At 36.1% G+C, this 62,725-nt stretch overlaps 3 protein-coding genes across 7 annotated transcripts in view; all 3 read right to left on the bottom strand.

The window, feature by feature from the left end:
* Positions 1 to 3,993: 3,993 nt before the first annotated feature.
* LOC137245765 (uncharacterized) lies at positions 3,994 to 51,328 on the bottom strand. Of its 4 annotated transcripts, none has more exons than XM_067776931.1 (6): positions 51,172 to 51,328; positions 48,919 to 49,155; positions 9,581 to 9,627; positions 9,402 to 9,494; positions 8,615 to 8,837; positions 3,994 to 5,544 (listed from the first exon to the last, which is right to left on the bottom strand). In XM_067776931.1, the coding sequence occupies exons 2-6, from the start codon at positions 48,951 to 48,953 to the stop codon at positions 4,128 to 4,130; spliced, it is 1,815 nt and encodes a 604-aa protein (XP_067633032.1). In that variant the 5' UTR covers positions 48,954 to 49,155; positions 51,172 to 51,328; the 3' UTR covers positions 3,994 to 4,127. The 4 variants fall into 4 exon arrangements, with proteins under 4 accessions (XP_067633032.1, XP_067633031.1, XP_067633033.1 ...); XM_067776930.1 differs by having other exon boundaries at positions 48,919 to 49,121; XM_067776932.1 differs by having other exon boundaries at positions 48,919 to 49,086.
* Positions 22,729 to 33,942, bottom strand: LOC137245768 (mitochondrial sodium/calcium exchanger protein). Its single transcript, XM_067776935.1, has 11 exons — positions 33,908 to 33,942; positions 33,617 to 33,837; positions 32,770 to 33,095; positions 27,478 to 27,552; positions 27,377 to 27,415; positions 24,529 to 24,891; positions 24,334 to 24,452; positions 24,025 to 24,259; positions 23,907 to 23,971; positions 23,281 to 23,832; positions 22,729 to 23,211 (listed from the first exon to the last, which is right to left on the bottom strand). Exons 1-10 carry the CDS (start codon positions 33,932 to 33,934, stop codon positions 23,611 to 23,613), a joined length of 1,692 nt encoding a protein of 563 aa, XP_067633036.1. The 5' UTR covers positions 33,935 to 33,942; the 3' UTR covers positions 22,729 to 23,211; positions 23,281 to 23,610.
* Positions 51,329 to 57,898: 6,570 nt separating the features above from the next.
* The window catches only part of fab1 (fab1 kinase), a 6,882-nt gene continuing 2,055 nt past the window's right edge, over positions 57,899 to 62,725 (bottom strand). The window contains exons 4-12 of one of the 2 annotated variants that reach the window (XM_067776921.1): positions 62,471 to 62,725; positions 61,741 to 62,414; positions 61,396 to 61,675; positions 60,012 to 61,334; positions 59,458 to 59,954; positions 59,208 to 59,370; positions 58,832 to 58,989; positions 58,536 to 58,697; positions 57,899 to 58,476 (exon numbers count right to left, since the gene is read on the bottom strand). The exon at positions 62,471 to 62,725 is cut by the window's right edge and continues 687 nt beyond it. In XM_067776921.1, the coding sequence (XP_067633022.1) occupies positions 58,289 to 58,476; positions 58,536 to 58,697; positions 58,832 to 58,989; positions 59,208 to 59,370; positions 59,458 to 59,954; positions 60,012 to 61,334; positions 61,396 to 61,675; positions 61,741 to 62,414; positions 62,471 to 62,725 (3,700 nt within the window). In that variant the 3' untranslated portion in view covers positions 57,899 to 58,288. Of the gene's footprint in view, positions 58,477 to 58,535; positions 58,698 to 58,831; positions 58,990 to 59,207; positions 59,371 to 59,457; positions 59,970 to 60,011; positions 61,335 to 61,395; positions 61,676 to 61,740; positions 62,415 to 62,470 lie in introns of both variants that reach the window. The other variant, XM_067776922.1, reaches the window with a different exon arrangement.

The raw sequence follows: 62,725 nt of genomic DNA, 5'->3' as shown, positions 1-62,725 counted from the left end.
CAGAAGACTGCTTGACTTTTGAGTAAGCCAGCATTCAAAGCCCTCCATGTGGAAATAGAAAGGCTAGACTGGGTGAACACATACTGAAAGCAGCAAAAGGATCGCAGCTGCAGACTGACAAAATAATCAAATGCGGTAAGTCAGGTCACATTGCACGTCATCGCGGTCTTGACCCTGGTGGTTCCAACAGCATGGGTGGTCCTAAGCACAAAGCTGAAGATGACCTTCAGCGAGCCAGATGCAAGGTGTGAGAACTTGCTGCAGCTATTGAATGTTCCGGTATATCTGAATCACATACCGGAAGAAAATCCAGCAGTCTTACCGTAGGAGGATAAGTGGATGGCAATGAGCATTTACTGATTGTAGATACGGGCGCATCTCATTCCATAATCCGATGTGATTTGGTCAACAGGAGAGTAAAGCCATTACATGGAGCAAGATTGTGTACGGTCACTGGTCAACCAAGTACAGGGAGAAGTGACATGTGAGGTTGTAATTGGGAAGGTCTCGATTCTACACAAAACCGTTGTGGCAGAGATTGTTGATGAAGTCATATTGGGAGTGGACTTCTTAATTAACCATGGCATCAATATCGACATGCAAAGAAGGATTATGCGCTATAAGAACAAGGATGTGCCACTTAAACGCCCATTCATGATGAATGCTGATGATGGCGGATAAACTGAAATATTTTTAACATATGGTGCGAATATCTAAGCACACAGTACGTTATATACTTTACGTTACTTGCGGGAGTGTGGACGCTCTGTTGAATCATTAAGTGGTCATATCTTCGTCATCACTGCTGTCATACTCAATACAGCAGAATATTGCTGGATGGCCTTGTAACTGACTTCTTATGAGCGAAAGAGAGGAAAGGTTTTTTTCTTCGCTATTCTTCACGAGAGCCAAATTAATTTAAATAAGTTAAGACGTCCAATGCTTCCTTAACAGATAGATAACATCTTACATACATTTATTTCCATTTTGGGAAAGAAAAAGTACTTAACGAATTTTCTGAATTTGAATCGTAATTTTCTGAACTTGAATTGTAATTTTCTGAACTTGAATTGAAAATTCTGAACTTGAAGTGCAATTTTCTGAACTTAATTGTAAATTTCTGAGCTTAAACTTGAAAAGGTGAAGTTAATAGATAAATATGATATGAACAGCCAGTTTCACCCTGCCAGCTATTATTTGACAGGTGGGAAATGCAATGAAGGAATAGAAAGATGTTTCCCTTGTATGAATCCACAGTGGCTATAGCTCAATAATGTTTTTGATGTTAACAACTTTATATAACACGAATGCGTACCTGGGCGATTCACTGTCTTCTCGGCTGGACTACAGATTGACTGTGTATATACAGACTTCTCTAAAGCCTTTGATAAAGTTTGTCAAAGAGTTCTTATAGCAAATTTTTCATCTCTGGGCTTTCACTCAATCTATTTGAAGTGGTTAAAATTGTATCTCTCTGATAGGCGTGGGTTGATGGTGCGTTCTCTGGACGTTTTTTTGCTTCATCTGGGGTCCCTCAAGGGAGCGTTTTAGACCTTCTACTATTTGTTTTATTCATCAAAAACATTATTAGCTGCTTTTCATTCGCAATTTGTTTACTATATGCATATGATCTTAAAATATTTGCCATAGTCAATGATGCGTGTGATGAAGTTAAGCTTCAACGTAATATCGATGCAGTTTATTCGTGGTGTCTACGTTCACTCCTCTCATTAAAGATAGTTAAATAAATGATTCAAGATAACAGGCGCTAAAATTTTGAATATTTGTAGCACGTTCAACCACATTTCTTCATAATGTAATTGAAGTAAACTACCTAGGAGTTATTTTTTATGCAAAACTATCTTTCCGCAAGCATGTTGAGTTCATCATTGCGAAAGCTTACTCATTACTTGGTTTTGTTCGTCGTAACTGCACTAAGTTTTCCGACCCTTATACTCTGAAAACGCTGTATATTACTCTTGCTCGTTACCATCTTGAATACAAGGTTTTTATCTGGAGGCCTTACCGCCAACTTTTGATAAAAAGAATTGAACGTATACAGAAGTTCCTTAAGTTCGCCTTACGCACCCCGAAATTCGACAGTTCCATTCACTCTTATGCTTCCCGCCACATGCTAATTGACTTACAAGTTCTGGAAACTCGTAGATACATCTTGTCAATAACTATTGTGATTAATGTAATTCAGGGTGCCATAGACTGTCCTTATCTTCTGGTAAGGATTACATTCAACGTTTCCAGACGCAATCTTCGTGTCTTTTACCCCTTTTATTGCAAAAAGTCAATGCTACTCTCGAAAGATCTATGCGTGTTTTTATTATTTTATCTAAAAGTGTTGCCATTGATTTTTCAGTGACCAAACAAGCTTTTTTGAATTTTTACGCTATTTTTGTTTAGATATGTAGCTCATACGCACATATTATTTCTTTTTGGTATGTGTGAATTATTCATATAAATAGTTTAGTAACTGGGCGACCGAGCTTTGCTCGTCAATCTTCGAGTAGGTATGCCGCATAACATACTTTGCTCTACATGTTATCATTAATCAAACTCCACTTTTTTTATGTTGTAACGAATTTACTGCAATTCCTCTTATTTGCAACCTTCTATTAACGTTCGAATCACTAAACTGTTGAATAAATAACTCCACTATTCAATAATGCAAAATGGCCTTTATTAAAGTACTTCTCTTATACTTCGCAACTGATAGCTTGCTTAAATCAAACTCATTGTCGTGCCTCAACTGTTGCTGCTTTTTATACTGTTTGGTTTCCTCGTTGACATATTTCTAGGCGCTTTTACTTCTTGATGCGCGTGTATATGTGAGTGATACTTGCACAAATGATTGCATACTTTCGGGAGTATCTCATATATATGCATGTGTTTGTGCGTCTCTCTCTGCTGCGTGTACGTACCTATGTGTAGACATAATGATTGATTCGTTTATGTAGATACAAGTGACTGCTTGCTTTATTGTTGTTGTGGCTTGATTTACTTAGCATCAGACTAGTGATATATCACTTAGTGTCACTAATATTCGTCACAATATGTACATATATTATATATTTTTACTTAGCAATATTTGATTTCCTTAAAAATAGATTTCAAAAACATATCATAAGAAAATTAAGTCGACTCATGTGTAAGATTTGTTTACGAAGATTTTTAACTTTAATGTTCTCCTTTAAAGCTTTAGTAGAATATGAGTAAGTAGAGTACTATTTCGTCTAACTACCCCAACCTTAAATGGCAACCCTACTCAAAAGTGTCGCTATTGTAATGCGGAGTGAAATACCTTTCGTTTGATACCCATATCGGCATATCTAATGCAATTTTTTTTAAATTTCGAATAGGTCTGAGTGGTAACACCTAGGTAGAAAGTCTTACAAGGTGATACATTATCACTGTGCCAAATTTCATTTAAATCGGTTGAGCCGTTCCCGAGATCGTTCGGCTATATTACCATACAAATATACAAGAATTGCTCGTTTAAAGTTATAAGATAGAACCAACCATATTGTCATAAGTCTGTAGGAAATTTTGTTTCATAGGCTATTTAAATAAATAAAAAAATAAGTATTAAAAATAAATAAATGCAAGCCGCGATATCCTCTGAAAAGATTTTGGGCAGATCTTCTCTTCTAATGTGCATCGTGTGTCTTTTAATTTTTCCTACAAGTTATCGGGACCTACATGTTTTACGCCCACTCCGAACGGCATCTGCAAGGCAGATTAGTTTTCACTGAGAAGTTTTCATAGCAGAAATATGCTCGGAGTACTTGCTAAATCACTGCTGAGGGGCGATCTAGCTTAGAAAAACTTTCTTCTAATTGAAAAACTTGTTTCTAAAATTTTGATGTTGCTTTGTCTGGGGCGTGAACCCAAAATCTTCGGCGCGGTAAGCGGAGCACGCTACCACCACACCACGGCGGCCGCCAAGATTTAAATTCAATTATATCAATAAGTAAAATACTATTTTGCCCTTTTGTCGGAAGCACACGTATGCAAATTTTCCCATTTTGAACAAAGGTGTATTGAATACTGTTTATAAATTTTGGAACACCTACATATCTTTTATTTATACATATGCTTTTGATCTGACCGCTAATTCAAGACTCATACCACGACTGTTTCATCCAGTGAGATCGCTTATATGGCTCTTTTAGCACAACAAAGGATTCGTCGTTTGCTTGCCGATTCGAGATCGAATATCCCTCCATATCCTTGCCCAAATTCGATTTATTTTGCAGTACAGATGCACGTCTACCAAATTTGGCATCTTTTTTTGTTGTACTTCCGACATTTCCAAAACCAAGTGGTATATTTGTTCCGTGTTGACAGCCCACAGATGTCTGGCGATGACGTGAAGTTCGTCGTTTTTGCATATATGATGGCTTACAGGTTACGTCTGTTGATGAGTCAGAAGTTTTTCGTTGTGCAGCAATCGAGACATATTTGTCGTTTAGTCCCGGTCTCACATCTTTGATCACTATCTTATCTTGTTGACATGTTGGCGTGCGCTCACGCAATTGGTATTGGTAGTGAGCATGTCGATACTCTGGCGTTGTTGTGATATCCTTGGCGGGCACTACTTCATTGTGTTCAGAAATTTGAGGAGGATATGATTTAAAAATACCACGTGGTGAGTTTTTTGCACTTTTAACATTAATTGTGTTGGATGTGGTCGATGACGTTGGCAGTCGGAATGTGGAAGCTGGTTTGCGTACAATAGGTCGTGATCGTGGAAAATCTAAAAACGTATTACGATACTCAGGATTAAATTCGATTTTGCCTTTGAGGCGTAGATATGGTTCGCGGCATTTGCCACGTTCTGGCATATGTTTGATCTGCGGATCACGGAAGCTCTCGTAATATTCTGGTATATCCTTTGAAAATTGTCCTTGTGGATGCAAATGATCGGTGGTTTTGAGGGGTTTCTCTTTTGACACATTTTTTGGTGGGTCACAAAATTTTTCACGGTATTCTGGCACTTTTTTACCATCATTCGCCATTTCTAACATTTCAGCGCCAGACATACGTAAATTATCTAATTTCTTAATGGGTGCACTCTTCGAATACGTATCATACATTTTGAAACTGTCACGATACTCTGGCACACCACCAAATTTGCCTTGGATTTTGAGATTACTTATTTGTGGTATGGAATGTGCTTTTTCGATGGGAAATTGTACGAATTGTCGTGTGTACTCGGATGGTGTAGTGTTATATTTTGTTTCAATGGAACGTTGTTGCAGGTGACACTTTTGGAGGTTACGTGCGGCGAGTTCACGGTTAATTCTGTCTGCAGAAAGCTTCTTACTAATGGTCTTTTCCTCGTTTGTTTGCTGAACTTTTTTTCCATTCAATGGAGACTCGGAATCAAGGCGAAATGCTTCCCGAGGCAATATTTTTGTAGTGCGGTCAACCATTGGATAGGAAATGTACGAAGATCGATATTCAGGCTCCATATTTCTATCACCGGTCATAAACAAGTTTGCAGGATTTTTAACTTGAATCGAGCGGGAGCTATAAGAACGAAAGAAAATTGCATGATTATAAGAATATGGTATGATGTTCTAATGGTGTTTTCGTTTCAACAATCTCATTTTTTAGAAAGCAGGTGCACATAGGGCATATACACTTTTATAGGGTGATTGATTATGTGTTAATTATGTATTATGTATACAACACTCACGCGCTGTCTACCAGGGCGTATGAGTAACAAGTTGATATGTACAATTGCGAACAAAAAAATATAGGAACGTGCAGTTTTTCTAGAAAAGTTGATTACTTTCTGATTTATGCAAGTGATAAAAACCTTTCTTCTTTAAATCGTTCATCGGTTTAAGCAATTTTCGAAACTTCTCAATTTATTCATATGATTTTTAATTTTCTTCAGGTTTCAACTTAAAACTTATATGAAAACTTATATGAGTCTAAAATTTTAAAGTTGTTTTAAAACAAAACTAAAACAGGTTTAAAAAATCTAAAAAATAGAAACTTGGTTACACGTCTGGTTTTAAAAGAAGCTTCAAGAGACTAAACTTGTTGCTGAATTTTAAAAAATCAAGAATTTCATTTTTGAGAAGTGCTGCAAGTCATAGATTCTTTTTCGAAACATTTTATTTTACATATAAGGTGTTATAAGTTTTCTTAAAAAGATGTGATAGCTCAGTAGGTTGTTGTTGGTGTTTTATTGGCGATAATAAGATGCTTTGATTTTTCCAAAAATAATTTCAACAATTTAAATAAAGAGCTTTCTTAAATAAATAATTTTTTTGCCGGCTTGAGGTCCAATTTTGTAAATAAAATTTTTTCAAAAATTGTTGAGTTTTTTTCTCCAAATATATTTCGGTTACCTACTGTAACCGTCTTCAGGATTAACTATAACAATATAAAGAAACATAAACAAAATAAAAATAACAATTGTACTCATTTAAAAAGAAAAAAGTTTATTGATATTGAACAATAGTGAAATGAATTTGCCGCGTCCAACGCTTTTATTTAATTGTCAGATCAACGCCCTAGATTGATGAGGAGTGTGATGACTAGTACCTAGGACCTACCTAATTATTTTCTAGTTTAGTATATTATTGCTTAATGTAAGTATTTTTTTTCAATAAAACCGTTTAACTTGAAACATTTTTTTATATTTATTTTATATCAGGTTAGGTTACGTTGAAGAAGCCGGTGGTAATAAAGACCCGATATAGACTGGATGTGTCCATAGTGTTACCAGAATTTGTTTGACGACCAAACGTAATAACCCCATTTCGGAGCCAGGACTTTTATCATAGCATAACTCCGTCCTCTTGGCAAGTAATAGAAGTTTTCTATGACAGAGCTTAATTTCTGCCTCTAAATGTGGCAATTCTGTCACCTCTAATAGCTAGAGCCTTGACCTGGCAAGCGCAAGACACGAAGACAGAATGTGCTCAACCGTTTCCTCCTGCATCTGCCACTTCCTACATCTGATGTTACTGACGAGGCCTAATTTATAAGCATTTCACGCCAGAAGGCAGTAACCAGTCAGTAAATCCATCGCGTGGTCGAAACAATTGTTCTGCAATTAAAAATAGCTTTAAACGACAAAAAGGTGTTTGTATTTATTTACGTATATACATTTTTCTTGTAGGGTTACCTCTGTAAGCTTAGGCTTTGCCTTGACAGGCCCTTATATTTCCTAGTAAATAACACTAGATCGGTTTTTTCCGCGTTGGCGGTAAAGCCTAGTCGAGATGCACAGGCATGTATGTACATCCCGAAGTGCCCGATCCATCAGAGAGCTGATTGTTGGTAGACACCTACCTCTTATGATGACTGAAACGTCATTTGTATACGCCGCGAGATTAACTAGTCCTCTGTCAAACTTCCCAGGCAATTGGTTAATAACCAGCGTCCACAGCATTGGTGTTAAAACCCACCTTCGGGCGTTCCTCTGTTTGCATGTTTTGTTGCCGTTGCAGCTTAGCATGGAGCCGATCCCATTTGTTAGAGCCGGATGAACTTCAATCGAGTTGAGACTGTCCATGATTGCTTGTTTCGGGACAAGCCTCACATAGACTCCACCGCAGCTTAGCATGGAGCCGATCCAATTTGTTAGAGCCAGATGAACTTCAATCGAGTTGAGACTGTCCATGATTGCTTGTTTCGGGACAAGCCTCACATAGACTCCATCGCAGCTTAGCATGGAGCCGATCCAACTTGTTAGAGCCGGATGAACTTCAATAGAGTTGAGACTGTCCATGATTGCTTGTTTCCGGCCGTAGTTGAAAGCTCCGGCAATGTCCGGAAAAACAACCTCGTGTGCGCTTTTTGATTAGTCTTGAAATTTATTTTAAGCCTAAATACATATGTACATACATATGTATATAATAATTTCAATAATAATAATAATATCAATTTTTTCCGTTTAAAGGTCAACTTTTGAAAATAGAAAGTAGAAATTGAAAATCGAAGGCACAGTTGGAGTCTGTCGAGATTTGTAACGCTAAAGCTGGAGACATTGGTGCTTTATCGGTAACCGTATCGGTAACCTTATAACAGCTGATTCGACCAACCTTATGAGAATCAATGCAATCGATTATTGGTGCCGCTAAGGTCGTAACCGTATCGTAGCCAACCAATTTGGTTTTGGTTTACCGTCGTAACGATAAACAGCTGATTACGTTAGGGATACGGATACAGCGATACGACATACGACACCAATGACTCCGGCTTAATACAGAAGATTTTAATTATTACGTAAGTTTTAGTTGCTTACGAGACCATTTTAATTTAAGACTTTTAAATGTTTATTTTCCTTATGCTGATTCATTCAAATTTAACAGGGCTACTGCTATTTTTATGTTCGCAGCTGTATGTACTCGACGTTTTGAATGAAGGGCCCATTCGAGAGCAAAATGAAGATATGAACGAAATTTTGCATAAAAAGGGCTAATATTGTTTGTATATTCTTATACACAGCCCCCGATGATTCATAAAAATATGAAAGTTTTTTAAAGCTTTTTAAAACATAATTTCCAAGGGGATAAAACTAGGCCTTAGAAATACAAGACAAAAGAAACAGCGCAGTTGGTTTCTATTACATACTTACTATTTCCAATCTTCGGGCGTAAACCAATGAAATTGCTCCTGATGCTCGGATTTATTTTGCATTAAGCCCTCTAAGTGCAAAGATGTGGAACGCCTTAAAAGACTTGGTTTTAAGTAGAAGTGAAGATCTCGAAATTGGCGTCTGTACTCAGTTTTGAGGGAACTAAATGGAAGCGCTGGTTCATTACTTGGCTGTAGACAGATGTTGCTTCGTGTATGAAAATCTATATATAAATATGCATATGAGTATTCATCTAGATTCTAGATTTATATATAATATATATATATATAATACAAAATTTATGAAATTATTCTGTTAATTTTACTTATACAATAATATTTTCACTTTTCCACAGTAAATATGTAAAGTCAATATCGAATCACTTTAAACCCAGTCATCATTTTTTGAAAATTTTCATCAAAAAATATTTAAATCATACCCAAGATGATTAAAAACGTTCAAATTTAAAAGCATTTTCTGTTCGAAAATCAATGTATCGTCGGGAGAAAAATTTACCTTAAATGATATTCTTGAATAATCATTTATGATTCGAAAAATGCTTTTCAGTTTTTGATCATCAAAAGTATTTATATTTGATTATTTCTTTTGTTCAATTGTATGATAACTCATTATTTAATCAGAAATGGTAGTCAAATTGTATTGATTTGTGGGGAAATTGAAAATTTAATCATCAAAATGCTGAGTGGGAAGTGTTTAAGAGTTTTGAATAACGATTAAGTAAATGATCACCAACACAATGAGTCCCAAAAATATGTATTTTGCTTACCTGGAGGATGCTTTCGTCGTCTAAAATATTTTAAATCATCCACGGAAATATATTCATGTGGTTTAAGGGCAAAGCGGTTCAAACGATATGGATCTGTTAGGTATGAAACATTGTTTCATTAAATTGTTTGCATAAACATTTAAATATGTATTTAAAATAAAACTGATTTATGATTTTACCTGTTAAATCTGCTTCGGAAAATGAGCGATTCCAGTCGTAGTTATTACTGCAAATAAACAAAGTTTGGTTGGTTGGTAACGTTCAATAGCAGTAAAAAAGTTTATGTGGTACAGTTATTATAATAGATATGTTAACACATATGTGTATGTACGTATACATCAATGCTGTCAGCCGCTTAGACAAACTGTCCGTCAAAGCCCCAAAAACCAACTAAAACTTTCTAACACCAATATCTTAAGGACAATAAGTTATGTTGGTATGTATGTATGCCTGTGCAAATAGGTACACGAAAGCATTTTTGGATATGAGCATTAGAGTGGATCTAAAACCATGAAGAAGGCAATAGTAAAAAAAGTTTTAAATACTGACGATATCGCACACCTGTTGTTGTTGCTGTATTCATGATAAAGATACTTTCCGAAGGTTTTGATGGCCATTTGCCGGATATAGATCCGGTACGTTGAGGTAATAAAGCACCATTATGGTACTAGTCCGACCATATTGAGAACGATTAACATGACTACATTAAACCTTCTAGGCCATTTCGCCCGCCACCTCCAGTTCCTTGAGGACCTTATCAACCCCTTGAATCTAATATCGCACACCTAGATAAAATTAGCTCACAACAAAACTCACAGTGTTTAGAAAACGTGAAAACTTGACTAACTCCCTGATTTGAAAGCCCGGTTATATTTATAGGTACTAAATTTCAGATTTTTGATTTAGCTTCCTTTTGATCTAGGCATGCGATATGAAGTAGTCAAAAAAGGGAGTTAAGAAGGAGCTAAAAGCTGAACTAGACCAAATAGCTTAACAGCTTTAATAGACGAAATGTGTTAGGAATAAAGAATTTTACAACAATAGATAACGTAATTTAATATTGTAATGAATTTTAAGAATTTCCTGATTATTTTTCATCTTCAGTTATAGCTCGAATCTCTGAATTGTCGAATAAAAAACTCAAATATTCAGTGTTAAGGTTTCGTTTCCTCCAAAAGCGGCACCGAAACAACGAACAAATATCATCGAATGTCATTGCCAAAAATTACCTTTGCGGGAGTTTGGTCCGTAGTCTCATGCACTGCCGATCGGTAAGCCACCAAGAAAAGTATCCCACTATTTATCGAACTTGTCCACTACTTTCCTTAAGTGCTCATCGAAGATTCTATTGGTTCTATCGTTCCACCATACCTTCGATCTGAGGATGCAACGCAGTTGTCCGAGTTTTTCTAATGCCCAATAACTTACACATTTATTCAAAATTCCTGCCTTGGTCAGAATGTAACTCCACCTTGCAACTCAATTGTTGTAAATACTTCTGTTAAGTCTCCGCTTTCTGATTTGGGCTTGGGTATACCTCTGGCCATTTGCTGAAATAATGCATAAGCATCAGTACGTATTTGTTTCTGCGGTTGCTAGTATAAAATGGACCTACGGTATCTATGGCGATCCTTTGAAATCCTGCATCGGAGTTATATTGCTTAATTTGGCCTTGACTTCGGGATTTGTGCCCTTTTGCTCTGCTGCAAACCTTGCAATTGCCTAACCCAATAGAACCTCTGCTTTACTTTTTCCAGGATCCTTTTCCTTGGAACAACTATCAGTTTCTTCTTACATTAACCATACCCACTCTCCCATATTCTATGCAGGCAACCGGATATCAATTGTGAAGTGCCCAATGACATTTTGTATGTCGGGGTTGATTCTGGATAGGTAAGAGTTTAACCTGTTACAGTATCCAGATCGAAGTTGAGCTAGAGTGACTCGTGTTTCCCTGGGGAGTGTGCGTTCCTCTTCCGCAAGTTTTGGGTACTGATCTTAGAGTACTGGATTCACCCGGCAATTCCCGGCATAAAGGTTAGACGCCTGTTTGTGGAGTTCACTGAGGACTGCTTGTGTTTTTAGGCTTCATACGGCTGAGTCCTCAGGTGCCGTATTTCCTCATAATGCTTACGGAGATGACTCCTTAAGACCCTAGGCGGTGTTGGCTCATCAATCAGATACCTGTTGGGATGCCCAGGTTTCTGGGTAATCAACAGGAACTGTTTGGTTAGCATCTTATTTCTCTCCCTGAGGGGGAGTATTCGCGCCTCATTATGTAGATGGTGCTCTGGTGACATAAGAAGACAGCCCGTTGCGATTCTGAGAGCAGTATTTTGGCAGGCCCGTAGCTTCTTCCAGTGAGTAGTTTTAAGGCTTGGTGGGCATATAGGGGACGCGTAGCAAGCAATCGGCTGGCCAATTGCTTTATAAGTAGTAATGAGCGTTTCTTTGTATTTTCCCCAACTACTGCCAGCAAGAGATTTGAGGATTTTATTAAGGCTCTGGATTTTCGGTACAATTGCGGCTGCGGCTGCACCCCAAGATTTTGGGGTGTAGGACAGTCGGTAGCGTAGTGCCATCGACGTGGATGTTCAAAATGGTCGACATTTGGGACGTCCAACTTGTAAATAAGTTCGCGGATGATTTAGTCGGTGATAATTCCAGGTTTCGAGAGTCGAAAAAACTGGAGAGATCAGGGAGGTAGCCGTTTAGTCTGTTGCAAAGCTCATCGATATGTGGGCCCGGGCCTGTGGCCATTATTGTGCAGTCATCGGCGTAGGAAACGATAGTAACTCCTTCCGGCGGCGAAGGTAGTTTTGATATGTAAAAACTAAACAAAAGTGGGAGCCCTGTGGCACCCCTTGTTTAATTCTTCTTGGCTTTGATGTTTCGTTTCTGAATTGCACCGATGCCTGCCGACCACCCAGATAATTTGAGGTCCACCTTTTAAGACATGGGGGAAGGGTAGACCCTTCCAAGTCTTCCAGTAACGTGCCATGGTTGACCTTATCAAAAGCTTTTGATAGGTCTAGCGCTACGAGTACTGTTCTATGGTGGGGCTTGTGATTTAAACCACAATTTATCTGGGTGCTAATGGCATTTAGCGCGGTGGCGGTGCTATGGAGTTTTCTAAAGCCATGCTGATGACAGGCTAGCTGTAAATTTTCTTTGAAGTAGGGGAGCAAAATGACTTCAAGCGTCTTGGCTACTGGCGATAGGAGAGATATCGAGCGATATGACTCTCCTATGTTAGCTGGTTTCCCAGGCTTTAGTAGCGGGATCACCTTGGCCATTTTCCATTTTTCGGGAATGGCAAAGGTGGAAAGAGACAAGTTGAAGACATGCGCTAAATATTTGAAACCCTCTTTCCCTAGGCTTTTAAGCATCGGCATGGCTATGCCGTCTGGGACCACTGCTTTGGATGGTTTAGCATGACCGATGGCATCCTCAACCTCTTTTGCGGTGATGGTAATCGGAGACGCGCTGAATTTATGCTTATGTGCGTCTCTGTTGGCCCTCCGTCTATCTTTGTCGACCGTAGAATGCATTATATATTGTCGGCAGAAAGCGCTCGCGAATTTTTTCGCATCCGACAGCACTTTATTGCCAAAGGCGATGGAAATTTTGTCATTGTGCTTAGACGGATTCGATAGGGACTTTACGGTGGACCAAAGTTTACCTACACCGGCAGAGAGGCTACAACCGCTTAGGTACTCCTCGCATTTCGCCCGCTTGTGTTCATCCACAAGCAATCTGATGCGTTGGTATATATCCCTTATTTGGGGGTCGCCGGGATCGAACTGTCTTATAAGGTCACGTTCTCTCGCTAAATTTGCGGCTTCCGCCGGAAAGTGAGGCCGAATTGCGGAAATTCTACCGGCGGGAATGAAGCGAGCCGAGGTGGATTCAATGACCTTGCTGAAAGCACGCTCCCCTTGGCGAGCATCAGTCGGGATTGGGAGGGCAGCAAGGCGGTTTTCTGTAAAGGATTTTTATTCGTTCCACTTTCCTTTTCTAAAGTTTATGAAAGTGCGTTTTTCTATGACAATGAAGTCGGCGGTACACTCGAGCGAAATAAGTATAGGCAGGTGGTCGGATGCCAATGTTACCATCGTCTGCCAGTTGACGCAGTTTACGAGTCCAGCGCTCACTATAGATATATCCGGCGAACTGTGACAGCTTCCTACCATACGTGTGGGGGCATCTCCGGGTATTGTGCAGAACGTCGTTTATTCTATTTGATCCGCCAACATCTCACCCCTACTGTCTGACTGTAAGCTTGAATGCCATAGATCGTGAAGGGCATTGAATTCGCCTAAAATAATGCGATTATTGCCAGTGAGTAAGGCGCTGATGTTAGGGCGGTATCCACTGGGGCAACAGGTGGCAGGAGGGATGTAGATGTTGATGATTTCTAGGTTTGCATCGCCTGACCGGACAGATAAGCCTTGACGTTCTAAGACACTGTCCCTGCGGCCGATGTCGGGGTCAAATAAATGATATTGTGCTGAGTGGTATAAGATAAATGCGAGGCCGCCTCCATTTCCGCTCTCACGATCTTTCCTGTGGACATTATACCCAGGACAGGTCCGCAGAGCAGATCTTGCTGTGAGTTTAGTCTCTTGAATCGCGGCGATGCGGATGTTGTGCCGCTTCATGAAATCGACTATCTCCGTGATCTTCCCAGTTAATCCATTATAGTTTAACTGCAGAATTCTGAAGTGCAACGGGGGAGACGTCGTCACTCTAGGAGTAAGAGATGGTTGACTACGCCTGGGTTGTGAAAGGCTAGGACGAAACTGCTGTCGTGGCCCTGGGACTGGACGTCCTTGGGTAAGCATTGGGGTCCCCGGTGTAATTGTGTTAGCGACCTGGCAACATGGCGCAATGAAACCCGTTGGGGGGTTGCCGTCGCGGAGACCAGAACATCTAGGAAAGTGGCACCGCCCAAGGCAGGAGCTGCATTGGGCGGATGTCGCAAACATATATATGCTGTGCTGGCAAACGGTGCAAACGGGGGTAGTAAGAGTATGTTTCCCTGACCTACACGATTGCTGCCGGAAAAAAGGGGGGAAGAAGACGGGGGAGGGGCCGATGCTCGGCATTGCTACCGACTCTACTATGGAGATAGTAGTTATGAGTGGTAGCAGCCGTTTGAGTTGTGGCTTGCTGAGCAGCGGAGCTGCTGGAAGGTAATGGGGGGGGCGCTAAGGCGTAGACTACGGGAAGCCCTTGGGCGTGAACAGCAAGGAGCCACAAAAGATGTATAAAAGTTACGTGGACGTCGGGTTTTAGGATCAAGCCCAGAACAACCTGTCCGATGCAACCATCCCTTACACGAGACACACTGAACAGAGTATGACCGTCCTAAAAAGATTCTTTTCCGGCAGATGCAGCAAAACCATATCTCAGGACCGAGGTCAGGAGACGGACCCGGATTGGGTTCGACACCTTCCCGGAGCAAGAGGATATGGAGCAGTCCCGCTGCAAGGAGTTGCTGGGAGGATGACAATTTATGGGATGGACGCAAATGGGGTTACACTGAAATGACAGTCCTTGGTCGGGAAAAATCCCGAGTCGCTCCGGTACATAGAACCGACTGCCTTGGGAAGCATTTCGTTTCGTTCGAGCCCTTTCATAACATGTGACAAATCTGTATCTACTAGCTTCTACCTTCCTTAGTTGTTCTATGTCCCATTCATCCGTACACGTTAATCTCATTAGCTGGAAATCTATAATGTCTTCCTTAGGCTCAGCTTCGACTCGTGTTTGCATTCCAAATTACATGGTCTTCTTCATTCATTGCATCAGCATTTCCATGGATGCTACCTTTTCGATGCTCAATGAAAAAGTTATAGCTCTGTAGTCGCTCGATGCACCGTGCCAATTGACCTTCTGGATTACGGAACTGCACGAACCATTTCGACGCTGCATGATCTGTCCGGACGCCGAATCGCTGCCCGTAGGGGCACTTGTGAACACGTTGAATACACTCTACCAATGCCAATAGCTGTCTCTGGTTTTCCAATTGATCGGCTGTAATATGCAGCTACCTTCTCCTATCCATCGGCCAATTGTGACAAAACGTCTCCTATAGGATATCCACTCGCATCTGTATCTAGAATAAAAATTTGCTCCTGGAATCGGATATATATATTGGAGCAGTGCACAGACGCTCTTTCAATGTCTGAAAAGCCACTTCTTGCTCCTCCTTCCATTCAAAAGCTTTATTTTTCCTTGCGAGTTCGTGCAGGCTACGCATGGGCTACGCTGGCAAAGTTTAGTGCAAATTGGCGGCAATATGTGCACAGCCCAAGGAAACTTCTTAGTTCTTGCAGGTTCTGTGGTCTTGACCAAGAATTTACTGGATCGATCTTTTCATTTGCGGTGCAGATGCCTTCCGTTGTCACTTTATGAATAACTTACTTTCATTTTAAACAGTGAACACTTTTTGGAACTTAGTTTCAGACCAGTACCAGCTATTCTTATTATTCAATATGAATGTTAAAACAAAAAAATTATAGGGGAAAAAATTATTTTGCTGGTTTTACAGGCTGCTGACATTTTTATATTTTCGCAACAGTTTACACTTTTTTTTAATAATTTGCTGACCAGTTTTTTTGATACAGTTTAATGTAAATAATCCCAACAGCTAGCTTATAATAATTTACTTATGTAGAGTACAACTATTTTTCCATGTCAATTTTCAAATTAACCCACAAATTTATAATTAACTAAGAGTCAAACTAGTTTCCCATTAATAATGACTAGATTGTATCACGGCTGTATAGCGAATATTAAATTCATGATACCGGCGGCGAGTGTCGAAGGAGAAATAATGATGAGCTATGAGCTTTATGAAGATAGAGCAACGAATAAAGGCCCAAAAGCTTTGTTCGGTTGGTAATGTTATGGAAATAGACGAAGCCGATTTAGCCAAAAAAGTATTTCAATAGACAACGTATTTGGGAGCAGAGGAAGGGGAGACTTACACTGGGTTAGAAGCCGAAGGAGGAGTAAGAATTGGCCTTCCTTGGTACTCCTAATCGGCGATTAGTTATTACCAAAAAAATAGCTTAGCGCCAATTAACAACGATGAAGATCCCGACTAAGGATGCTGGTCTTTTTTAAGTCACAAAATTCGTGATTGTTGAAACCAATATTTTAATATGCACTTAATTAACTTGAAATTTATACCAACAGTATTCCTCTTTTAAAAGCAAAACAATCATTGCTTTTATGCGTTTGCCTCACTGTTTTAAGAAAACAGTTAATTTTAGACTTCAATCTATTAACAGTAATTATGTGATAGTTATAAGTTTAGGATAGATTGAACTGACTGGTCAATTAAGTCCTCCCATAGACTGAATGTGACCCCAGTGTTACCGCGGTAAACCCCAATTGGGTACTTGGACTTAGGTTACAGAATAATTTCGTCATCTTGGCAAATAATATAAGTTCTCCGGAGCCTATGCTGCCCCTAGCAGCTGGAGCCTTGACCTCTTGAGCACAGGACAAGAAAGCAGAGTGTGCTCAACCAATTCTTTCAGCAGCTTGCACTTTCCACATCTGCTAATACTGAATAGGGGTGACGTCAAAAGGAAGTGTCCAGTTAGTGCGCATATCCTTAACACTTTCCTTTTAAGAAATATGAGCAACTTTTTAAGTCAAATATAGTATGGTTTGCTCATGATCTAAGAAATTTTGCAGCTTTGGGCTTCTTATCCCGCCTTTCCTGTTTGATTGAGCAAATGCAATTCGTGTGTCCTATGTATTTCCTCCAAGTAGATTGGTTCATCTACCGAAGGTTCATCGACTGCCGCACCCTTGTTTATCAACTTATCGGTCTTACTGTTATCTTCTATCCCTTTATGACCGGGAACCAAATATGTAGATGTAAGGACTGGCTTTTTCGTTAAAACCATAAATACGTTTCTTCTTATCTTGGCAAACTATATGATTCGCGAAGGCAAAACTGTCAAAATAAAGCAGTCGAACCTCAACACAATTCAATAGTGAAATTGTGAATTGGGTACCTCCACGAAAAGAAAACTCCACACTCTGCCAAAACAGGAGTACAATCAAATGAACGTATGACTTGTCATAATTGCTGACGAAAGTTTTTATTAAGCACAAGCAAACTGGCTGACAAAGATTAGGTGGTTTATTTCAATCCTCTTTTATTGTAATTTCGATTTAAGGAGCGAGATCTAATATAGAGTTAGATTACACATGTAGGTATATTTAATACATTTAATACAAAAAAAAGAGGGAAATATATAATATTAATAAACAAAAAATTCAGTAAATGTCCACGATATTACACATGTACGTAAATTGTTTATTTCAGGGGCCCAGCCATTTAGTTAATTTCTTATCAATTTATATGCATAAATTTCTTTTATATCATAATTGATATTTTATATGGAAACTAACAAAGAATTATTGCAGACTTTTAACATAGTGATCTCCTACAAAACGGAAATTGGTCTTGAGAAGTTCTATAACTCCGTTGAATGTGCTTTAGAACTGAGAAGTCGTTTTCTATAGTTTTGTCTACTAAACCATTTATAGCCCAAACGACAGTTTGTAGAGGAAAAAAAAATGCTCTTGATATGATGGAACTAGTAAATTATACAGTTTGTCTTAGCCTAATGACGTTGGGTAGTTATCGCTCAGGTTTTTGTAAACCTATACTCAATTTCCCTCTTTTACCGTTTCTTGCACAGTTTTGTGTTACCGACATGTAAAAAACCAGTGAAGAGAATTTAATACCCAAAACTAAGTTTATTTGTCAAAATTTAAGTATATTTAAGTTTTTATGGCAACAAAACTGTAGTTTTTGCTAACTAAGACCATGAAAACTATACCAAACTGACAAAATTGACAAATTTGCACATGTGCTCCTTCAAAAGTTAAGAATGTTAAAAATATTTTAATAATAATAATAATACTCAACGGATTAATATCCTCCAAAGCCCGCCCAACCAACGCGTGAGTCGCATCCGCATGACGCATGGATTTGTTTTTGCCGAGTTGTTGATAGGCGGAGGTTTGTTAAGCGTCGAGATTTAACACTGCGCAGCTACAGAATAAAAATCATGAGCTGAGTATTATACATAACAGTTGGAATATATACATACATATACTACATTGTTAAATAAGTGAACATTTTTAGTACGTAAAATTGTTATTTTTATTTTAAATTTATTAATTTTTTTTTTTTGTTACGAGTTAAGATAGGATAGGACAGTTTTCTTTATGGTAAAAAGTGAATCCGTTATATCAATTGAATTAGAATGAGCGTCATGTGACAAACACCGAAAAGGTTCATTTAATTCGAAATTAGTTCTACACTGCTTCAAAAGAAGAGGTTTTTAATGTCTTGACACTCGTGATGGGACGCTAAATCTAGAAATCAATCAATTCAAGAATTATTTAAGACCTTGGGACTAGATTTTTCATATAAATCGGTGATTATGAAAAATTTTAAAAGGTGCCAATATTTTTCGTAAACCTAGACCTATCTCCAAATGAAAGCATGAACTGAAAGAGAAACGTGAAAATTTTACAGCTAATAATCTAGTCCCTAGGGATGGTACATGTGTGAATGCCTACATCAACTATTGTGGATTTATTGTAGATAAGCGCAAGTGTAAACGAGGCCACATATAAAAACATTATCTTCATTTACGTGCTTAATTGCTAATAGGTAAGTAAGACCCGATTTTCCATATAAATCGACAACCGGCAATTTTGTACAAACTTTTGAGATGCCGACACTTCTTCCATGACCTCCTTTAGGTTGTCGAGCTTCATTTCTAAATAAAACACGAAATAAGTGAAATGTCCAAAAAAAGAGTAGACAAGGAGTCCGTCCGACAGATTTGATATTTAATAATATAACTCCTAGGAATGGAAAACGGACGTATATTTTTTGTGGATTTATAGTTGATTAAAAATATTCGAATAATTCGATTAATAGAGTATTCGCCTTTCGATTTCTGTACGTTTATTTATCGAATTTCATAATTCGAATAATTGATTTATTTATTTTAATTATTCAAATAATTGCAACTCAACATTATTCGATTTTCAAAATCGAACTTCATCTAAGTATTGATACGCCATGCATGTACCACATACATATTTCTTCTTTGTTGAATCTTTGTTAATTTGATCGATTGCTAGATAAATCTTAAATTGGTATGCCTCAAAAATGGTGTCCCTATGTAAAACCTTCTAAGCTTTCCGATACCGGTGAGAAAACCATATGTAAGTAAGCATATACAAATTTCGAAAAAACTCTATATTTTGGTAAGGATGTCAAAAAATGGTAAAAATATATATTTTTACTATTTTTGGGCATCGTTAATACTTTTTGCTTTATAAATACGTGAAAAGTCAGTACTTTAGACCATTTTAGATCTTTTTACCCTGAAAAGTACGCTCGAAATCGACCGAAATATGATGAGTGAGAATAGGTTGTCATGATAGCTTCGAACACGGATTTCTCGAAAAAGTTTTATGAAGTTAAATAAAAGTATTTAGTATTATTTCTCCATATGGGAGCCAGGAACATGTGAGCAAAGTGTTTCAATACAATTTGGGATCAGTCTGTATATGGCATATTGAATTAAGTTTAGATCCACCTAATTTATCGCAAACAATTTTGACGTTTTTTACGAATACGAATTTGACTGACAAGAAACTAAGTAAATATGTCCTGGGGAGGTGCAGTTTTAATAACCAGAACATATATGTTATACTCCTATATTGCTAATAGAATTTGAATTCGAAATCAAAACTAGATAACCTACAAAAATTTTGTGATTGTAGCACCATAAGTGTGAAAAAGAAAAAATTAAATTTAGGTACATTCGATTATTGAATACAAAAACAATAACGTTTGAACAGCAATATATCGGCACTCTGGGGTTTGGGTTGTACCTAGCCTTTTGTAGCAATATTGGAGTATTACATATATGAACCAGAAGCATACTATCCAGATGTTTTGTTTCAGAAATAAATCCAAGCTAGTTTCGTGATTTTATTTCAGAGTATTTCTCGCTAAGTTTGGGGATGTTCCGGAAGGATGGAACACCTTAAGGGCCATTCAAGTCATGTTCGGCATTATTTCGACGTGCCATACTAAAACTAGCACTTTTAAATTTTTTTACAATTAATTGTTTTGTAAAAAATTTTGAAAGTGCTTTTTTCGTACGGCACGTCGATTTATGATGTTTATTTCTTAATTACAACCAGATACATAAATCTTGTCAAAGAGCCGTCAAACGCTGCAAATGCGAAGAAACTAGAAATTTATGCTATGTGGGGATAAAAATGTGACACTGTCGTTAGTCCGTCTTTTGGTTCATCGTAATATTTAAGCCCATATTGCTAAATCTCCACAAGGCGATGCAAATTTGTTTCAAAAATCCAACACTTCGTCCGTCGATCCAACACTTCGTAGACCGTCGATATAAGAACCTACTTATAAAGAATATCTAGCAATAGAATAGGTGTACGATTTTGTCAGAAGCCAACTTCAGGCATTTCACATGATGAGAGCAATGTAGAGTTAACCGCTGTGCACTTTTTATTTGATGACCAAAAATATGTTTCAAATTTATTCGTTCATTGCCCAACCTACACAGGGACATAATATTGTAACGAATGTTAGCAGAACTGAGCGATGCTATCGTCTCTAAGCCGATGCTAACCAGTGACGTGAATGCACATCAATAATTCAATCATTATGTATCTACATAAACGAATAAATAATTGCGTCTACACATATGTACGTATACGAGCAGCGGAGCGGCAATGCACAAACACATGCATATATCTTATTTGAGTTGTCACAAGAGAGAGCAATAATTTGTGCACGTAGTTGTGGCTGGCGATTTTGTAGCCGAACTAACTAGTAACTTCTGGAAATCGAAGAGCCTAGAAGTATGCAGCGTAAACTATAAAAGCGGGGCAGGCGAGTAAGAAGGAATTCAGTTTGATTTGAGTTGTCAAGCAGTTTGATTAAGACGATATCTAGTGAGCAATAGCAGTGTTATTTTGAATAGTAGAGTTTCATTGAGCTATCAATCAGTGTGGTTATTAAGCAAGCTATTCGTTGCACAGTTTGTTATTGTGATGTACTTTAATAAAGGCCATTTTGCATTATTACAAATTGGAGTTATTTATTCAACAGTTTAGTGATTCGAACTTAGCAGAGGATTGCAAATAAGAGGATTTGCAGCAAATTCGTTACAATATTAATCCTTAGCATGTTTGGAAAACCACTGTATGGTTATCTTGAGCTATACAATTTAATGATTAAGTACTTGTGTATACCAACTATATCCGCAGAGCGAACTTTCTCCATACCTGGAAATGTTGTCAATGCACGTCAATCCAAAACGCAAGCCTTCTAACATTCCCTGACAATAATATGCGCTTCATTAAAGATATTGGTGAAACTTTATTAATTTACTAAATATATAATATTACTTTTTTTAACATAACTAATTTCATATTAGCCATCATCCCGTCGAAAAGAAGCGGATTTGAGCCAGATTTGTGATTTGTAAATCTCTTGTCATGTGTACAAAAATATCATGACCTTCTTAAGTCTCCCAATGATTCAGAGCATTCCCGTAAGAATTGAGCGTTGGATGGAGCTAAAAAACTGGAGCCTGCAAAATTTAATTTTTTTACTTTTTTTCGACTTTGATTTTTAAGGTTTGTTCATGACCTACTAAAAAATTTTCATATGTATACCTTGTCCGACCCAAAAATATCCGCTAAAAACGTTGGCAGTAACAGTTTTTTGAAAAAAAAATAAAAATTTTTAGTAGGTTATCGCCAACGTTTTTAGCGGACATTTTTGGGTCGGACAGGGTATATATATGAAAATTTTTTTAGCAGGTCATGGAAAAAACCTTAAAAATTAAAGTCGAAAAAAAGTAAAAAGAATGAAATTTCGCAGGCTCGAAAATTATTTTTTTGGGTATGCGTAGTGGAACATATCGGTTAACTTTCGTCCATATAAATCGACCCACCCTAATGTACATACCTCTACATATGTACATATGAGGTTTGTCGTAGTGGAAGTAAAGGAAATGTTATGGCTTTATGTGCATTTTACACTTTGAAAACTTCCGCTCTCTAGAGTTTTGAGCATAATAAAATGCAACTTTAAGTAAGGTGTTTTCAATATTACAGCACCACGTAATATATTTCATATAAGCAAACAAACCACACTGGCAAAATTCAAGATTAATAAACTATTAATAAAATTTAATGAGTTTCAAAAGGGTTCTATTACAAATTGTATTACATTATCACTTTAGAGAAACTGAAAACAATATGAAACCGAGTGAAAATGCAAAAGGTACCTTCCCAACATCTTTGCCGTTAAATCCGTAGCAAGATTTTGATGCTAAATTTTCTCGTACGAGGGGACCTTTCCTAGAAAAATTCCTTATCCAAGTCATTCGTTCCTCTGTAGTCGTTATAGCTCCCATTTGGAGGCCGCTGTGGTGTGGTGGTAGCGTGCTCCAACTACCACACCGAAGATCCTGGGTTCAACTCTCGGGCAAAGCAGCATCAAAAATTTAGAAAGAAATTTTTATTATTAGAAAAAAGTTGTTCTAAGTGGGGTCGCCTCTCGGCAGTGATTTGGCAAGCACTTAGAGTGTATTTGTGTATCTCAGCCATGAAGAGCTTCTCAGTGAAAACTAATCTGCCTTACAGTTGCCGTTCGGAGTCGGCTTGAAACATGTAGGTCCGGTCCCACCAATTTGTAGAAAAACTAAAAAAAAAAACAGGATAAAAATTGTATAAGAAACTCGACTAAATTCTTTTTGGAGGTATATCGTGCCTTGTTTTTTTATCGCTTCGATTTGCCGCCTTTCTTTTCTATTCATTTTTTATGTGTACAGTATTATTTATCGCTCAAAACGTATTATTTATGAGTTTATTTCCATAAAAGTCCTTAAAAGTTGTAAGATTTAACAAACCTTGCTTGTCTTTCGCTCAAAATGTGAAGAGTTAATAGATCAAAACCAAACGGTGATAGCTGCTTTCTGTCAGCAATTTTAACTTTGAAAGCGCTTGATCGGACTCTCCGGAAAACTGTTAAAATATACTTTGGCTGTTTTTCTTGTTGCCGCCGATATATGTATTTATGAGCATATCATTATTTTAATTTTTATGTGTCGATCAAGTCTTCCTCTTTCTCTGGAGCAAAAGTTTCAATAACTTCAAACTCGCCCAATATTACAAAAAGCAAAAACATTGCATACAAAATCCAATTGAAAACACCAATACTACGACGAGCGGTGAAGTTCGTCAAACTTGACCAAACTAAAACGGATAAAGTAGCGATAAATTGAAAAACGACACAGTTTTCACCAAAGTTGCCTTGCGGGACCTTCAAAATAAGAATTATAAAAAGTTTAGGTCTAAGAATAGGACTAACATTAAAGATTAAAAAAATTTACATACGACAATTGCTGTTTCACTTTGAAAAGTTAGATATATAAAAACGCCGCCAAATGATGAAACTGAATCTGAAATTAAGACGATCTTTTAGAATCATACTTCCACTCTGTTAAATTATTACTAAAAAAGGGTCCACCAAAACACGCAGCATAACCCATTCGGGGATAACCGTGACGTGCTAAAGCGATTGTTGAAACCAAGTCACCAATACTGTTACCCCAAGCTCGTAATGTACATGAAAGAAATGAATTGCTTCTCTTAGTCATAATACCAATTACGCGCAGAACTTCCACGGCTTCGCTTGCCGAATAGTAAATAATTAAAATTGAGCTAACCACACCATATAAAGCCATTGCCTACAAAATAATGAGAGGTTTCGAAAAATTATGCCGTTTGGTTAAAAACTGTTATATATCTAAATGAGTCTGACTTCATGGTACTTAGGCGGAATATCGGTTCGCGTTGTTAATATCATGTAAACGGAGATGGGAATCGTAATCAATAACGTATAACAGCATAATGGTATGCCAAATAAAAATACTCTAGAAGCTGAAGATAACATTTTATTTAAATTATCAAATATTTGAGAAATTTACTTAATTAAATTGATAAAGTCTAGACTTACTCAGAGAATATGCTGTGATTAACGGCACTAAAGGAATTTGAATTGAGTTCAATAATTTCGTCCAACCATGGCACGGTCGTTCATAGTCTACTACTGGTATTAAAACTTGAAGCAAAAACATTACCGGTGCTGTGATGATAATATATATTTTCCCAACAAAACCACTTTCTATCCATACCGTCAACCCTACTGGACTTACAGCTTCACGAAATTGTTTGAAGAGATCCTTATTGGGATCGTTTATCATCGCAACAAAAGATATTGATCGTGTCTTTTCCACATCAATGGATATGCGAGATGTGCGATCTATAATTTCTATGCCCGCTTCAGCATGTAACTGTTCTAATTTTGTTAGATTGGCAGCTAATGAAGAAATAGATTTTTACATGATTATAAACCGTATATGGTTACGATTTACCCATTTGATGGCGCATAGTCATAGTCAAAATAAAATAAGTTCTAAATGTAGTTGCAGCTTTTGACACATTTTTTTAAGAGCTATCTGTCAAAAAACAAAAAAAAAAAAAATGCAACTAAATTTAAACGTACGTTGGTGTTTTTCAACAGATACTGGACAAAAATAAGATAACTCGCTTTAAAATAATTTAAAATGTGTGTTTGACAGAAATTATACATAAATTTTTATAGTGCGTTCTTCTAACTGTACTGATAAATGTATCAATTTATACGTTTAATTTCAAAAATAGGCTTTTCCCTGTTTAAGTATAAGCTATGCATGTTCGCCGGAAGATTTCAGTACAAAATTTTTTTAAATTTTATTCAGCCCGATTCTAAACAAAAATTTCTTGTGAGTTTTTTTCACTTCTCCCTTTCCTCTTGTTCTGAGAAAAGTAGGTATTATGAATGTGAGTGAGATGGAGATTTCTCTGCCATTTCTTAGGAGTTTTTTCACTTGTTAAATTAAAGCTAATGCATCAAAATAGTTAAAGTAAATTGGTTCTTTCAAGAAAGAACACTTATTTGTACAAATTTGTGCTAAAATATGTACATTCTACCACAATATTCTTTATTTTAAGTAGAAAAGTATATCATAAGCAACGGAAGAGCTCTTGGTATATTTGATGCCCCATCCAGAAATTGCGCAAGGATTTTTTAAGAAGGCTTAAATAGATTTTGGCATAGGATGAAAGACGAATTCAACTCGACTTGGTCAGAAAATTGCTTTGCTGAATGGAAGCAGGCAACTCCAGCGGATTTGTGTTATCCCGCCGTCTTCTTCTTCTTATGCTCCTCTGTTGATGTTGCTGTGTCACCAATTCATTACTCATTTCAGTGAATACCATATATGCAGTACTGTTCATTGTTCATATTTTATTTCTTGATTACAAACAAATTCGCAACAATAATTAAACTTCTCAATTTTTTAAACAAAATAAGAAATGCGGCACGAAATTTCAATTGACAATACAGCTGACTTCGAAAATTCGAAATTCCTATTCCCCAATTATTGTTCTCCCTAAGAGAAAAGAATTTGAGGAATTTTTCCGCGGGAATAAAAAAAATCCGCGAGAGCAAAATTTCGAAGGAATGTATGTAGTATTGGGCTGATTGTTTTTTCTTTTAAGTTATCCGGGATAGTAACAGTTAAACGTTTTGTATCCAAATCCATTTTTAATTATATTTTTTGCGCTCTAAAATTTGAAACGTTTTTATGAGTAGCTACGTCATGATGTAATTAAACAATACAAATAAAGTCAATATTACAAAATAGAGCAGCATTGTACAATACTCCACTTCATAATTTGAAGTTTTGTTTCTTGCACAAAATCCTGAACTCCCTTAATAACGTTTTTTAACGTAAAAATCCCCTTTTACGTATATTCAAACACATAAAGCAATGGAAACTTGTCAAAAACAAAACAAAAACCAACTCAAATATAATTATAAAGGCAATTCCCTAAACCTATGAAGCGTAGTGAACGTTGAAAATATTCCACGTTTTGTAAAGCAAATACACAATGTAAATGAATTTTCTTTTTAAATATATATACATGGGTGTTGTCTATAATACATAACTCCCTTTGAACTACGTTTAGAAATATATTAACTATATAAGCCACTACCAGAATTTTTTAGACAACAAGTTTAACGTATGAATTCCCCAAAATATAGAAATAAATTTGCAGAAAACTAATTTTTTTGAAGAAGTTTGTATAAAAAATTATTCAATCAAAATTTAATACTTTTATAATGCAAGTAGAGCTGCGGAAAAAGTGAGGTTATGGTTATGTTGTTGACATCACCTTCATTATTGCATTATGGGATTGAGTATAGAACATGTAGAAACCACAGAAATATTTTCACAAATGTATTTTGTTGTAGCGTGCAGACAACTTTTGACAGCAAAATGTAACACTTCAAACATTTTCTATATTTTCAAGACAGAGATAATACCACTAATATCTTCCTAGCGAAAAAATTATTATTTTTAATTTTATAGTGAAACTAAAAAAATAAAAATCAATCCATTTATGGAGGTGATAAGTGCTGGTGTACTCAACCTGAAGTATGAATATCTGGGCAAAGCGTTCAATGTAAATCGAAAATTTTGCCGTAAGTAATCCGGAAATTTTTAAATGTGGACAAATATGTACATACAAAACGGTCTTTGAAAAAATTTCGTTAAGCGACGCCAATAGAAATGGCAGCAAAAATATGATTTACTAAATCACAAAAAACCACCATAAATACAAAGGAAGCAAGAAAAAATAGACTAAATTAAAACAAAATGTTTGCCATAAAATGAAAATTTCCGGATGAAGAGGGCTTTTTCTTAATGAAACGGTAATACCTAAAATTATAGCAAAATATTTTTTTGAGTTTTTACCTGTCGCATATATTGGATCCTTGAGCTTTATTTTCAACACTGGAAATTAAGATACGCACAATTATTTTGATTACAAATAAGATACCAATAACCGCACTTACTTTTAACGCTCTTCTTAAGTAGAAACTGTTCCATAAATATAACCATAAGGTATAATATATAAAGCGACATTATCACTGAAATGTAAATCAAGACTGTATTATACCATGATCAAACTATTAGAAGGTAAAACCCACCGTGGATAAGACAAGTGTGATAACTTCTGCATAGACGTTAAAATTACAAACATCACCTGATTTTTCATTGACTATCGTGATCTCATTTTGTATATCTTTCTATCACCCGAGGCCATCTTGAACATCCCGTCAGGCAGTTGACGGATAAGACATCACACTTGTTTTATACACAATGGTAAAACCATTCTCTCTTTTTGGCGGCCATAATTGTTTTTTTGGTTTTTAAAAAAATTTTAAAATCACTCTCCTAAACTTTAAGGAACAAAATTACAAATAGAACGGATCATATCGTGATCTCATCCTGTATCTCTGTGAACCACTGAAGATAGCCGACCATGTGCACGGCCATATTGAACACCCTGTAAGGCAGTTGATGGATAATATATCACACTTGTTTTGCGCACAATGGTTCATGATACAAAAAAGAAGGTATTTCCACTCAAAATTTTTTGACGTATTTGGGGAATTTTGAAGTTTCATAATGTTTGATGAAGCGTTGCCATACCGTTACTGTTTAAGGCGAAATTGTAGTTTTTCGGGAAATTTCCTTTAGGACGAAAACGCAATCGTCATCTGAGACAATAATAATATGCTTTAGTACGATTTATGTGCATACATATCGATTGAAAATACAGTAAAGCATGCAATTTTATTGAAAAATAGTGGATAATGACTCATATCTTTATGGCAGCTTGACCCCTAGACAAAAAACAAAAACGAAAAATCCTGAAAAAGTGTACTTCCAAAGTATGCACATCTATGTCAATGCTAAAAGGGCACAGAATGTGTATAGGCGGGGCTATACCAAGGTGACCCCTGGTACAACGGGCAAAAACACTCTCGTAACTAGTGGCTAACCTGCAGAGCTACAGGGTAATGTTCTCCCTAAAAATGGTTTAACAATTCCCTCCTAAAGTGCAACGCTTGAGTTATACAATAAATAAAAAATAAAAAATGTGGACTTGTAGCGAATTTATCAAGAAATTGCGGTGTCGGTTTATAAAGACCTTCTTTGAGCAAGCAATTGACAAACGGGTATGTTTTGTCAAAATGTTCTGAGCAAACGTACTGACACTTAAGAAGGTTATATTCCTTTGCTTTGCATACTCCGATCCATGTTTCTTCCACCAAAACAATTTTCGGGAGCTGGAAAAACCTATTAAAACCCTTCTTTTCTAGGCTGATATTTCGTATTAAAATATTTCCAAGGCATGGGGCTCATTTTTTTCTTTTTTGTTTAAAATAACTATGAAAGTAATTTAGTCGTATTCGTTAATATGAAATCCATCAAAATTTGAAAAATTCGTAAAATTTTTCAATCTGGTAGCTTGTTTTTGGTGAAATTGTCATTGTCCCCGCAAAAGTCAAGTGGCTAACGTCACACTAAATGGAACTACCTCCATTTTTTGTATCATGCAATGGTTTGATTTTTTCAAATGCCAAATAGAATAAAATAAATCAATATTATATTTTTTTAGTTTGTGAAGTTGGCAAGTAATGCCTTTCGCGCTAGAGAAATGACGGATGTGTTGTCGATTGAAACCTTCACCATCGTAACTGTTTTAACAACAAACGTGTTCTTGTTTTTGTTTTATTATGTGGCACAGGGACTACCTGGTTGATCATAACATGCCAACATCAGCAGGCAGCGTAATTGCCATCATCAGCTGAAACGCGGCAGGCTATACCAGCCCACCAATTCACCTCCTCCAGTTAAGGGATGTTAGATCATGGGGATGTCCCTATATCTATTTTGAAGACGAAGCTGCACCACGCAGTTCGGCTGGATTGCTTCGGCAAGGAACAGTTTAGAAGGAACAACTTGTCCAGCATCTTACGCGATTAGACATCATAAGCTGGCATTTCGTGACAGTTGTGTGGGTAAGTTTTATTATGATTAGGATCCCATATTGGCGAATCGATTCGCTAGATGGGCTGGCCATTATATGCTGATGCGCCGAGGCATGAAGCTCCCTCTCTCGCTATCCCTCCAAAACGTTTATTATGTTTCCTTTAATACAGGATGACGGCGAAAAGTTGGGATTTCGCCCGGTCGGTATTGCAATATTTATTTGAATAAAATAAAAAAATTCTTTGTTTATGTTTAATTTGTTTTGTAATGAAAAGCATTGAAGAGCATTGAAAAATTTAAAATTACTTTAAGCCTAATTTCCCTCACCGGTTTTAACTTGTAATACTTTTCATGCCAACCTAATATAAACGCACGCAAGTCATTTTCTGTCAAAAATGTCTCATGCACATACAACTTGTATGAGAGCAACCCAAATTGAATTGCTGCGTGAAAACCATGGTTCAACTATATACAGGTTGGCTCATCTGTAAAGCAACAAAATATGTCTGTTCAAATTGTCAAAATCTGTGTATTGGTGTTGGTGCGAATGGTATGGAATGGAAACATAAAACTTAGCAGTTTTTGTATGTGTAAGTAAAATGTTGCCAATGTGTTGGTTTCATTTTGAGTTTGCCATATCCTTTTGACAATCCCTTCGACCATGCAATGACATAAATAAAATCAGCTGATGAGATGAGCCAACCTGTACATAATTGAACCATGGTGAAAACCTAACTCGATTTCCAATTTTTGTTCTGCGTGACAATTAGATTTGACGTTTGCACACATGCTTTACATTGTCGCAACGCATGCTTATTTGGGTTGGGGCAAAAACGCCGGTTGTTTGCATGCGCTAAAAAACGCAGTGCGGTTTTATTAGGTTGGCATGTTTATCATGCATTAAGCTGTAAACACAACCCCGGGCGACGACGATATTTCACATACTCAAAACACAATACCGAGCGCTATTTTCTGACGCTTTTTTTCAGAGTGGCCATATACAGAAATAAAGATAAAAACAATTAAAACTTTTTTAATTCTTTAGCACTTGACTGCCAAAACACGCCTAAAATATTAAAAGCTCTATCGAAAGATAAGTTTGGTTTCCAGGAATCTTATTCCGGTGGGCGAACATTAATTAAAATAAAATTATAAAAATAAAATTATAACCCTTTTATTTAAAAAAAAATTTACAAATACCACCTGTAATGAATTCGCCTTGGTGATGGCAATCAAAGTGAATCCATACAAGGTGATGGCAAAGCGAATTTAATTAATTCGCCGTGTAGAAGAATGTCAAGTCAAAAGAAAATTTTCATTGATTTCACAAGGCTTTGTATGGAAATTTATCAAGAAGAAGCAATCAGCTGATGGGATAACGACACCTTGTACTGAATTCGCCTTGCTTTGTATGGAGAAAAATTAAGAAGAAGTAATCAGCTGTCGGAATAACAACACCTTGGTTGAAAATATTGATTAAAAAAACTAAAATTTAGCAAACGTTTGTGCCAATTACCTTTAAGTTTTTAATAAAATTAATCTGTAATTGGCGGTTTATTATTATTAACAGTAAAATTAAGGGGAAAATTTTAGAATAGCACCCCCCGAGTTCGGGGTTAAACTTGGTATCAAATGAAAGAGGGAGTTCTCCCGATCACAAATATATATAACTTAAAGTGCGCAGACTTATAGTTTACGAGTTATTTGATGTTAAAGTTTGCAAATTTAGCAAATTTCTATAGCACTTTCTGTTACAATTTACACATCTTTCAAAACCTTTATGCACATAAATATCTATATAAATTGGCAACGATACACTTAAATTTCATTTTAGTATATTTCACATATAATTCTTGCATTGTTTTTACTTAATATAAAAGTTTTTATTAAATCAATCGCGCTTTTGTAGCAACATTCACATTTATGTAGATATATATTTTATTGATGACATTACAAAGCTGTGCTGCCACATCTAAAAAACGGAACAAGTGCAGAATCGAAAAATAACTTATAAAAATATCTTTCATCTGATGTATATATATCTTTAACTTTTCTAGTCTTTATTTACCAAAAATTTGAAAAAGCTCTTTTTTGCATTCGTGAACGAGCTGATATTACCTTATAACTCTTATGTTTATTGTTATGTTAGCCGATCCAACAACGGCTGCGCCATGCACAGTAATTCTGCGTAGAACACCTTTCCGCGTAGGCGGCCTTCGGCCGCGCTTATTTAAAATAACCCTGGGCTACGCCATGCCAAGTCCGGGTGTGTGGTATAACCGTGGCTACCGCCACGGTGATGTCCTTCCGCATATTACCTTATAACTCTTATGTTTATTGTTATGTTAGCCGATCCAACACCGGCTACGCCATGCACAGTAATTCTGCGTAGAACACTTTTCCGCGTAGGCGGCCTTCGGCCGCGCTTATTTAAAATAACCCTGGGCTACGCCATGCCAAGTCCGGGTGCGTGGTATAACCGTGGCTACCGCCACGGTGATGTCCTTCCGCATAGTAGTAAAAATATATATTTTCCTTTTTCTTTATTAACTGAAAGGTGGCACGTTAATATTTATATTTGTTTTTTCTTTGTTGATGTGGCAGCACAGCTTTGTAATGTCATCGATAAAATATATACATACATAAATGTGAATGTTGCTACAAAAGCCCGATTTATTTAATAAAAACATTTAAATTAAGTAAAAACAATGCAAGAATTATATGTGAAATATACTAAAATGAAATTTAAGTGTATCGTTGCCAATTTATATAGATATTTATGAGCATAAAGGTTTTGAAAGATGTGTAAATTGTAACTGAGAGTGCTATAGAAATCTGCTAAATTTGCAAACTTTAACATCAAATAACTCGTAAACTATAAGTCTGCGCACTTTAAGTTATATATATTTGTGATCGGGAAAACTCCCTCTTTCATTTGATACCAAGTTTAACCCCGAACTCGGGGGGTGCTAAACTAAATCGCTGCCAAATTAAGATTTATATGCTAAAACCAAACAACTTTTTTTTAGAATAAATTAGAATACATTTTTAGAAATAAATCTATCTTCGCAAAATGCCGTTGCGTAAACTCTACGCTTTCATTGTGTTCACCTTCATGTAATTACGGGGACTCTATTTTTGTGTTTACAGCTTTATACTACACAAGTAAACTACAATTGTTACAATGACTTCTCAATCGCTTCGATCACCTACTGTGATGGGTAATCGACAATGTCACAAGTAAGCGAATATTTGCTAATCTAATGTGTATGTTCAAATAAATAAAATACATATATTGGACTTACATACGGCCTCTGTCCGTGTGACAACGCCATCCGACACTACACAATAATCCACAAAAATTATTCCAAAACTCAAAAAGCAAGCATCTCTTAAAACATTATTCCACTGCAGTTCGAACGGATATAGCACAAATATGAGACCAGCAACAACAAGCACAACATAAACACCGGCTCCAAATAGATCAGCAAACATACCACCACCATCACTGAGGTTTGAAAAAGTGCCAATGAGATCTGGAGATCCATTCCCAAATGCCAAAAGAGTTACACCAGCCAAATGCTCGTTGAGACCCAAGATTTTTGAAACAACTTTCAAAGCTGGACAAAAGCTTTTTGGAAAATGAAAAATTGTTAGTCAGCGAATAAGGAAAGCAAGCCGAGATATTTAAGACAGTCCAGTTGAAATATATCTCTGTGAGAGCAATGTCACAAATGAAGTCACGAAATGAATGAATTATTTGATTACATCAATATCCGCTGTACGCCGTGGTATGAAGGTAATGTGCTGGCTTACCATACTGGACGTTCTAGGTTCAAATCCCGGGGAACATAACTTTAATTACTTTTTTTCTGAATGTGGAAATTGCCAAACCCCTGCTGGCGAACATTTCAAATATATAGCCCTGCAAACTTATCAGCAAAAATTCATTTCCCTTGCAAGAGCCGTTTGGGGACAACTTGCAGATCCCACCAGCAATTGGAGAAGCTAGGCGACTTTACAGTCCCAATGCATGATGACTCTTTGGGAATGCTATCAAGCTCTAATCGCGAGATTTACCAATATAACTAATATAACGTTTGGTATCAATTTCCAACTAGACTGCCATGCGTCGCGAATATCCATACATACACATTTTCAACTGTCAAACCCAAAACAATATAGATAATGATGCATATTGTTAATAGAAGGAACGAACATAAAATCTGTTCCAAATCATTATGTGGCCTCAAGTAGCAATAAAGGATTTGAATATAGTTTGCAAATAACCCTCGATGTTGACAATCCCGGGTCCCACGTACATAAGCGCAACGATCTTTATATTCCAATGATTGTACAACACTGCAACTTGGCTATAAAAATTATCACATTTTGGTAAAATTGAATTTGGCTCTGTTTTTATTGAAAAAGATCTTCACTTACAGGTGTATTAAATACTTCGTCTTCCATTATGCTATTTCTTGTTAGTATTCCAAGAACAAAAAACTCGATTAAATTTCTTAAATTTGTCACAGCAATAAGTTAAAAACAAAAATGTAACAACATAGACAGTTTACTGAGTTCAATAACTTTCGTCACAAGAAGAAGTTAAGCTGGAAGCAGCTGAAACTTTGCGGCATACCTTAATTGTTTTAATTAAATTGTATACCACGCCAAAGGGCCTATACTTTGCATTATTTGAATGGCATACCTCCTTGAAATGGTTTAAAATTAATTTAGCCGGTACTCCTGAAACCGAACAATTTCGAAAAAAATTGGGAGCTGCAGCGAACTTAAGGATGGATCTGTGGGGGAATTGTGGTCTCAAAATAATAATTTTTGTAAAAACGAATGAAAAACCTATCTAATATCAGAGTTGCCCAAAATTTATTCAAATAACGACTAAAAGATAAATAACTTTTTTGTCGGTTATTTACGAATAAAAATTAATTTTTTATTATTTTTATTGACAAAGTATATATAGTTCGAGCATTCCATGGAGAATCTTAAACTTTCGTCGAATTTCGAATTGATCCCTTAATGCAGTATATTTCAAATATATCACAGTTAATGCAGCGGCGGAGTGAGGGGGGCAACTTGCCCCGGGCGCTACTCACAGGGGGGCTCCAAATGGTTCGCAAAGCAGAACTTCATGGATAATTTGTATTTTTATTATAACTGATTTCTGGAAAATATTGATTTCTGGAAAAAATGTAAAAAAAATGCATGCATATATTCGGAACACTTGCGACAGGTTGTGGAATAATTGAAACCAAATATATTTTTTTCTCACGTATAATGTTACGATGGGAATTATTAAAAAATGCTTTAACAAAAAATGTCAAACGTGAATCTGAAACAAGATGGAGCGCCAAAATACAAGCGGTTAGCGTTATCGTCGATGGGCTAGATAATGTAGTAGAACACTTAGAACAATTAGCAGAGGACACTAACACCACAAGTGACACCAGAAACGAAGCTACAGTTCTGTTGAAAAATATACTAAATTTTATGATTTAATCGGGGATTGCCCGTATTGCTTTTTTAAATGTATGAAAACATTTATTTGAAGCAATTTTTTAATTTTATAATTTATTTAATAATTTGGGAAAAATTTAAACAACGTGACATCAGGACGGACAAGGCGACAGCTGTTTCGATTATACCTTGTAAATCTCTTCAAAGCCTTTTCTCCCGGGAGTGGGAGTCGAACCCGCACCGCTACGATAGTTGAAATGGTTATAAACGCATTCAACTACGCCATGCCTTAGTTGTTGTAAAGTTTTTCCCAATTGCCTTCTTTTTGCATATTTTAATCTTTTACGCACTGCATACTTCGTATGCAATTATGTGTTAAAGCTATGCTTGGTGCGGCGGTTTTTCAAAGAAAATTTGGTTTTGTTGCAACAGCATAGCTTTAACACATAATTGCGTACGAAGTATGCAGTGCGTAAAAGATTAAAATATGCAAAAAGAAGGCAATTGGGAAAAACTTTACAACAACTAAGGCATGACGTAGCTGAATGCGTTTATAACCATTTCAACTATCGTAGGGGTGCGGGTTCGACTCCCACTCCCGGGAGAAAAGGCTTTGAAGTGATTTACAAGGTATAATCGAAACAGCTGTCGCCTTGTCCGTCCTGATGTCACGTTGTTTAAATTTTTCCCAAATTATTAAATAAATTACTAAATTTTAGTTTCATAACATTGGTTCATTTCTGGTATGATATCTTAAGTAGGATTGATTGGGTGCAGCTCAGATTACAAGATCCGGGGATGAATTTTAGAGAAGCGTATCATGATTTTAAATCCTTAGCGACTGAACTATGTGAAATTCGAGACACTCTATGAAGAAGCAATAGAAAAAGCGAAGTATCTTTGTATAAAGTGGGATATTGATATAGTAAAACGTGTAAGAAAAATGGCCGGAGAATTGGCTAGAGATGTTGGTCTTTCCACAGAATGTGAAATTTCTAGCGTTATGAAAAGTGTTCTCGATCGTCTCCAACAAGAAATACGTGCAAGATTTAGACGACTAATTGACCTTTATTTGAGATTCGGATTTCTCTTAAGCGTTGGAAATTTGTTAAACAAGGATAATAACGACTTAGAAAGAAATTGGGTAAGAACTTGGGTGAATTTTATAATACAGATTTCGATGGAACAGAACTTGTTATCGAAATATGTGACGGCAAAATATAAGGTACTTCGCAGTAAGACAGAAATTTAACCTAAAACTCCGTTAGAATTATTTACTTTTATAATCTCGTATGGAGATGTTTTTCCAAACTTGCGAGTAGCACTTCAAATACTCTTAACTATCTCAGTATCAATTGCTAGCTGCGAACGTTCATTCAGCAAATTAAAACTGATTTTGACATATTTACAATCAACGAACATTATTAAGCGTGGAAAAAGAAAAATTTGAAATGATAAATTTTGATTATATCATTGATATATTTTCTTCCCCAAAGTCAAGCAAAATTTGCACATAGATATTAGTTTTACTAATATATTGTGACGAATATTAGTGACACTAAGTTATACTCACTTCACTAGTCTGATGATAAGTAAATGAAGCCACAACAACAATAAAGCAGGCAGTTACTTGTATCTACATAAACGAATCAATCATTATGTCTACACATTTATACGTACACGCAGCGGAGAAGAGACGCACAAACACATGCATATATCTTATATGAGATGCTCTCAAAAGTAGGCAATTATCTGTGGAAGTGTCACACACAAATACAAGCGCATATGAGAAGCTATACACGTGCATCTGTAGTTATAACTTTATAGAAGTAACTAAGTTAATTCTGGAAACGCCTATAAGTATGGAACGAGGAAATCGAAGAGTATAAAAGAGCGCAATCTGAGCAATCAGCAGTCAGTTTTGATTTAAGCAAGCTATCAGTTGGGAAGTATAAGTGGTATTGTGAAGTACTTTAATAAAGGCCATTTTGCATTATTGAATAGTGGAGTTATTTATTCAACAGTTTAGTGATTCGAACGTTAGTAGAATGTTGCAAATAAGAGGAATTGCACAAAATCGTTACAATATTATAATAATATTATTATTAAATATGTATTGGAGTAGACTCCAATCCTCCATATAGATGATATCTTCAGCCCATGATAAAAATATAGGAAGGTAAAACCGTTTTCTTTTGATTTTAAAAAAATTTTAAAATCTCTCTCAAAAACTTTGTGGATATGCCAAGCCAAAGGATACAAACAAAACTTTTAGCATATTTGATTTTAAATACCCGATAAAAAATAAAAATAAAATAGATCGAAAATTTGGTATGAATTTTTTTTAGTTCGTTTTTATAGTTTGCTTTATTTTTTTTAATTTGTACGATTTACCATGCATGGTCATAATTTGCTCACTAGTACCCAGCTTACGTCCATCATTAGAGATGTTGCAGGTCTTCGCATCTGGACGATTCACATAGCCAAACTGGGGAATATTAATATGTGGAGGTTGAATTTTTCCGACACCTTTTCCCCACTTTGGCGTTAAGTGGGACATCCCGATTTTGTTTTGATAATATGCAGAGAGCAGCGCACATATACATTTTCGTATTTATCGTAGAAATCGAAGTTGGGACAGAGCATGATCCAATTACACGAGGTTTCGCATGTAGCTTTTTTAAAAATCTGAGACTCCGCACTCATGGATGTTTTTAAGAAGAAGTGAAGAAGGGGGAAAAATTAAATCCCCTTTTTCAAAAAGACACAAGTTCGACAAAAATCTCCCTTTGAGACATGACGATTGATAAACTTTAGCCAAGGGCTTTGTAAGAGAATGTGGCCGTAATAAACAACCTGTTAGTCACATTTGATTGATAAATTTAGCCAAGGGCTTTGTAAGAGAATGTGGCCGTAATAAACAACCTGTTAGTCACATTTGACACTGAGAGGAAATGATGGTGTGCATAACGCGTCAGAGATAAATCCAAAGATGGATGTATGGACTGCGGCTTAGGAGCTGAAAGCTTCTCAGCAATTTTAGCTGGCGCTGTCAGACCGTCTTTCAAACTCGGCTAGTATCTTCCAAGCAGAAGTTCTGAGGTCTTATCCTGTAACTATATTCGAAGAAAAATGCGTTTGAAAAGCTTTGAAATCAAAAAATTTTAAATACGAAAAAAATTTCTTTCGAATAGTGTTACATAATAACACACCTGAGCACTTTAGGCGCAGCTAACTATGCAACAGGCACCAATGGATGCAGCATAGGTGGTGGAGATGCATCGTTTAAGGAAATAAATATTTAGGATCATTGCCACAATCACTAGTCTGCATGAAGAAAGAACGGAGATCCCCTTTTACAGCATTGGCAAGACCTGCATCGAGGATAGCTGCAAAGAAACAGTCACTATATATATAGCTATGCCCAGCTTGACCACACGCTAGGCTTCAAACAATGGGCAGTTATACGCAGCAGGAACTTCCGGAAGTTGCTTTGTACTCCGTAAACGAGATGTGAAAAGAGCGCCGAACATCTTTTTGACCAGCAGCAAGAAAGTGCATCAAAACAGCACCTCGTCCTTCATTTGCGGGTCTTTAGCATACGGGCAGCACAGCAACCAAGATTTGCGCTTATTTGTGGCATCTGCAAAATAATTACAAACTTCAAGTACTCAACATTGTTACAAAATTGGGTTTTTATTTTTAATTTACCCAAAAATTTACAGCAAAATTATATATTTTTTATGAATGTTATCAAAGGAATCTATCAAAACTAAAAAAAGTGCACCCAATTAAAATTTTTTTTTCTGAAAAGTAAAACCTTCAGTACTGTTTTAAAGTTTTGTTCATTATTCAGAAAGGAGTTTGAAAAGAAATAACACTTTTAATGTTTATGAGCGACTGGGGAGTTTGGAACGTAAACAGCACAGGGTGGTCTAAGGCTACAGGGGTAACCTTTAATAATTAAGCCATGGGGCAGAGTAACGCGCATATCCTTTGGAAGTATGCATTCTTCTTCGGCGATGAATGCACAGGCGGGAGCCTGACTTTGAAGGAAATCACAGACGTTCGTGCTGCTATGTATCATACTACACCAGATCTCGTCATAAAAAAAAAACAAAAAAAATATTTCCCCGGGCGCAAGAAAACCCTACTACGCCACTGACGTAATGTTTCAAGAACTCTGGAAAGCGTTAATGTTTTTGGAGTTACAATGAATTGCTAACTTAGTTTCAACCCTCATATTAATGCCACAGTCAATAAAGTGAGAGGAGTTTTAGCATTTGTGAAAAGATGGGCAAAAGAGTTTAGTGATCCTTACGTTACAAAAACCCTTTTTACATCATTGGTGAGGCCGATATTAGAATATGGATCGATAATTTGGAATCCGCGTTATCAAGTTCATGTGGATAGACTAGAATCAATTCAAAAACAGTTTTTACTTTTCGCCTTGAGAAATCTTCAATGGGACTCTCCTTCCTCCTTACACTAATCGATTAAAACTAATAAATCTTCCTACCCTTGCAAGTCGTAGAGAAATGCTAGGTGTACTATTTATGACTAGACTTTTAAATGGATCGATTTCAAGCCCATTTCTTTTGAACGAAGTAAACTTGAAAGTTCCATTCCGAGTTTCAAGGCATTATAAACCTATAATTCTTAAAAATGCAGAAGCAATTTCCAACTACACGAACCTTTTCTATGTTTGTGTGAAGATTATAACTCTCACTGGAGAATAATTGATGTTTCGGACTCGCTCTTTGCCATAAAAAAGACGGTTCTATCTTCTCTTAATAGTTAAAAAATTATATTTATACTTTTAATCTATTGTATTTTGTGAATCTTTATTTCTCAGCTGATAAGTTTCTCTGTAGCTGAGCGGTTTTAGATCTCGGCGCTTAAGAAGCCACTGCCTCTCAAAGACTCGGTAACAAAAAAATTAGAAATAACACATAAATAAGAATTGGATACAAAAAAAAAAAACAAAGCATGCATGAATTAAAAAATTAAATTAAATCAAAAAAAAAAGAAAAACAGGATTAGCCTGGTTTCATCGGGCCACTTGAGGGCAGTGCGCTGCCACAACGTCCGAGAAAAAAAAAAATGAAGGACTTAAATAAAATTAGTTTTAGCTTGAGAAAAATCAAATAAGCTGCAACCCTTGTTTCCTTAGCAACCAATTTTTTTATTCCTTCATATTAATTCTTAAACATTAAATTGTTTTTTAAATAGTTGGAGAGCATAATTTTTATCGCTTGAGTGGAAATATTTTCGATTCGTGATGCTGTTGTTTTTGTTGTAGCAGTGACTCGCCCCATCCAATAGGTGCGACCAATCACAAATTGTTATCAATGTCCTCTAACGGGAGTCCAAGGCAACATGCTGTTTCAACAGGGGTGGACCATAATGAGGTGTTTTAAAGGCATTGGTTCCACATTACAATTGAAAAGATGGTTGGTGTCATATGGGGACACATAGCAAACAGGACATACATTTTGTTTTTCGGGGTTGATTCTGGATAGGTAAGAGTTTAACCAGTAACAGTATCCAGATCAAAGTTGGGCTAGAGTGGCTCGCGTTTCCCTAAGGAGAGTGCGTTCCTCCTCTGCTAGTTCTGGGTATTTTTCTTTAGGTACCAGATTCGCCGTACAATTCCTGGCATAGAGGTCCGACGCCTGTTTTTGGATATCACTGAGGACCTGCTTGTGCTTTTTTGCTTCATACAGCTGTGTTATAGGGGGCAGTATTTCCTCATAATGCTCACGAAGATGACCCCTTAAGCCCCTGGGCGGTATAGCCTCATCAATCAAATGGCTGTTGGGGTTCCCAGCTTTCCGCAGCGGTTCTGAGGGCGATATTTTGGCAGGCCTGTATTTTCTTCCAGTGAGTGACCTTTAGGCAAGGCGGCCATATCAGAGACGCGTAGCATGCAATTGGCCAGCTAATTGCTTTTTAAGTAGTAATGAGTGTTTCTTTGTCTTTACCCCAAGTGCTGCCGGCAAGAGATTTGACGATTTTATTACGGCTCTGAATTTTCGGTAGAATTATTTATTTATTTATTTATTACAGCTTAATTAAGCCTAGCTTATATCTATTTACAGTGTATCTATAAATCTTATAAAATAAAGTTGCTAAATGCCATGTATGCACATAACTTCACACAGAATGCTCCGATTTTAAAAAGGTTTTTTGCATTTGAAAGCTTAGCTACGTGAGATGGGACAGTTAATATAATTTGAATGTGTATTTGTAGGGGCGTGGCAAATTGCCAAAATGTAGTTAAAAATCATAAAATTTTTTTTTACACAGCTATAACTCATAAACAGATGGATGGATTTAAAAAATTCTACTTTTCAGTAAAACTTTGAAATATTTACCTTCGATCTGCATCAAAAAAAATACTTGATTCCTTTCTTATATCAGCCAAATTGCTTAAACAAAAGTAACATTTTTATCAAAAAATGCGTATGTGTGTTTGTTCGCTGTGAACTGTCCGCGCTAATTGCTTTTGAGTGAGGCTTGATGCGACACATACATACGTACATATATAGCATTCGTTGCGTTATTTAACTTCGGGCGTAGGTTTATAGGTATGTATGGATGTACATCACTACATAGTATAAAACAAAGTCGCTTTTTCCGTCCCTATGTCCCTTTGAATGCTTAAACCTTTAAAAATACGCAACGGATTTTGATGCGCTTTTTTTTAATAGATAAAGAGTGATTGAAGAGGAAGTAACGGATGAACATACGCAACGGATTTTGATGCGCTTTTTTTTAATAGATAAAGAGTGTTGAAGAGGAAGTAACGGATGAACATATTTGGCCGAAATTGGTGGAGGGGTAGCTTAGAACCAGGAAACAGACATAGGCTAATTTTTATCCCGTTCTGGATAGGGTATTGAGATCAAAACGTGGACCTGGGTAATCCTGGGATATGTTTGTACAATATGGGTATCGAATGTAAGCTGTTTATGAGTACTTTGATACGGGGTATTTTTCGTACCCGCGTGTAACTAGGGTCTCGAGATATAAGCGAAAACGTGGACGCGGGTACCCCTAGAATGTGTTTATAGAATATGGATAACGAATGAAAGCTGTTGATGAGTGCTTTAGTACAGGGTAGCTTTCATACCTATTGGTGACTAGGGTCTCGAGTTAGACGGAAATATTTATTAAAATGTATGGAGATAGACCAAATTTAGAGCAAAACAACGTCTTACGGGTCTGCTAGTATTTATATATAATAATTTTAACTAGACTAACATATAATTCTAAACTAGTTATATCCATGAACTGCCGTATAGTGCTGAACTGTGGCAGACCTCCCAATCATGCCAGCATTATTTTGGTGCCAGTTATGTCTGGTATGAAGGCCGTTTATGAATAAGCATGAATGCGACATTCGTTGCATGCTCTCAAAAATGTAGATCCTGATCGAACGTCATACCCAAGATTTTAGGGGGTAAGGCGCATTCATGTTGTAAATAAGGTCGCCGATGATTTGGTAGGGACAATGTCAGGTTTCGCTAGGCGAAACAACTGGAGAGATCAAGGAGATAGCTGTTTATTTTGTTACAAAGCTCAGTGGTGAAGGTAGCTTTGATAAATAAAAATAAAAAAAATAAATGTCAGGCGCGATAACCTCCGAAGAGATTTTAGGTCGAGCTTCACTTCCAACTTGTATCGTGCTTATTTAAATTTTTTCTACAAATTGACGGAACAGGACCTACATGTTTTACGCCGACTCCGAACGGCAACTGCAAGGCAGATCAGTTTTCTCTGAGAGATTTTCATGGCAGAAATACACTCGGAGTGCTTGCCAAACACTGCCGCCCACGCTTAGAATTTTTTTTTTCTAATTGAAAAAATTTGTTTCTAAAATTTTGATGTTACTTTGCACGGGGTGTTAACCCAGGGTCTTCCGTGGGGTAGGCGGAGCACGTTACCATCACACCACGGCGGCCGCCAAGGTAGCTTTGATATGTAGAAATTAAACAGAAGTGGGGATAGGACCCCATTAGTACATGTCCCGTTGAAAGTAGTTTAATTTTTAATTTATTTTAAGAAACCTTATTACAAGGACCACCAAATGAGGTATCTACGCTAAATAATATTACTGCAGTTTGTCTTGAAAAGTTAAAGTTTTTCTTAAGGTAATATGCAAACTACTAAATGTGCAAAACTACGTAGGACTTGTACCGTACCAACCATGGAATTGTGCTAAGAAAACTGCTGGCGTGTGGGAAAAATCTTTTTGCACGCCGTTTTTCGAATGCAAGGGATTATAAACTGTCGCTCGAATATATCAAAACACAGATATCTATCTACTGCACCGAATAAGGGTTTAACTTCATTTCTAATCCGCTCAAAGCTGTAGTAGTTAGCAGGAGTGACTCTGCGGTACAACTTTTACTGATACGCCCTGACAACTCTGGTTCAGAACCTTCTGGTTCTGCAAGTCCAAAGAATCAATGCTAATACCTTTTGCGGCTTTAACAAATGATTTTTATGCGAACCAAAATTTATAGTCAGCCCCAATAAAAAATTTTACGTGGCATTAAGGTACAATTTTTTAAAGTAAGAACTCCTACAACAACAAAATATTTCAGTTTTCACTTTTCCTTATTTCATTTGCCTTGCATTTGATATTTCACATGTTCTACAAAGTAAAAGCATATCTGAATATTTGATTTTGATAAATTTTTTTTTTATTGACGTTTGGCAAATCTAAACTTGGAAATCTTCAAAAATATATGTCAATCATGATTTTTAAAATTGCTCCTACCTTCAAATATGTTCCTATCAAAAAAAAACCATGACATAACTCGTAGGTTCCTATTCCCATACCTGAAATATTAAATCGTCTGCGTTTCGCGACTTAATTTTGTATGGTAAAACTTGCAAGATTTTGCATTAAATCTATTCAGGGGCATCAATTTCGAATAAAGCCAAAAGAACAAGTTTGAAAAGAATGAGGTTATCTTCATTTCGAACTTAACTCCCACTAGGTAGTTTAACAACTATATTTCACATGTTTTTTATGGTTTTACACTTTATTTTGATATTTCCTGAAGCATTTTGGCGTTTATTTGAAAAGAAGTATATTTATTTGTTTTTTTTTTTTAATTTTGGGAAAAAGTAAGTACCATGCGATTGTATGTGAAGTGTAGTTTTGATTATATGCCAAATGCTCTATGCTGTGTAAGAGTAATGGAAGCTTTACAAATATGTACAACAATAATATTACTCATACGCAATGGCGCACTTTCACATGTAAAGGCCGCAGGCATATATGTATGTAATACTCCTATATTGCTACCAGAGGCTAGGTACATTCCCAAACATCAGAGTGCCGATATATTGCTGTTTAAACGTTTTTGTTTTTGTATTCAATAATCGAATGTACCTAAATTTAAACTTTTTCTTGTCACACATATGCTGCTACAATCACAAGAATTTTATAGGCTGTCTTGTTTTAATTTCGAATTCAAAACACATTGCGAACATTTTATATTAGCAAGGCATCTGTATTTTAAAAAAAGTAACCAATGTTATTTGACCTTTTTCGTTAGACTAATCGTGATCGCCAGACCTTCGTCATTTTATAAAAGCTGGAATTTCGTCAGCGCATACTTCAACCATAAGTAGGAATGTTAATGTGCTAAAAATGTGCAAAAAAGGCCCTACTTTCGGCATTTTATAAAGACGGATTTTCATATACTTCCAGTTTATAAGGATTAAAAGCTGGCTGGACTATGCCACTATAGAAAGTATCTGGCAATCATTCTCGTGACTTATAATCACCCCTATTCTGCATTTCGATTACGTTCCCGTTCTACGCTCCGCTTAAATCGAAGTTGGGTATTCTGCATTACGAAGGAATCGTAACGAGAAGAGCAAATGATTTTTCGAAATCAGCTGTTTGTACGGAATGTGTGAACATTGGAACAAAATAAATTAAAGAAAATTTGTAAAAAACAGTGAAAAACATTAATATTTTATTATCCAAGCCATTTTGTACAAAGAAAAGGAAAATATTATAATATTGTCGCCATGTATGTATGCGGATGATTGGTCCTACTTGCTGAATCTCCTGAACAGCTTCAGGAAATGATAAACTCCCTTTGCGATTACTGTAGCCAATGGTCACCAACTGTCAACCTGAGCAAGTCGAAAATCATGATATTTAGGAAAGGTGGTAGGATACGTGGATCCTAGAAATAGTCTTATGGCAGCGAAGACATTGAAATAGTTAACGAATACAAATACTTAGGTGTTCCCCTTCCTTTTCAGTTATCTTTTACTAAGCAGTTAGATTCAAAGTTGGTGGATGCTAAAAACGCTATTAACGCAACGTGGTTGAGCTACATTAACAACCCCGTATCTGTTTGAGCCAGAAAATAAAAATCTTTGAGGCTGCTTCCAGGTCCATCATGTTTTATGGCGCACAAGTATGGGGAGTCGCCCATTTCGACCAAGTTGAGAAACTCTTTAGATTTTTTATAAAAAAGCTGATTTTCCTTCCCTATAACACGCCAAATTACATCCTGCATCTGAAAACAGGTTTGCAACCCTGGTGGGGATCTTTTGGGCAAACGTTTGGAAAGAACTCGCTCATTACGGAATTTTCAATAGCTAATATTCAGGTTTTCACGTCTTCGCTTTTAGATCGCCTTGCTGAGAGTAATACGAGTATGTTCCTAGAAATGGCTCAAAAGTCTACTACCCACGATCTGTACCCTATGTTAGTGTCATTAGAGAGTTCATATTTCACGGATGATTTCACCGTCTATGCCGTTAGCTTAATGCTACGTGCAAGGGGAGGTTTGTTGAACCTAAACGCAAGAGCTTACATAAACATATCGTCTCCATTTTGCACAGTGTGTAACTTGCAGGTTCTGCCACCTGATGCTTATCACTTTATTGGTTCATGTCCTATATATAACAATATCCGTTTGCTCTATTTTGGGGAAAGAACTTTAGATATGGCAAAGGTCATTGCTATTTTAAATGGATATAATTTCGACTCTCTTGCCAAGTTTCTTGCAGACAGCATTAAATTCAGGATCTTAATATTAAACGAATTCTCATAGCTTGTAAGCAATTTATTTAACATGCAATGCGACACGCAACAAATTCTGTTATTATCGCGATTTTGTACTTTTATTTATATATTTTATTTATATGTTTGTTCGATTTTCATAGTAGCTTTAGTCATAAGATGTATTCTGATTTGTTAAAATAAATATATACTACTAGTACTACTGAATGAGGGCAGGACAATGTACTTGTGCAGGATTTCGTCTATTTGTATCGAATCCAAATTTGATTAAAATCGGCAAAGTGGTTTCGGAGTCCACCTAAGTATTTTACTTACTCATCCTACCTCTGCGCATCTCTATATAGAAATATCTATATAGAAATGTTTTGGCCCTGGCCAGGTGCAGGTAGCGCACTGCGGAACAAAGGCGCCTTCTTAAAAGCACTTGTTTGATCTGAGAAGTCAATAAAATCTTTAGAACTGAAATGTTTTTCCCAAATATACGAAGAGTTGCTTAACGCCAGACCACTGCTCTTTTCCTACCGGAGAACGCCTTTCGTCATAACTAGATGCTTTAAAGTGCCGAAGGGCTCTTCGTGCTGGCAACCTCCGCTTACAGCATAACTCGTCAATGTTCTCGATTACTTACTTTTTTTACGAATGCGCGTAATGTTTTTGTTAACACAATACTCAACTTTTTACTTATTTTATGAATATTAGACTTGAATACATACATGTTGTGACGAATATTAAGCAACACTAATGGACACTATCATCTCTAAGCCGATACTAAGCAGTGACTTGTATCTACATAAACAAATCAAATCATTATGTCTACACCTATGTACATACAAGCAGCGGAGAGATACGCACAAACACATGCATACGTGTGGGTATTACTCACATATACACGCGCATATGGCTACGCGAGAGGCTATAAATGTGCATCTGTAGTTTATAGCTAGTAAGTTTATAGCTGGCAACTAAGTAGTAGTCTAGAAGAAGAAACGCCTATAAGTATGCGAACGAGACACCAGAGAGTATAAAAGGAGCGAAAGCTGAGTAAGCAGAATCAGTTTGATTTAAGTAGTCTAATAAAGGCCATTCTGCGTTATTGAATATTGGAGTTATTTATTCAACAGTTTAGCAATACGAACGTTAGTAGAAGGTTGTAAATAAGCGGAATTGCCCTAAATTCGTTACAATATGTATATGATTTCCATACTTCAGCGCTATATATTTGAACATAATTTTTCAAACGAAAAAATTTTATGTAATACCGTTTTCTAATACCGAAACTTAATCGAATCACAATTCTATTTAATGAAATAATTAAATTTCCCTTTTCATACAGGGCCTTTTGCTTCATTAAGCGAACATCTGTCAGCAGCCACAAAAAATATTTCGTTTTTACAAAAAATAGTTAAAATGGAAATCAGCTGTCTCCTTCTTAACTATAAATACAATCAAAATAAAATGCATGCGCAACTATCCATAGATGTTGCATCTAATCAAATATGTGCCTATTTTCGATAAAGACATATTCAGACCAATTCTAAATATTCTCACGGAATTTTGTTCTCGCGGAATTTTCAACAGAGAATCATAGGAAGAAGACGGCATGATAACACAAATCCGCCGGAGTTGCCTGCTTTCATTCAGCAAAGCAATTTTCTGGTGGCCAAGTCGAGTTGAGTTCGCCTTTCTATTCTATTTAAGCCTTCTTAAAAAATCCTTGCGCAATTTCTGGATGGCTGCATCAAATATACCGAGAGCTCTTCCGTTGCTTGTGATATACTTTTCGACTTAAAATAAAGAAAATTGTAGTTGTTGTTGTTGTATTAACAGTGAGAATATTGTGGTATAATGTACATACATATTTTAGCACAAATTTGTACAAAATAAGTTTCTTTCTTAAAAGAACTAATTTCCTTTAACTATTTTCATGCATTCCCTTTAATTTAATAAGTGAAAAAACTCCTATGAAATGGCAGAGAAATCTCCCTCTCCCTCACATTCATAATACCTACTTTTCTCCCATAACCGGGTTCCGCTTTTTCGAACATTTTTTAGAATAGGAGGAAAGGGAGAAGTGAAAAAAGTCACAAGGAATTTTTATTTAGAATACGAGGAATGGGAGAAGGGAAAAACTCGCACGGAATTTTTGTTTAGAATTGGGCTGATTATTTTTTGCAGCAAACGCAGAGAAAAGTAGATTTTGAATTTTTTCGCGTTTTTCTATTTTTCGTAAATTATTGAAATTAATCTATTTTTGATTGTCATTTGTTACATTGACAATAAAATTCGAAGCACCAAGCAAAATCGACTGGAATGAGATAATTATTTGTATTTTGTATGGACGATTGAGTTCAATTACGGCTTTAATGTAGAAAACTTGACTAATTATTTCATTAAGCTTCTGTGTAAATCGGCATAAAATTCAAAAATTGTTTAAATCAAACGGTTAAATTTTTTTTTTCATATTACGCAAGAACTTCTACGGAAAAGAGAGAACTGCCAAGTTCACTATTAGTTAGTTTAACATATTTTTGACTGACCTCAATAACTACCTCAAATTTGTTGAATTTTATTTTATTGTTGTTTTGATAACACAACAATAGCACAGCTAGAAAATTTTCAAAAACTCGCAAGAGTTTATTGACCGCCAAAATCATTTGTGAATAAGTTATAACCTTTTGTGCCAGAATCAGGAAAACCTGTACATTTTAAAATTGTTATAATGTTGTTTTTTTTTTTTAATTTTGAAGAAAGTACTATACAATTTGTAGACATAATTTTTAAATATATTGCACTTACTGACTATTTTAAATTTATCGTGCAGAGTATATTTAAACATTTTTGCTTTTGAGATCCAACAACTTTTTAAACTCAAAAAATGTTAAATCAATAAAAACATTTTTATCGAAAGTACCTTTTCGCTTTCCGCCCGTCCTTGAAATCGCCCATTTCTTTAACTATTTTGCAAGGTAGTTATGTGAATTGCAATGTGGATGTAGCGTTTTGTTTACATTGCATGCATGCATTTTTATTGCCTGAGTTGCTAATGATGAATAGCTTTTGCATTAATCGCAAGCTTTCCCTTCAATTTATTTAAATTTAATTTCCTTTACACATCTAAACATTTAACCATAAAGATTGTTTACTTTCACTGCATTATTTATTAAATTGCCAAAGAATGCACAAGCACTTATGCACATTATATATGTATACATATACATACATATATACATATGTACATATATATACATACACTTATGCACATACAATATATGGATACATGTTTTACTATTTCTTACTATAGCATTTTCAGGTCAAATGACTCTTTTTTCAAGTCAAATGAAACCATACTACTAAGGTAATTGTCAATATATTTATATCGTACTTTATAACGCTAAGTATTTATCAAATTTTTCTTTAAGACAACTATTTCTAATTAGCCACATTTTTGCTTAAATTTTCTTTGTGAGTTTAAGCTGCAGTTAAGGTCGGCTTAGTTTAGCCTTGCCTTTTGATCGTTTCAATTTTTAATAGATAAAGTAGCAGGGTTATACGCTAGGCAACTTATATACTACAGTTTAACCACCCACTTAAAATAAGCGCCTATATTTTTTACTTGTATCTACTCCTCTTATATATAAAGCACATTCTTCTTCTACATATACTTCGTTAATAACGTAGGAATAAAGCAACGTAGAGAACAAATAGAAGCATGATGTGAGCGTACTTCCTATTCACTGTCTGACACCAACTAACACATCGGTTGAATCCTCTGTATTATGCTTTTCTCTTTGACCAACGTCTTACCAAACAACATAGAACGATAGTTACATTGCACTTCACTCGTTTGGGCCTTTGAAAACATATATATTTGTTTTTATTCCATTATTTTTCATTGGCATCATCAGGGGCGTAATATTTTTAGGTGTGGCGGCTGAAAAAATTACAAATGAAAACTAAATAAAATTTACAAAAATTACACCATGAATTACATAGAAAATCGGTACCATCGATTTGTGGCACACTTTGTCACATTAAACACTATGAACACTATAAAATTTTCATTTGATTGTATAATTTTCATGTATACCAACGTTTTTAGCGGACGCTTTTGGGTCGGACGTATGAAAATTTTTTTAGTAGGTCATGAAAAAACCCTTAAAAATCAAAGTCAAAAAGAGTAAAAAAAAAATTTAATTTCGCAGGCTCGAAAATTATTTGTTTGGGTATGCGTAGTGAAACTTTTTTTCCTATCGAAAAATCGATGGCGCGATATCGCTTAATAAATCGACCCGTTCTAATATATATATTTTAAGTATTACATTTAAATACAATATACAATGAAAAATAATGGAATAAAAACAAATATATATGTTTTCAGAGGCCCAAACGAGTGAAGTGCAATGTAACTACGCCATAGAGTAGAAAAGATCACTTTTTACCGTTATGGCTTTCAGCATAGTTAAAAAAGATCTCTCCACAGTCCACATGCTCTACTATATAGTTGGTAAAATAATGTTTCTCTCAATACCTTGCTATCGTTCTATGTTGTTTGGTAAGACGTTGGTCACAGAGAAAAGCATAATACAGAGGATTCAACCGATGTGTTAGTTGGTGTCAGACAGTGAATAGGAAGTACGCTCACATCATGCTTCTATTTGTTCTCTACGTTGCTTTATTCCTACGTTATTAACGAAGTATATGTAGAAGAAGAATGTGCTTTATATATAAGAGTAGATACAAGTAAAAAATATAGGTGCTTATTTTAAGTGGGTGGTTAAACTGTAGTATATAAGTTGCCTAGCGTATAACCCTGCTACTTTATCTATTAAAAATTGAAACGATCAAAAGGCAAGGCTAAACTAAGCCGACCTTAACTGCAGCTTAAATTCACAAAGAAAATGTAAGCCAAAATGTGGCTAATTAGAAAAAGTTGTCTTAAAGAAAAATTTGATAAATAATTAGCGATATATAGTATGATATAAATATATTGACAATTACATTAGTAGTATGGTTTCATTTGACTTGAAAAAAGTTTCATTTAAAATGAAAGAAGGTTCATTTGAAATGAAAAAAGTTTCATTTGACCTGAAAATGCTATATTTCGAATAATTATAAAACGAAAATTGATAATTGCTAAGTCACATTAAAACTGAATGAAAGTTACCCTGCATTAAACACACGCGTGACAACAACAATTTACACATTCACATATTGCAAATAAAACTCGTTATAAATTCACCATACACATGAATTGTATCTATGTATTATGTGCAAATCGTTTTGGCATTAACTAAATAAATATTCCGTTTTGGCGTGTGGATTTGTTCTCTACGTCAACTTCAATTACCAACTGGTCCGCAATTCTAAACTTTGGTCGCTAAAAGTGAAAGCATTTACCTATCTAACAGCAAACTTCAATATATTCAAAATACACATAGAATAACGACTGCTACATTCTCTGCAAAATCGTTTCACCATTTGAATTAGTCTTTTGTTGGAGTACCTTCAAAAGTGCTCCTCTTTCAATTTACGTGTAGCCTATTACTGCTCGTATTTTAGCGACTGGGATCGGTTATGATAAGAGGAAAAATTGGTATATTTCGACGAAATCTTTAATATGTTTAATACCAACAGCTGCAACAGGTCCCTTAACGGATTTGCCTTTAAACAAGGTCTTATGTGGGGAGGTCCACACCAAAACGAAAGAGCCACAAACTCTTCGAGGAGTTGAGTTAATGCGCTATATCGAGGGCGACCCCACGGACGTTGATTCACTCCTTGTGATACCATAGCGCAATATTACTAGTGTAGCTTGTTATTACAAAGTTATCTTTGAAAAACAATCAATTGGACACACGAATTTTTGTCCTACTTTTTAAACCTAGCAGTTTACTGCTGATTTTAAGCTTTTTTTATACTACTTTTAAAACCATTAAAAAGTTTTACGCAATTTCTAAGTTATCTTGGTTTCAAATTTAGTTTAAGCTCAAATTTAGTCCAGAAAAATACAAAATTCGATGGAAAGCTTAAAAGCTGTCTGTTTAAACTTTTTCGGTCTATATTATAAAATATTAGATGATAAACCCAATTTTTAAAATATTTGGGTTTAAATTTAGCCAAATAAAAAACCAAAAAGTTCTACCCTTATTCCTTCCAACGAAGACGTTTTAATTCTTGAAAAAAAGTTCGCTGGAAACTACTAAGTAATTTCTTTTGCGAAAAGCAAATTGAACAAACTGGTGAGTAGAATGATTTTGTATTCTTAAATATACTTCCAATAACATCTGAATTTCATTTTAGTGGCAGATGCTCTTGGAATTCGAAGTGAAGGTGTTATTTTGCTAACACATTATGTTTATATCGGCCACAGCGCTGGTTTGATGGCATTAACACCAAAAAAGGCTAACGCCCAGCCTTACCAATAACTATAGCTTTATTTTGTTCTTAAACTCGGATCCATTTCTTTTAATAAAGGCCAGTAAGGAATATGCTTTGGGGATAATACAATTTAAGTGCTCGGTGAATGTAAAAGACGAATCAAATACAACACCTAAATCCCGAATTTTCTTCACCCAATTTATTACATAATTTGGAATAAGTTATGTAATAACATTTGTTTGCATTCAGCGCAAGCTTATTTTTACAGCACCACTTATTAAAATTATTTAACTCAGATTGTAGTATGAGAGTATCAGACTCGTTCTTGATTCTGAATTTCAAATCATCAGCGTAAAGGAGATAATTAATTGCATTGCTTGAAACAAGCACTTACATCATTGATAAAGAGAATAAAGAAAAGCGGGCCAAGGATACTACCTTGGGGCACACATTTGAGGTAGGCTTCTTTGTAAGGCAACATTGTTTTTTTATTATCTAGATAAATTTATTTTTCGAATTCCAAAGTTTCCACAGGGCCGCGGTGTGCCAAGTAACTTTGTATTGTAGATTTAAAGGTATCAAAACGAAACAAGTTGTCCCAATCAATATTCAGGAAGAGATTGTTCAGGTTCGAAAAATCGCATCGCTTTAAACTAAAAGAAGAATTTAATGTAGTATTATTAGCCATAGCATATTTTTAAAATTCAAGATCGATCAGTAAAGAAGGGAAAGATGTACTCGTATGTAAATATTTAATAACCGATTAATGCTTCTAATACTAGACATCCCTGCAAAAATTGTTGGATTACGTGTTCCATTTTCTTCATGTTGGAGTACTCTAACAATACTCCTTTGCAATGCGTTTGCGGACCACCATCAGCCGATCATTGCTCGTTTTTTAATGACAGTGATTACGACACGATGACGATCGAACAGAGTTGCCAAAAGTAAAATATTGCATGCAAATAACTAATAATAAAATTTTACTTTGGCAACTCTGATAAAATGCAACAGCGCACTGGTTTTATGTATACATATTATATTAATTTCTTTATTCACGCAAATGCTAAATAACATAAGAATATTCGTAGTATAAAATATAAAAGTTGTATTGCCCCTCTTCATTTACTTTCATTTTAAATTAAATTCGCTTCTATAATTCTTTCCGACACAATTCCTTTTTAGTACTTTGGCATATGATCCTCTGTGGGTGCTCCATGGAGTACTATAGTGAAAGTACTTTGGAAAGTACTCTCACGTATGTACTCTATGGAATACTCACAAACAAAGCGAGAATGGGACCACCTACTCCTCTCCTAGGACATCGCAATGTTAATTGGAGCACATTTTTTGTATGAATACAGATTAGATTTGGAGCAGTCCTATACTCCCAAAGGAGTATTCCTTACATTATTTATAGAGTACTCGCGTTTTTTGAAGGGATGTTTTTCTTGTACACAGCTGACAGCTCCGATTTTGGTTCAGATTCCGATAAAGCAAACTTATAAGCTCCGAGCCCGATTACGGAAAACTCACTTTCACATTCCTAATACCCGTACATATACCAATCTTTAAAATAGAGCTTTTACGTATGAGTAACTTTTATTATGTGAGTTTTTTTTGGAGTTGTGGACAAATAAGAATTATTTGCAATCCCTGAACCATCTTGTGGACCGTCTAGAGTTGTCAGATATATGTATTTGTTGCCAAACCGTGACACTGTGCTGGAAATAAGACAATAACTTTCAAGAGTCGAGTTCCAGGAATCGCCCACATTGTAATATTAAACGAACTATCGACTTCGGAAAACCATAACATGCAATCGCGCAATTTATTGATGGCTGTTACAAAAAGTCAAAAAGAATTCAAAAATACTTAACAAATGTATGTATGTATATTGCATATGTCAACATCTTAGTCAATACATACATATGTATGTATGTATGTAAAGATATGCACGTATTGAAGTGTAATGTAGCAATATTAGAAAATTATTTTAAAATGAGTTTCATGCAACGGAAGGATCGTTATTACTGGGGAATTCATTCCCGAGAGCCCATAGTTCCGGTATTTTTATGCCCCGAAAATCGTGAAACTTCTTTCCAATAATCCTGGGATTTGCGGGATATGCAGCATATTACAAAAGCATAAGTCATTTCGACATTAAGTGAGGCTAGTTATATCTGTTTAATGAGAACCAAGAGAAGTTGTTGTTGTTGTTGGTGTAGCGATAAGGACACTCCCCGAAGGCCTTGGGGAGTGTTATCGAGTTGATGATCCTTTGCCAGATGCAGATGCGGTACGTTCCGGTGCAAAGCCCGACCATCTCGGGAACGATTTGTTATGACCACATGCGACCTTCTAGGCCATACCGCCCTCCCACCCCCTAGATCCGTGAGTAGTTCGGGGTCGTCAGAGCCTTAGACAGAGTTAGAGTTAATGAAACAGGATTCGCCACGGGTAGGTGAGGTTGACAATTGGGTTTGGAGAAGCTATGTATTGCGCTGGCAACCTGAAAAGGCTGCGCTACACAAACCCCTTGAATCTGGTATTTTAGTCGCCTCTTACGACAGGCATACCTACCGGGGGTATATTCTAACCCCCTAACCCGTTGGGGGAAGTCAACTCCTTCTTTATTGCCCTTCCCCTCCCAGTAAGTGGGGTCTCTCCCTTCCTTTGTTTCCAAATACAGGTGTCGAGAAGAGTACTTTCTAGGCATTAATTCGCGTAACATGACATAGCCAGCGAAGCCTTTGGGATTTTGTTCACTCCACTATGTTTATATTTGCATAGAGCTCTTACAGCTCATCATGGCAGATTTAGAATATCCAAAATGCCTGTACATTTTTTTTTAAATAGAAAAACCAGCAATGTACTTAAGTATATAAATAGTTCACGAAATATAACTTATATGTACATTAGGGCGGGTCGATTTAAAAATCGCTCATTGCTCTGTGAAAATCGTATTCTAGATCAAAATAAGAAACTCTGCCGAAGGAACCATACCTCTAAAACGAATTCTGATGCCCCCCCCCTCTTTGGGTCGAACTTTTGGGTAGGGGCAATTTCAATTCTACCTGCTGTGTCTGTGGTGGCTTAAAAAAAAACAACACAAGCAATTTTACGATCTGAAATTGTGTCACAGTGATAACTTCATTTTTTAAAACGGTTGAATAAAAAATCAACAAATCTATGTTTACGACATGCAAATGCATCACATTGATGCCTTGGTTTTAAAAGGGGGTTGTAAAAACGCTAATTTCTAATAATTTTTTTTAATTTCTTTTCTATTACTAAGTTAAATTCATTTTTTCATTTACATATGTTCTGACTAAATAAATTTCTAAAGAGAAAAATAAACTCCAAAAAGAAAAAACATAGGCATTTCAAAGTGGGATTTTTCAAAATTTGCCCCTACGACCCAAAGGGGGGATCCCTAGAATATGATTTTCACAGAGCAATGTGCCATTTTTTTGCCTCCCCACAAATCGACCCGGCCTAATGTAGATACTACATACATTCATACAATCACTATTATTTCCAATGCTACAACCCTTCAACTACATACAAATATCTTATGCCCTAAGCGAACAAGTTATGAGCTTCAACACGCAATCTTAGCAACGCTTTAACGTACTTTTTTAATACCCACTCAAACGTTGTATTCCACTAAAAAAAATTTGCATATGAATTCTGCGGTGGCTTCTTTATTTTTGGGGTGAATGTATGTCAACTAACTTGGTTGACCTATTTTACTAGGTCAAGGCTATGCGTCGGCAATTCGTAAGCGGAAGTAGCTGAATTTGTTAATTGTCCTGTAAAAGCATTTGATATTGTACAATGACAAAAAAAAAATACCACAAAGGAATGAAATGTCAGCTTTTTGTGAATTTATTTATGTAATAATATAATGGGCATGTTGCTTGCGATATTGTTTAAGTGTTTAGTGTGATAGTAGCATATATGTATGTATGTATCAATATTTATCAAAATTATATATACTAGAGTTCGTACAGTGATTAAAATTCAACCACTACAGTGGTTACTAAGTATACAGCATACAACAATAATGCCCCATAATCTTTCCTTTTTCTTTATTTCTCTTCCTTTTCTTTCCTTTCCCTGTCTTGCCTTCTTTTTCCTTTCCTTTCTTTTCCTTTCATACTTCTTTTCATTTCCTCACCTTTTCTTTCATTTCCTTATCTTTCATTTCCTTACCTTTCATTTCTCTTTCTTTCCTTTCCCTTCCTTTATTTTCCTTTCCTCTCCTTTCTCTTTCTTTTTTCTTTTTTTATTCTTACTTCTCTTTCCTTTCCTTTTCTTTTTTAATTTCCTCTCTTTTCTTACCATTAACTTTGTTTTCATTTGTTCCCTCATTCCGCTTTCTGACTTGACCATTTTTTTTGGGATTCAAGGGGTTGATAAGCTCAATACAAGGCTTTATAGCTTCAAAGCTTCCGCAACCCAATTGGCACTCATCAACAACTTTCATTTGATATCCATATTGTATAAACACATTCTAAGGGTACCCGGGTCCACGTTTTGGACCATATCTCGAGACCCTAGCCTCCCAGTTGTATGAAAATTATCCTGTACTATAGCACTCATCAACAGCTTTCATTTGATATCCATATTGTATAAACACATTCTAGGGGTAACCGGGTCCACGTTTTGGGCTATATCTCGAGACCCTAGTCTCCCAGTTGTATGAAAATTATCCTGTACAATAGCACTCATTAACAGCTGTCATTTGATATCCATATTGTATTAACACATTCTAGGGGTACCCGGGTCCCCGTTTTGGCCTATATATCTAGACCCTAGTCACCCATGGGTATGAAAATTATCCTGTACTATATCACTCATCAACAGCTTTCGTTTGATATCCATATTGTATAAACACATTCTAGGGGTACCCGGGTCCACGTTTTGATCTCAAGACCCTAGGCACGCAGGTAAAAAAAGGTAGACTTTGGCCGATTCTCTGACCTACCCAATATGCTCACAAAATTTCATGAGAATCGGTTTAGCCGTTTCGGAGGAGTTAAGCCTCTAACACAGAAGAATTTTATATATTAGATTGTATGGGAAATAGAAATATGCTGTTTTGAGTATTTTCCCGGCAAGTATTCGAATTTTTCTCACCTTTTAAACCTTCCCTAGACCTCCACGAATAATTCAAGACCAAGATAAGATAAATCCGTTCAGCCGTTCTCGAGTTTTAGCGAGACTAACGAACAGCAATTCATTTTTATATATATATAGATTCATATCAAAACGACATATTTACATACTGGTCGCACCAAACGTAACATTTACATTTTTTAATAGCTTATAATGGCTAAAGGGACATATTAATTTAAAACACAAGTGTCCCCTTCGTCTGATGCTTATTAAAGAAAACTTTCTCTATATCAGAAAGCAACTTTCATTTGGTATCAATGGTAAAATAAACTTTGCTAGAAACTACTTATGATGTTAATGTTTCATTTTGGTGTGGCCCTCCACAACTATCGATTTAAGCATAAGAAATCAAAAAATTTATTTTAAATTTTTTGAGTATTTACAGAACATTTGAGCCCTGTTCGAAACCCCTTAGCCGTCATCAAACAGGACCGAAATTTATATATGATATTTTTGATCTAGGTATTAACATATAAAGGGGTTAGATTAAAAAAAAACAAAATCATTTTATTTATAAGGACCACCCTAATGTACATACATATGTAGGTACTTGGGTGCATATAAGCTTTTTGCAAATTAATCACCATATCTTAGATAGGTTTGTGATTTTTTTAGTTCGAATGTATGTAAAGTAGTAAGCTAAATTAAACGGATGATGCGTTAAAATGCCTTGCGGATTCTAAGATATTCGCTCTCCATTACTTATGCGATATTAACAATTAAGCTTTCGATAAACCTTCCCAACGATCGGGTACCGTATAAAAATAACGATCCATTGCATCAATAAATCGTTGCTTATAACGTTCAGGAGAAATAACAGTTGGTAATTTGCCCATACCACCCAAAAGACCGGTTTGTTTAACAAATGATTCAACCTTTTTATCGAACGTAAATGTGCGAATATAATCTGTAAAATAAATAAATTGATGATTAAAAATATCACATTTATGACATATTCGCATTTACCAATAATGCCCAATACGAGCACACTGTTTTTGTTATCCAAGCCAACAAGCAGCGAATAATCCATTACTTGATTTTTTTCTAAAAAGTTAGAATCGCGATTGATAGCATCTTTTAGTACTGATTTGCTATGCGATAAAATATATAACGGCTTAGACCAAGACACTGCAAGTAAACCAAGTAAAATGTGTTATTTTTAGACTATTATTAAAATAGTAAATAGTATAAATAAAATTGTTGTATGCAAAAATTGTTTTAGATATTACAAATTGTTCATAAAAATTGCTTTGTTAACGTACTTTGCACTAAATTTTCATCAAGCAAAACGATTTCACCATGTTGATCCGTTGGATTTACTAGACGATTGCGTTCAGAGCCCTTCAAGTCAAATTTATTCTTTATATGACAATCGAAAAAGAGATTCTCCATAACTAAAAGCGATTTTTCCACAAATGAGCTGGATTACGAAAATAAAAAGAAAATAAATGAGTAGCATTCAAGTTTGACTTTGAGGGGGAATATAACAATTTTTTAAGTGATGTTATGACCTCGATAATGTGCTCGGAGCAGTTAAATTTTTACTGAGAAACTTTAACATAGCAGAAATCCATTCGGAAGAATTTTATTGTTTGATGTTACTTGAACTTTGGCATTGCAGGCCGTGACTTTACTTACTCTTTCTTTTTAATCATCACTTTAAAAACACCGAAAATTTTTGCCAGTAAAGTTGGTTGATTGTTTTGCTGGCATTTACTGATGTATTCAAAATAATTTGGGGCGAAATTCTCAAATATGTTGATGTCGCTCTTGGTCATCTCTTTTAAAACAAATCGATCATCTATAAGGAAAAAGATCATTCTAACTCTGTTCTCTTTAGTGCATCATAAAAAAAAAATTGCTATTATAGCAGGGACATGCTTCATACCTAACGTTTTACAGAACCTCGATCCAGACTTTCCGCCCCTTGCCTCCCACTGAACACTGCTGCAAAGGGAGCGTGCCAGATAATTGCGACATTTTTCCATTTCCGATTGTAGCGACGTTCCCTCGTCACATCGTCTATATGCATTGGCAATGTTTGTATCTGGTTGCACCACCGAGACGTCTGTATCACTTTTTTTACGCACCAGCTCCATCTCAGGACCGCTACGACTTTGTGATACCTTTAATTCTTCTCGTTTCTTGCTCTGTTCAAGCTCTTTATATAACGATTTCCCAATTTTTGGTGGTTTCAATGTTTTCGCACGCATCAAATCAAATTCTTTTGCAAATAATATTTTACATGTAAATTGTGTGCCATTATCATGGAATGTTAAATCAATGTGTGAAGTGTTTGCTTTTGATTTATTACGCTCATCATCCATGTGATTGTGATTATTATTTTGATTCTCCTTTTTGTCGCTTTCGTCGCATTCGTGAGAGCTGAAATTATAATTTCTAAACAATTTTACTGCATCATTGCATAAATACTATACTCACTTTTCCTGTGCTTTCCGTTTAAAATTTGGACTTTGGTTGCTGTGGTTATTAGTAGCAGCAGGATTATTTACAGCATCGTTACTAGGCGCCTGTCCTGTCGTACCTATAGGAGCGCTATAATTACCGACTAGTTCAGCCAACGCCCGTTGATAATCATTTGATGTTAGACAGTACGCAAGTAGTGAACTCAAATCCTGATCATGCACGAGTATAGGGAATGCTCCCATCGGAAGTGTATAATGTTCTTGAGGTGAAAAAGGTGACTGCAACAAATTCGTTGGGCCCGCAGATGGCAAAAGCTGAGTAAGTATTTTCTTGATAGACTTTTTGTCTGTACTTGTCGAGGCGTTGAGTAATTGCTCCACTGATGACTTCTTTTCTACCGACAGATGTATATTACTTGTTGATTCAGTTTCGGATTCAATAACGTTATCATCTACGTTCGTATGTGTATCATCATGCAATGTGGGTGTGCCTTGAATACGAGTGTGCTCTGAGACTATGGGTGACGAATCAGAATATTCAGAACGCAAATCTTCTTTGCAAATTGTTCCCGAATCTGCGTGAGTCTGGGAAGGTTGTGGTAGTTGTTGTTGTTTCGCTGCCGCCTTCTGCGCATTCGCTATATCATGAACACGCGGTCCCCATAAATCAATGCTTTCGGCAAGTACACGTTTCGACATAAGGAGAGCATCGTTCACATCGTATACGCTTGCTTTCGGATCTGTTAGTAATGTCTGTACTATTTCTATATGTTGTTTGAAAATAAATTGATCCTTGCTAAGTGCTGTTTTAAGATTGACCACTATTGCTAAAGTATCATCTTCGGTAGCGAGATCAGCAATACGCTCATGAATACGCGTATAAACGTCATGCCCTTTCATGGAAAAACTTTTTATCTCTTCCATGTACTTAAAATGATCTAATACTTTTGGTGATTCTAATTCCAATACTAAAGTTGGCAAACCAATATCCCATACTTCGATGGGCGTATACTGAAATTTGGCACCCACTCCGCGATAAGTGAAATAGTGCACATAATCACGATGTAATGAGTGCTGACATTGGTTGAATTCAGTTGTATTTGGCGTAGCAGCAGGTGAGTTATTTCCAATAACAAGACGTTTTTTATAAGCATGGCCATGGAAACGGAGTTCTAGATACTTTGCAAAGGAGAGACATTTAGTGCTTTCGGAAAGCGGTACACTCGGCGTCATCTCATTACAGATAGTACACCAGGCCGTAAAAAAAATCCGATTCGGATCGGTTTTTATATTATCCTCACTAAGAAAAACTTGAACACAACCCATTGAATGTACATAGCTTTAAAAATAAAAAAATTAGTACCCTATATAAAAAAAATTAGAACCATTAAACAACTAACCGGCGCACATGTCCCAGCATTGGCAAATTACAAAGCCCACACATGGAATTCAAACGACAACAATAACGCTGCAAGAATTGTCCAAGCATAATATCGTGTTGACCATAAAACTTCATATCCAACAAGGTAGGGGGTGCGCAAAAGGAAGATGCTGATTTCGGGTTAAAATAGAAACTGCAGAATAATACTGGCAATCTTTGATGGTTCTCTAAATCGAGTGCATCTTTGTATATATGCTCCTCAGCCACCTTTTGCGCAACCTGATTCCGTACTTTCAACACTTAACAACAAACAACAAATTATTATAAAATAACACAACAGTATAAAATTTACGAATTTAATTACTTTTCTTTTTCTTGGGATATCGACCGCCGTAGGCACGGAATTCAGCCAAAAGCGTTTGTATATCGCGATTTTCACATGGTGTAGTAATTTTTAGTTTCAAAAAAGGATGTGGGGTTATTAACTGCGTTTCATTGCCGGTATTTAATTGCTCCAAGCTGTCTAGGCGTTCTAAGTGCTGATTACTATTTACATTTGACCAGGATTTCGAATAATACAATTCTGCTGGAAAGTGTTGGCGTAAAGCACATTTGCGTCCTTGTTCGGTTTCTAAATATGGCAAAGGAAAACTGAGAAATGGACTGACAGAGAGTAAAGTGGAACTGAGAGCTGTACGAAAGCGATTATCATAACGCATTTCAACGCATAATTTTTCAACAGGCCGAACTACAGAGATTTTATTTATTGTGGTATCTGCAGAGCGTAATGGGTCTGTAAAGTCAGCAACATTCTCAGATACTGAAACTATTTCTTTACGTTGAAAATTTGCCTTTTCTTCGGCCTTGCGCTCAGTTACTGGTTTGGATTGGGTGCATGTCGATGTTAATATTGATTCTTCATCATCTGAAGGCAAATCATCTGGGCTAGGCTCTTTTGAATTGAAAATAGGTGGTTTGGGAACTAGCGGCTCTGCAAACTCATCCAAAAGAAAAGCCATTTCCAAACGCCAGTTATAGCTGCAATTGAAAAACAACATTACATAAGAAATGTATAATAGATGTATAGCACTTACCGTGCATATACCAAAAATGAGGCAACCTTCTTCACCTTCGCCAACTCTTTATTAGGACCCCCTCTTAATAAGCAAGTAAAACCACGTGGATTGTTAAGTTTTTCGAAAAACATAAGCGTTTTGTTACCGCCGTTGCCATCACTAAAATTGCGTATATAGAAAGCTTCACAAGTGCCAAGCAGGGGACATGCAATATTCGATTCTATTGATGTGACAATGTCACACTGAAGCGTGCGCGATATTCGTTCCATTACT

Source organism: Eurosta solidaginis, chromosome 3 (assembly GCF_040869045.1).
Source record: "Eurosta solidaginis isolate ZX-2024a chromosome 3, ASM4086904v1, whole genome shotgun sequence".
NCBI classification, from domain to species: Eukaryota; Metazoa; Arthropoda; class Insecta; order Diptera; family Tephritidae; genus Eurosta; species Eurosta solidaginis.
The sequence above is the reverse complement of the archived record's forward strand: the minus strand, read 5'-3'. Positions and strand labels throughout refer to the sequence as shown.

Coding starts and splice junctions, on each gene's coding strand:
- LOC137245768 (XM_067776935.1), bottom strand. CDS start 33,934: ATGGAAGACGAAGTATTTAATACACCT. Junction 33,838..33,907: donor ACGAAGTATTTAATACACCT/GTAAGTGAAGAT, acceptor TAATTTTTATAG/CCAAGTTGCAGTGTTGTACA. Junction 24,260..24,333: donor TTCCGCCTAAGTACCATGAA/GTCAGACTCATT, acceptor ATTATTTTGTAG/GCAATGGCTTTATATGGTGT.
- LOC137245765 (XM_067776931.1), bottom strand. CDS start 48,953: ATGGGCGATTTCAAGGACGGGCGGAAAGCGAAAAG. Junction 9,628..48,918: donor GACGGGCGGAAAGCGAAAAG/GTACTTTCGATA, acceptor GTTTATTTGCAG/TAATAACTACGACTGGAATC. Junction 5,545..8,614: donor ACGCCCGAAGATTGGAAATA/GTAAGTATGTAA, acceptor TCGTTCTTATAG/CTCCCGCTCGATTCAAGTTA.